The sequence below is a fragment of the Telopea speciosissima genome, chromosome 4, assembly GCF_018873765.1.
Source record: "Telopea speciosissima isolate NSW1024214 ecotype Mountain lineage chromosome 4, Tspe_v1, whole genome shotgun sequence".
NCBI classification, from domain to species: domain Eukaryota; kingdom Viridiplantae; phylum Streptophyta; class Magnoliopsida; order Proteales; family Proteaceae; genus Telopea; species Telopea speciosissima.
The window spans coordinates 2774171-2827544 of record NC_057919.1 but is presented as its reverse complement, the minus strand read 5'-3'; the positions used below and the strand labels follow the sequence as shown (position 1 = coordinate 2827544).

The 53374-nt window shown below is 39.3% G+C and overlaps 3 protein-coding genes across 7 annotated transcripts; all 3 read right to left on the bottom strand.

Annotated features, from left to right (window-relative positions):
- Window positions 1-9459: 9459 nt before the first annotated feature.
- On the bottom strand, window positions 9460-10746 carry LOC122658163 (LRR receptor-like serine/threonine-protein kinase RGI5). The gene has a single exon (XM_043853070.1). The coding sequence runs from the start codon at window positions 10744-10746 to the stop codon at window positions 9460-9462; it is 1287 nt and encodes a 428-aa protein (XP_043709005.1).
- A 5829-nt stretch (window positions 10747-16575) lies between these two features.
- On the bottom strand, window positions 16576-38090 carry LOC122658836. Of its 2 annotated transcripts, none has more exons than XM_043853967.1 (7): window positions 37927-38090; window positions 31682-33961; window positions 31536-31587; window positions 30880-31028; window positions 27229-27315; window positions 21172-21300; window positions 16576-16810 (listed from the first exon to the last, which is right to left on the bottom strand). In XM_043853967.1, exons 1-7 carry the CDS (start codon window positions 37993-37995, stop codon window positions 16757-16759), a joined length of 2820 nt encoding a protein of 939 aa, XP_043709902.1. In that variant the 5' UTR covers window positions 37996-38090; the 3' UTR covers window positions 16576-16756. The 2 variants fall into 2 exon arrangements, with proteins under 2 accessions (XP_043709902.1, XP_043709903.1); XM_043853968.1 differs by lacking the exon at window positions 16576-16810 and adding an exon at window positions 20364-20490 and having other exon boundaries at window positions 21170-21300.
- A 5894-nt stretch (window positions 38091-43984) lies between these two features.
- On the bottom strand, window positions 43985-52006 carry LOC122660489 (agamous-like MADS-box protein TM6). Of its 4 annotated transcripts, none has more exons than XM_043855815.1 (8): window positions 51995-52006; window positions 45242-45452; window positions 45078-45144; window positions 44908-44969; window positions 44698-44797; window positions 44529-44570; window positions 44386-44430; window positions 43988-44284 (listed from the first exon to the last, which is right to left on the bottom strand). In XM_043855815.1, the coding sequence occupies exons 2-8, from the start codon at window positions 45427-45429 to the stop codon at window positions 44111-44113; spliced, it is 678 nt and encodes a 225-aa protein (XP_043711750.1). In that variant the 5' UTR covers window positions 45430-45452; window positions 51995-52006; the 3' UTR covers window positions 43988-44110. The 4 variants fall into 4 exon arrangements, with proteins under 4 accessions (XP_043711752.1, XP_043711750.1, XP_043711751.1 ...); XM_043855816.1 differs by lacking the exon at window positions 51995-52006 and adding an exon at window positions 45845-45863 and having other exon boundaries at window positions 45242-45450; XM_043855814.1 differs by lacking the exon at window positions 51995-52006 and having other exon boundaries at window positions 45242-45500.
- Between the last annotated feature and the right edge of the window lie 1368 nt (window positions 52007-53374).

Genomic DNA, 53374 nt, shown 5'->3' with positions numbered 1-53374 from the left:
CATGGAAATATAGAATATATGTGAGGTTAGCATGGTCGGTAGAATCGTACCGTTTTTTGTTGTATAAATAATGTAGTTATGAAGGATAGTTTAGATTTCAAAACTTTTTATGTTAAAGTGAGTGAGGGAAAAAAAAAAATTCAGTAACAAGGTCTTAGGTATCGATATCAACATCCATATCGATGGATCTAACCGATATTGATACTGATATGGATCGGATTATTTGTCTTTTGAAATACCAATATCTAGGTTTTTTGATCATTTTATTTTTTTCTATTCTGATACCACCGTTGTGGTATCAATATCGTATCTAAAATAGTGTTCGATAACAATAATTTCTTAATAAATAAATAAAAAAGACTGAATTTTTCTCCACCTACGATCCCGTCAACGCAGAATGAAGATGGTGGGATGTGTGTCATTATCACAGGGAAGGGTATTTTCTATGCATGATTGTGAATTGTGAACAAATTTTTTTTTTATTACACCACTTAATACATTCCCATACATACAGATGTTTTGAATATAATTCAATATATTTTGGCAATTTGATAAACACTTAACGTTTTGATTAGTCAAAACCAATTAAAAATTGACAATCGATCAATTATTAGCCGATTTTAATCTCAACTTTGAGGACCAATTTATTTAATCATTCGATGTATGGTATTGGTTAAATCGAATAAAAGATTTTTTTTTTTTTTGGGTATGAAAACGAATTAAAGATTGGAAAAATATTAATTATGAGGGATAGACTAATCTTTCACCAAATGGCCACTGACAGAAACTCTATAATGTAGTGATGCTTCACCAACACTCTTGTACAAGTCTACAGCAATCAAAAGCTTGTAGTTAAAAAAAAATGGTGGGATTCTGTCATACCATCAATCACTCTCTTTAAAACTATAGAAATCCTGGATAATGCGAATTTGTCTCAAAGATGAAACAACTCTAATAGACATTTCCAGTAGTTGTTGTACTCACTTGCTAGACTATGTTAGGACTTAGGACATACTCGGGTTGTGCCCAATTAACAAGGACAATATTATAAACATACTTCTCTAAGTTATGAAAGTTTGGACGGAAATCTAGTAAGAGAGAGAGAGAGAGAGAGAGAATTTAAGACACTCAAAATAATCATATTAAGTGTCTTAGAGGCCATTGGTTAGGGCTGTAAATGGATAGCCAAAAATCCGAACTCGATCAGCATCTGTATTCGTTTTGGGGCATCTGTATTCGATTAGAGATATCCAAAAAAAAATCCGAATATTCTGATGAAAATCTGAATCCAAATACTTAATTATAAAAAATTAAGTAAATAACGATCTTGAGGGTTTTTGAAGATTCAACAGGTTCTAGAATATGAGGAAAAGAAAATCTTGATCTAAAATTATGGATTGAGAATGAATTGTATCCACTATGGGGAGGAAGGTTCGGATTACATAAGGCAAAGGTGTAAACAGATGGTTGAAAATCCGAATTCGATCCGCATTCGAATCCATCCGAATCCGTTTAGAAGTATCCATTTTTTATCATAAAATATCTAAAATTGATTACATCCGATCCGTATCCTAGTCAAATCCGATCCGTTTATAGGCGTACCATTGGTTAATAAATGAAAGATATTTCTTGAAAAAATCTATTTTATAGGACCCAAAAGATATCACTCTAAAATAGCAGACATAGAAAACTAACCATGGATGACATCCAATGTATTCTAGACGTTGATATGCAGCGTAAGATCTTTGATGTCTATTCAATATCTATTTGATGGAATCTGAATCCTCTTATCATGCATCAGATGATGGTTTGACAGGCTAATACGCCCCAAGACCAACGTCCAACCTTCCGATGCATGCTGAATGTATTGGCACGTGGGAGAGGATGTTTTTCACTACTCGTTGTCGGTAAAACCATCGAAAAAATGAAACCTCACGTTTTTTTTTTCCGACTTTGACCGTAGAGAAAACGATAAAGAGAGCGAGTAGGTGAAGAGGGTTGGTTGGTTTGTTTCATTTGCAGATAAGTAATGATGATATTGCCTTATTAGGAGAGCCGTTTTTTGAACTTTGAGCTTTGAAAGATACTGTGGGGCCTCCATATCTCGAATGGATATGGAAGTCGCTGTAGCAAACGCTAGAGGACAAGAAATACCTTTATAGTTGTCAAATTAAAAAAAAAAAGATGGCGTAGCCTTTTATATTTATTTGACTGTCCCAACTCCCAAAAATAAAAAAGCAAATTTCAATAAAACAAAACTGCAGAACACGTTACCACGTGAGGTTGTTTTGTCAAGGCTTTTCCACTTGTAATATAAAAGATTAAAACCCAATTTATTATTATTTTTCCTTTCAAAATCCCTGACTTCCCACCACTGTTGCTTCGATGAATTATTTATCGTTGGAAAGGATCTCCTTTAATATACTTTAGAATGCAATGTCCCATTCATGTAACCCCCACCTTCTCACTCCATAAAAATTTGATATTAATTAGGGATTTTTATTTTTGGGAAAAGGGTTGGGTGTCTATCTCTCTCCCCTCTCCTCTCTATGGAAAAGGACCACCCCGTCCCTCCCATTCCACCCGTCCTATTGGAAAACAATATTACGATTTAGAACTCAAAATTACGATCCAAGTTCAGGATAGATCCGATTCTTCTCCAGTGCATAACGTGCGGTTTGGGAGCTCCGATCCACATGTCAGCACACATCCCGATATATTAACGTCTAGATTAAAGGCCTCCCTAGTTGTACGATGTGAACTGCACACTGTGCTGTGAGGGAGAAAAGTCCAATTCGTCCAGGATTGAAATAAAGAAGGATCAGGTAGGAGTCGATATAAATCAACCCAAATATGACAGTCCTAATTTTTAGAAGGGGATCAATAGACTAGATCAGCTAGAATTAGGATGGGCCAAAACAAAACCAAAGCTTCTCATTTCTTATCTATGATACACCAACACAGGCCTTGAAGGCATCATCTTGTTTCTAAAAAATTAAAGGGAAAAGATTCTCTGAGACAACCACAAAGGGTACACCAGCACCCCCTCCTTTTCACATAAAATGACCTCTCTACCTTTCTATATAGAAGACCATTTAATTGTTTAACTCATGGGTATGCTTCTCTATGTTGCTTGTTCAGAAACCCTTTCTTCAAGAATAAATAAATAAAATCCTAATAAGGCAGTGGTGAACGTATCAAGTGGGGCACTGATCTAAAGTGGATCTGCCAACCCTCTAGTCAACTTGCTAAGTTTTAAAACATCGATTGAGACAGGTGGGAGGGATGGGAGGTTTGGCCGGTTGGTCCACCCTATGCATTTTCTTAACATTAAGTTCGTGAACATCACAAACTCACTAAAACCTTCATGAACACCAATTGCTTTCTGACTTTCAATCTTTCAAAACGAATTCTGATCCAATTCGGATCAAAATCAATCGAAACTGATCCGAATCCTGATTTGGGGATTTTAAAAAACTGAATTAGAGGAGGGAGAATAGGGGCTTTGGGTATCTATTTGGGTGACTTGAGTCATGAGCAAAACTCTTAAAATTGTTTAGTTTTTAAGACATTAATTAATGGATGGAGATTTATGATTTTTTTGACTATTTGTGAGAAACTCTCTCACATACACGGTTTACAAGACCGTGTATGAAACCTTGCCCCATTATATTAATAAGTATTTGGAGTGAGAAATGCTAGACTTCCGGAGGGGGGGGAAGGAAATGGTGGGGACTAAGTAATTGAAACTAACAATAGAGGACAAAAACCACTTTTTCGATGGACTCTCTCTCTACTTAATCAACTAAGAATAATGTACTTTGGGGATTAGAAAAAACCCAAAAAGTACAAATATAGTTGTCAGAATTAAATTTTTTTAAAAAAAGAATTAGATACCCGCTAATATAAAATTAGGGGATAATAAAAGAAGAGATCTTGATTCTTGAGTATTATACTCTCTATTACTACCTCCCATACAACTTATGTGGACTGATTTTGGATTGAAAGAGACTCTTGGGTTGCTCACACTATACACAAACCCTCCACTTATCCCAGATTCAAATTAAACAATTTAATTTTGCAGGCCTTTTCGGCTAAGAACAAGTGTAATATCTGAAAGCAATCAAAGTGAAGGAAACCCGTCTCACTCTCTCTCTCTCTCACACACACACAAATACACATGGGAAGAAGGGTCTAGGCCTCTAGGGTGGGGTGAGACAAGTGGTGAGGGATATAATATTTGTATAGTTAGCAAGCATGGGGAACAAAACCCATTATCCAATGCCACAGAAAAGCTTATCCACCATTAACAATCATAGAGCATTGGATGCCATGAATAAAGAGTCTCTCCCCATTGGATGGAACAAGTGATGGTCTACCGACAACTAGGTTTTAATAAAAAAAATCTGCTCCTTCCTTTACTTTCCAATTCCTAATAAATAACATTTTCTTCTTCTTATGATGGTGAGGCCATTAACGGAGATGAGCACATTCACCTTGTTTATCGAGATTGGATTTTAGTGTTTGCTGCCCCAAGCTATAAAAGTACTATTCACTTTTGGGCAAGAAGAGTTTGCTGCTTGGTCATGCAGCCCTTGCATCAGCATGATCAATGATAATGGGATCAGAAACTTCAAATAAATGAGATTTTTTTATTTTAAAAAGGGTTTCTTGTGTCTAGGAGCAAGAACCATGATCAAGCAATATTCTTTTTCAATCATTTCTTTAGTGGTTGAATTTGACTGTTTTTAGTTCTAAAAGAGGAAAAAAGGAGAGTTGTTAATCTCGATCAATATAGATGTGATAAGGAGTAGGGTCACACTATTGAAACTGAAAACCTAACTACAAAATAAGAAAGAAGAAAACACACAAAGAAAGGAAACCGCAAACAACCACAATATAGAGATATACATGGTTGGGCAAAATATAAACATCCACAATTCGAGCTCTTAGCTTCACACTTCTCTCTCTCTCTTACAAGACATTAATCCTCAACACGTATCAGGCTGATATCGGGTGTAAATTAAACAATGAATCACTTTTAGGCCTAGACATTCGTATTGGTATTATATCAATATCGATACATATCAGCGGAAAGTTAAGATCATGGTTGATGGTTGATTTGTATGGGCAAATTGAACCTTTTCCTTTGGAAAGTGATTTGGATCACCAGCTTAAAATCCTATAAAAGGGAAGGGGAAAGTACTTGAGGGTAATTGCATAAACATATCAATCAGTTGCAACTAAAAAGAATCACCGATGATAATCTATAAACAACAGAGCGTGACTCAATCAATCCCTTCATGCCGCCTCCAGAAGAGAAATCTTTCTTAATCAATATATCTAACACCTTAGGGGGGGGGGGGGGGTCCTCATGCCAACGAATGGGATATGGTGCAAATGATAGTATTCCGTTCTGTCATTTCAAACCCGGGGCCAATTTTGGTGGTTGAAACTTGAAAGAGGGGGGTTAGACTCGCCTCTCTTTTCAAGTTTAAACCATAAAAAAATTGGTCAAAAAAAAACTTCTAACAAACGTAAGTAAGACAAGAGAGCCCTGTTTACCACCACCTATTTGAACTTTTGATGCAAAGAGATGGTGATGATGGACTGATGGTCCTGTACTGTCCTGTCCTGTCGTGACCAAACTGAACTTTTGGGTGTGGGCAAGAGCCATGAAGACTTCTGAAGGTTTAGTATTAATTTCGGCATTTCCGAAGATAGCTGCAGCACAGCTTGTGAGGGCCTTGACTGATTGTAACCAGGTGTTGGGACAAGGAGGGAGGTTGACCTTTAATATGGTTTCTATTTCTGGAGGAATTGTGGTTTTGTCATAGAAAAAGGGGAGCTTCTTCTGTGATCCTTTCCATAATTCCAGGCTTTTTGGGTTGGTGTGAACTCTTTTATGTGTATGATTTAATCAAAGCCGATTATTGAGACTTTTGGATCCCAAAATGAATAAAGAGACCTATTCCAGTCAAGACCCAATGGAGCACTCCTTTATTCCCAATTACTTCATAGATCCCAACCCAAATAGGTTAGGAATCGGCCATATTCAGTTGGACTTAGAACTCAGTTATTAAGACTAAAATACCCCATTGGACTCAGTCAGAACTCAGTTATTATGATTAAAATACCCTACCCCTAATTTCCGTACATCCGATTCGATTTTTAAATCCCTAATTGGGAGTTGTTGATTCTAAGTCAATTGCCCAAAATTTTAGAAAAAGAAAGAAAGAAAAAAAATCCAACATAGATGAGAATGACAATTGCAGGCCCACTTGACCTGAAAAGGGAAGTAAAACCGTCCAGACAAGAGCTCCCAACTTCCGAGAGAACCAATTAGCTTCTATGAGAGGAACACTAATTTCACCAAAAGAAGAGTGGGAATAATCTATGATTGATTACACTCACCAAGGCAGAAACAAATCCTTAGGCTTTTAACTAGAAGCAAACTTATATTTTCAAAAGATTTGGAAGTACATAAGAAAAAAAACTCTAACCATGGTTTTAGTGCACGGTATCGGATCGGGTAGTGGTCACCTCCAAAATCGATACAATATTGACGAGTATTGGTTGTATCAAACAAATTTACCTTTATTTTTCTTTAAAAAACAGGTTTATTGACTATTTTACCCTTTGTACATACCATTTCACCAATACAATATCAGCAAAAAATCAAATGCGATTTTTGGATTCTGTTTAGGGATTTCCGAATCTTGAATTTTGGTTTCTGAAAAATATTTGAATCTGTCCGAAGATAATCGGATTTGGATAGTTCCATTTCGGATCAGATAATATCCGAATAATTTACTATCCCCGATTGTAAAATACAAATAGTTTAATATTTTTATAAAAATAAATGATATATTACTATATTACCCTTATTATAAACACTTTATATGGATATTTGGCTCATCGGAGTCAATAATCGATAATCAGAGTCCGAAATTCGTAATTGATACAGGTCAGATTCGTTTACTAATCGGATAGTTTATTGAATCAGATAATATTCGGATAACCGCTAAACTCCCAAATTCGGAGATGATATTAGTTCTTAAAATTCCATCGGATATTGGATATGTCATTTGGTAAGCAGATTCGGATAGTAGTAAATCCAAACCGAATCCGATCCGTTTACATCCCTAGATGCTGGTAAAGAATGAAAACAGGAGCATCATTTATTTTACTTGAAGGCCTAAAGCTGGCCAGTCCTAGCCTAAATGGGCTTGAGCATGGAACACTTGGGCAACATTTGGGCCTGAGATCTACACCCCGATAATATATGAGCTCAACTTGGGCCTATTTTGGCAAAATTAATTCAAACAGCACTACTACAGAACTACAGAGGGAAGGGACTAGGGAGGGTTAAAAATGGGTTTTTTGAAATCCTCTATCTATTAATGGGTTTTTTTGGCCAAATGTTCTATGTGCCGGGATGTAGGATGCGCCCAGACACATGTGGGTGGGTGAAATGACTGCCTCACCCCCCCTAATGAGCGAAATGACAGCCCCATGTGTCTGATCGCAGCCTACACTCCCAACCAGAGAACTATCGCCCCTTTTTTTAAAACCATTTTCCCCATTTGACACAGAATTGTTAAGTTGGGCTCTTAATTGATCCAAATAGTAGAAGTAGGGGTGTCAAAATTGAACCAGAACCAGATAGATTGACCAAATCCGGATGGTTCAGCCTGGATCTTACCAAATCTTTATTAGGCCAGTTTAATATGGTCCTTAAATGAAATTGGTTGAAATCGAAACAAAAGGAGCGGACTGAAATAGAAATCGATAAAAAATTAAATCAAATTGAACCAAACCAAACCAAAGCCATTAAATACTAAAAGTCTAGCAAATAATATATAGGTATATCTATATCTGCGGTCGCATTGGTATTTACATTAAATTCTAAAGTCTAGCAAATAATATATATCGCCCTACTCAGTTGAACTTTTTAGGATTCAAAGTTGGAAGTTGGAACACCGTTGAGAAATGGGGCTGGACCGCTGGACCAAGGTTATATAAGTGCCAATATCTGTGGCCGTATTGGTATTTATACAGATCGGGCCTGGATCGGCTGTAAATTCAAAAAGATCACTTTCTGGTTGAGACACCTAGGTGTGACAATTCCAGGCCCGGCCCAGCCCGGCCCATTTACTCTACATGTCGGGCTTAAGCTTGACATGTTTAGTAATCGGGCAGTCCCGGTGTTGGATCCTAACTTGTCGGGCCCCCAACCGGACCGACCGATTACAGGCCCGACCTAGCCCGCTCAGTTACTGCCCGACCTAGCCTGACCCTTTAACTTGTAAACTTACCCTCCTTCCCTCTCTCGGTCTCTCATGTGTGGGTGTGTCAATATTTACCTGTGGGATTCGTGTTGCAAATGAAAATTAAGTTCTCAATAAGAGAGAATAATATGATCTTAAATCTAAGCAAACCCACCATGTTAAGAAAATTGATTCATGAAAGACCCATTTAGCTAGATTTTGATTTCAGATCGGGAAGAACAGCGGCCAGAATGACTTGTCTAAAATAACCTTCAAAGAAATACTGGGAAGGCGACCATCCATGTTAACTTTGGTCTTCTATTTTTGAAAGAACAGATTAATAATCTCATCATATATATAATTGATAAGTAGATGATCTGAGAAAATAAACATCAGAATCAGATGTTGGTGGAAAGAAGAGAGAGAACCTAGATTTGGAAAGAAACGAAATCAGATGTCACACTACCCGGAAATGGCTGCACCGTTTAAAGTCCGTTTAGATTTAAACAGGCCCATAACCCAGTTATGCACCATTTAAGGCCTAATTATAGCATGAGCCCAACATAGCCCGTCCAAGCCCAGCACGATTATATAAACAAGTGGTCATGGTGCAGGCTTTAAGCACCATGAGGCCCGATCAAGCCCAACCAGTTGACACCCCTAGATACACCCATACACCGGATCTTTTCATATCAATACCAATAACAATACCGGTACCGGTACCGATACCTTGATTAATAGGCTGGACTCAAGGGTTTCGGGTTTCTCTAGAAAAGTTCTTTGTGTAGATACATGGTCTCCCCTCCCTCTTCACCAAGGATTTAAATCAAGTTATCAGAATCTGCGTCGGTCCCCGATTTCAATACCGATATGTATAGGTTTTTTTTTTTGGTAAACATATGTATAGGTTGGTACAGACTATATCGAACGGTTTGGCTTCACATTTTTTTTCATAAAAAAAAAAAAAAAAGAAGCCACTTTTGAACCACTTTGCCCTTATCACGGCTTCCCATCCTATCTCTCCCGCAAATTGGTTTTCTGTTGTTAATTAAAATAAACATATTTGGATCAACGGTAACTAAGTGAGGAAGAAATGTACCAAAGGAAGAGCAGAAGAGAAACCTCCATCTGCACGATTGTCTGTGCAAGAGATTGGTTCCTTCAACATAAGACAGACAATTTGGCACTTCTAGTATCGAGGGATTACAGGCTCAAAGCTCTTACAATCCATGGACGACTTCTGCACCCCACCTTCACAGAAGAAGAACGTCTCTGGGCACTTGAACAAGCAGTTATCCACCAAGCTCACGTTCGCACTGCCCGGTTTCAACGCCATTAACGGCCCTGGTATTGGCCCAAACAAGTAGTTCCCCCCAAGCAATAACCTCGCAAACGGTGATGTTCCCTCACTTGGCACCGCCGCCTTCAGTGCGTACTGAGACGGTATCATCCCTGTGAACTTGTTCTTCTCCATCGACAGGGCCGACAGCTTCGGCATTATCCCCATGAATGCCGGCAACAATCCTTGAAGCTCGTTGTAGCTCAGATCCAGGGCCACCAGCTCGCTACGGGCTCCCCTGTCTCTGGGAACCTGTATCGATGACAGCCGATTGTGGGTTAGAGTAAGCTGTTGCAGAGACGGGTGCTGGAACACAATCGATGGAACAGCGCCCGACAATCGGTTGTGGCTCAGATCCATCACCTGCAGAAACCCCAAATCCCTGATTTTGATTTTCTCCGAGAGATTCCCTTCCAGACTGTTGTTCCTCATGACAATCTCAACCAGGGAACCGGGCAAACCCACCGGAGCTCCCCCGGAGATCGCATTGTCGCTCGCATCCAAGAAACTGAGGTTCTTGAGGGAACCCAGATCGGGTAACTCGCCGGAGATCCTATTCCCCTGGAGCTCCAGCCTCTTGAGGCTGGCCAGACCCTTGAAGCTCGCGGGGATTGAGCCCTGAAGCTGGTTCCAGTCGAGATAGAGCTCCTCTAGAGCAGAGAGAGAGCCAATCGAAGTGGGTATCTCGCCGGAGAAAGAGTTTCCCGAGAGAGAAAGGCGGCGGAGACGCGTGAGGTTGGAAAGAGAGGTCGGGATGGAACCGGACAAAGAATTGTAGGCCAGGTCGAGGATTTCCAAGTAAGGGAGGTAGTTGCAGGCGGAGGAAGAAAGTGAACCAGTGTAGCCAGCTTGGTCGAGACTGACCCCCGTTACCCGGTTCATGCCGGAAACGACGAGGTCGCATCGGAAGCCACAGGTGAAGCGGTCGCTGAAGACGTAGTCGCAGGGGTCGACGGAGAAGACCCATGAGCTCAGACAAGATCCAGGAGTCACTGACCCATTGTCAAGCCCCTTCTTCAGCTCTTTCAAGCCTTTCACGTCTCCCCAATACGTTTTCGAATCCCCTCTGAACAACAGCTCTGAAGCTGTAAATATCATCAGAAATAAAGTGGATACAGAGATATAGAGACTACCCATATTTTCTCCTTCTCACTATCACTCTTACCCTCGCTCACTCACTCTTCAGTGGTGGCTGGTCCCTTTCTGGGCTCCTCGGATTTCTAGCAATTGGCGAACTCTAGAGATAGGAGTGTCTCAACCTAACAGTTGCAGAGATGGATAGAACAATGTGACATTAGCACCGTCGGGTAAAAGGATACAATGGACCGTCCGGTATTTAACTTATGCCATGTGGCTGGCTGATATGACCAAGTTTGAGGTAGCGGTCAGGCGATCTGTAACGGTATCACTAATCACCGACCCAAATGTTTGGCTGATTCTGTACCGGTGGAATCCTACAGATTGTGGTTAAAGAGAGAATCCAGTGCACGAGACTCCAGTCACTACGAGGTCTGAGAATGGTCATAGTACAGAACAGGGATAAAACTGTCAAAAAATCAAGGGCAAAATTATCCAATCCGGACTGATTAGTATCGGTATCATAATGGTTTTCAGGATAGCCGATACTACCGATACCCGATTCAATCATGTATGCTCCCATTTTCATGCACCTTTCTTTTGAAAATCTGAGTATTGTTATACTTCCTTTGGAGGTTTTGGATTTTTTCAAAATTTTATTATCACTTACCAACTCTATTTGATCTGCAACGTGAGCAGTGGTCTTGATTGAGGGTTTACATTTACAAAATTTTAGACCTGCTATGTGATTCGAATAGGTAGACCATCAATAAACCCCATGGTTTTTAGTATCAGTTTGGCATTGACCATATCAGCCAATCCATATCAATATACTGCCGATACTGCATGATATGGATAAGGGTGAAAATGTAAAAAATAAAGGGAAGATATCATTGTCTGAGAGAACAAATTGTTCGATATGGGTCATGAAATCTGTTACAATACCGATACAACCGATATTGAACAAAACATGATACCTACAACCATGATAAACACTCATGAAGTATGAACAGGTAGGGCTGTAAATGGATAACCGAAAATCTAAATTCGATCCGCATCCGTATCTGTTTAGGGGTATTCATATTCGATTTGAGATATCTGAAAAAAAATCCGAATACTCCGATAAAAATTCGAATCCGAATACTTGATTTTTTAAAATTAAGTAAATAACGACCTTAAGGGTTTTTGAAGATTCAATAGGTTCTAGAATATAAGGAGAAGAGAATCATGATCTAAAACTACGGATTGAGAGTGAATTGTATCCACTAGGGGGAGGAAGGTTCGGGTTACACAAGACAGAGGTATAAACGGATGGTCGAAAATCCGAATTCAATCCGCATCCGAATCCAGCCGAATCCGTTTAGAGGTATCCATATTCGACTAGAAAATATTCGAATTCGATTACATCCGATCCGTATCCTAGCCGAATCTGATCCGTTTACAGGCCTATGAACAGGCTAATCCATAATTATTATTTTTTTTCTTTTTAAATCTCTTGATTTCCACTACAGTAATTTTGGTTCCTGCTGCTGACAACGGAACTCCAAATCTAGGAAGTCATCAATGCATGTTGGAGATCAGGAGATACACTTCAACAGGAGAGAGGCCCAGGTGCCAGGACATGAGCTAACACTATCAAAGGTTCGATGTTGGTGTACGGCGTACCCTCAAATTACCGGATCAGGATTGTCTCTAGGGAGCCCAACGTCCAGGGTGCTATCAGGGGGACATTCAACGATCGAACTATGTTACATTCATCTCGATGCACGCCTAGAAATGTGTTCAGTACAACCCAATGACTGACAGCACCCTAGACATACTGGACTCCATGGAGACGAGCTAAATTACCTCTCCCTATTAAATGAATTAATTGATGATGGAAAGGAGTGGGCTAGACGAGCTGTGTGTGTGTGTGTTTCAACATGTCATGGTCATAAACCCGTCGTAGTTGTTTTTTTCCATTATTTCCAAATCCAGCGGACCTCCCCAAACCCCACCCCGGCCCTTCATCCCCTCACCCTCTGGAACCATCTATCTATCCCCTCCCTGGATCCTTCCTCCTTCCAACCCCCACGGCCCCAAAACCACTACCCAGCCTTATCTCTTCGTTGACCCAACCGCTGTCCCGCTGCTCTATCGCATAGCGGCCCCCCCCCCCTCTCTGTCGAGTCTCCTTACCGCTAGGCTAGCACAGGGTTAACATGTGGCAAAGCCTCAGCAGCCCAACATCACACAGACCTAAATAACAAAATCAATTTCTTCCTCTTCGTCCATCCGAGTTCTGATGTCCTGGGATAATAGAAATAGCCATGTCAATTCCAGAGAATGAGTGAAGTTGTGGTTGTGCCAAACGTTGGACCACATCATAAGATGATGAGGTGAAGGGGTGAAGCCCTTGGTTTTTTCATATCTTGGACATTAGAGAGATGAGGGTTGAGGGGGTAATAAGTAGGAAAGAGTCATTGAATTTGCTAATAAATTTCCCTAAAAAGAATAAAGGATGAGGTACATTAATTTTTCTATAATATTATTCATCCCAAATTTTACAATGAAACAAAAAAACGAGGTAAGTGACAAAACTGGTAGTACTGGTGACTCTGTCACTTGGTCCTACTTGTTTCCTGGACTGGCCTTCGGCATTTGTGCCTTTGTACACCGCTTTACTGCTCACTAAGACCTTTACTAGGACAAGTCGTCTTTCAAGTCTAGGAAACACCGTTATAAGACTTGCATTGGGCAATTCATGGCCACTTGGAATTGGGATGTAAACGGTTAATCAAAATCTGAATCCGCATCCTTATCCATTTAGGGACATCCGTATTCATTTAAAAATATCCAAAAAAAATAATAATAATAAAAATTAAGGTTTTTGTTAAATACCCCTTAAAAATGTCCATTTGTCCAAATGCCCTCTTACAAGTTTTCTAATTGTAAATTTCCCCCTACTTTCAAAACATTGTAGAACTTTGGTCCCAACTGTTAATTTGGGAGGTTAGATGTTAGTTTTAAGTAATCTAATGATCAGAATGCCCTTCTGATAATAACCCATTAAAATTAAAAAATAAAATGACCAAAATGCCCTCATCTTCTCCAAATCAATTAAGGTTGAAACTGAAAATTTTCCCCCCAAATTGGTTAGGGTTTGAACCCATCTGAAAAACAAGAGATCAGAATTAAAAATCAAAATAAAACCACCTGAATTAAAACCCTTAGCCAACAATCAAACAAAAAAACCAAAATAAAACCATCAATCCTTGACAAGGGTTCCGCCACTTCTCTCTGCGCACACTACCTCACCAACATTCCCACAGTATATGTTCAATTACTACAAATTGCATAACAGTTTGAACTTTAAAGCTTACAGCAAATTCAAAGAAGCAAAATTGCACTATGTAATCTACTCTCAAAGATCAGCATAACAGTTCTTCAGGGCTGAAACCACCTAAGCCCTCTCACCACGAATCCTCCTGGCCAATTGAATGTCCTTAGGCATTATTGTAACTTGCTTAGCATGAATGGCACAAAGTTCCCAATGATCACGTTTCTGAACTCCTCGTTGTATGAAATTGACATTCCAAACAAGTAGGTTCCCTAAGTCCATACAAATTACCTAGTTTTACTCCTAACGAAGACAAGAACCCAGACCCTGACACGCAAATCGAACCGGAGAACTCCAAAGGTAAATTAAGAAACAGAAAGGGAAACCTAATTCTTTACAGAATTGGAAACCCTAATCGGGCAGGATCAGGAACAAGAATGGATAAACGAAACGAAACATCTGAGAAAACACCTACACAGATTTCTACCTCGAAGGATCAAAAACCATAAATGATTTAACATTACATGCAAAAAATTCAACATTCAAACAGGGACAAGAATACAGACCATGACACATACATCGAAGCTTAAAAAAAACCAAAATTTTTTCGCTTTCTAAATGGGTTCAAACCCTAATCAATTTGGGGAAATTTTTTTTAGTTTCAACCTTAATTGATTTGGAGAAGATGAGGGCATTTTGGTCATTTTATTCTTTAATTTTAATGGATTATTATCAAAAGGGCATTTTAGTCATTAAATTACTTAAAACTACCATCTAACGTTCTAAATTAACAGCAGGGACCAAAATGCTACACCGTATTGAAAGTAGGGGGGATTTTACAATTAGAAAAGTTGTAAGGAAGCATTTGGACAAATGGGCATTTTTAAAGGGGTATTTGACAAAAATCCTAAAAATTAAATTGTATCCGCTAAAGGGCGGAAGGTCTTGGGTTACATAAGGCAGAGATGTAAACGGATGGTCGAAAATACGTTCAATCCACATCCAAATCCGTTTAGAGGCATCTGTATTCGACCAAGGAATATTCGGATCCGATCACACCCCACTAGTCTTTGAAGATCTGTTAGAGCAGGGAGGTCTAGAGGAGGTTCAGAAGAAGTAGATTAGGGTTGTCTGATTCAAAAAAGTTGTAGAGGAATGAAGATGGAAGAAGGGAGAATCTCTTTACTCACTTCCTTTTATGAAAGGTTAAAAACATATTTTCATATCTACTCTCAATGCCACATCATCACTTAATGTTAGATGACTAACGAGCAATTAGTTTAACATGGTTTTGAAACTACAGGAGGTGTACTCGTTCACTTTTTGAAACCTTGGGTCGATTTGTATTTGACGCATATACTCGTAATTACAATGGGGACGAAAAACCTGACAAAATAGAATTACCACCGAATTTGAGTGGGAAGAATCAATCTACCACAGCCTGTATCTGGAAATGTGTTTCCGTCTTTCACTATTCTTGTTTCCAAAGTGTTGTGTTGATCATAGTTTTAGTGCACAATCAGATATCGACCACCTTCAAAACCAATACTACACCAATTCGAATAAGCATGTATTGACTCATATCAGACAAGTTTACCCCTGATTTTCAAAATAAAAAAATCGGATTTAACTATTTTACCCTCTGGTCCATATTGTGTTTATCAATACAATATCAAGATCGGTGGCCAGTGATACCGCCACAGATCACCCGATACAGACAATCCAATACCGATACCTCACACCATGGTGATATGAAACTGCAACTCCAAGTCATGGATTAAAATGCCACCACCTATACGCTGAATCTCAGGTCCAAAATGCCCTCAACTGTTCCCCAACACCCATCCAAACCATCCAACCTCAATATTGGCTGCCTCCATCAATGCTTCAAGGAACACTTGATCTTTTCTTTCAATGAAACTTGCAGTACAACTTGAGACAAGTCTAAGACTCTAGACAATACCTACGCCTCCACAATCATGGATTTAGTGCACAGCATTATTGTATAGGATTAGATATCGGCCATCACGGAAACCGATATGATATCAATACAGATTGGCACAGATCAGCCTGTATCCAACAATTTTGCCCCTGGTTTCTTAAAAAATCGGGTTTTTTTTTACAGTTTTACCTCTAGTCCATACCATTCCACCAATACAGGATTGACCTGTGCTAGTACCAATACGGATTGCCTGATACAGCTGATTCAATACCAATACCTCAAACCATGTCTACAATGTTACCCTACAGTTAACTTCATCAGGCTTAAACCAAGATTTCACTAGCTTCTTAGGCCCAAAAAACTGTGGTTAAACCATCCCCCCCCCCGCCCCCCTGCCCCACCCCAAAAAAAAAAAAAAAAAAAAAAAACCAATCCAAAACCTACCGAAACTGGCCTCTTTTTCGATTCTAGGTCAGTCCAATACAGCAATCATAGATATAACCCACTAACCTGGAAATACAAGCAAAAGGATTTAAAATATATTTAAAGCATAATGCACAAAAATGAAAACCTCAAAATGAATTTATTATAACTAACCCCTCTATCCAACCATTTTCCCCCGGAAAGATTCATGCAACAGCAATCACAGATATAACCCAACAGCCCAGAAAGATTAATGCACAGCAATCATAGATATAACCCAACAGCTCAAGTGGCAGAGTGGAATACCACAAAATATCCAAAGCTTACTCCCGAACCGAATCGGCCTTGGTATTCATCTTGGCTCACTTGCTGGAAATGTCACCTATTTACCATCTTGAAGAATACTGGAACTTTTCAAACATGAACCTCATGCCTCGTATCTGCAAATTTTGATATTTGCCATCAGTTTAATGTGTTCACAACTTGCAATGTTTCCACAATAATGCTGCAAACCAGGTAAAGTAACAGCAGCAACGAAGCAAAAACACTCCAGATATCTCAAACAGAGGTCTCCGTCGCAAACTCCTCAATCCTCATCCACTTCAGACTATAAATAATGAATTGGCATCCATAAAAAAAAGACAAAGACATACAGGGATACAGTGCACCAGTAAACAAGGTGGTACGCCACTGGCCCTCCTTTCTCTATCTTTTTTACCAATGTTAAAATATAGGGAGAAAGTTCTCTGTCCAAGAGTGTGGCCTATGCCAGCACTCCCATGAGTCTATCTCTCTCCTCCTTATTTGAAAAGACAGCTCTACCCCCTTGTTTTAAGGAGGAGAGAGATAGACACGTGGGAGTGCTGGCGTAGGCCACACTCCCGGACAGAAAACTGCTTCCCTAAAATATAATTTAAAGTCAACACATCCATAGCATGACATTAAGATAAGTCCAACTCCTAGTAGAATATCATGAAGAAAATATATATATCTTCAGTCTTCACTTATATAGTCAGGCTAGAATCTGGTGGTACTATCAAGTAAATGACAATTCCGGGAATAGGAGTCACAAACAAGTAAATTGGAGCAGTCGGGCTTCAAAAATCTATAATCAGAGAACTTCCGAAGGTATTTTCTACCAGATTCTCCCTTTGGATGAGATTATCTTACAATGAAATGAAAAATCTAGATAACAAGCTTGTAATGGGAGAAAAATAATGCCACTGTACCACCATCCAGAAGTCAATACGGGTATGCTCACTTTTTTTTTTTCGACGGGGGGAGGGGGTGTGGAAGAATAGAGAGAACTACTCCAAAACTTAACCCCCAAACCCCTCCCCCTCCCTACAAAAAAAACCTAATCCCAAGCATTGCTAAAAAGTATCCATACTCTGGAAACTTCTGGTAAAGTTTATTGACAGATACCCAAACACACTATGATGATTGCATTCGTTTATGGTGACTAGAATGACCACCTAAATATCTACGCTACAAATATGGATGCAGTTTTGCACATACCATGCAAACGACTTAAATAATACCAATTATTACAGTTGTGAAATTAGTTGCAAAAGTCTTCTTACAGAAGACATACTCAGCCAACATCAGACATTCCAGGGATCCAGGTTAAACTCTTACTGGATTTCTTGTCCTTTTATGTAGCTGATTCTTAATATTTGGATAAGACATTTTGGATCAAATTGAGTAGGGCATATTTACAACTTTCACATGAAACGTCAAACAAACATATCTACCTCACAGAGTAAGGTGAACAACCCACTCTTTAAAAGACATTCAGAGCAACCTAGTGTAAAAATTAGGTTGCAATGCTCCAAAAGCAAAGGTGTGATGCAAGTTGTTCCAATTGGCTTTAAGGGAACCATAGTTGTCAGTTAGGCGGCCCAAGGCGTTGGAGGGGGCCTGGCATCAAGGCGACGCATTGACAACTATAGAAGGAGCATAAGCCTGGAGGTGTGTACTAAGCTTTCTTTTGTGGGTGGCTCCTTGATTTGAGCCACGTGGGGGGATGACTGGAGACCCCCACCATTGGATAGATAGATCCTCCAGATTAGCCTCACACTTCACGTTTCCATGACTCCTATTGAATCGAATGATTCCTATAAAGTACCTTCACATACAAAATCATGTGGTTCCGTAGAATATGTTCCTGATGGTTCAGTATCCAAATAGTTGCTTCCTCATAGGACAGGTCTTCCTTTAACGGCAGCGGTTCATAGCTTAGCATGTGAGAAGGGTCTGCTACATACTTCTTTTGTCAAATTCTCTGGGCATGTGAACTGTGTTCCCCACCATGCATTTAACTTTTCCAGTTGTAAATTTAGCTTTAGGTTAAAAAGAGCCAAAAGAGAGCTTTAATATTGCCACATAGCAAAGTGTTTTCAGACTAAAACTTACTCCGTAAGTAGGAGACCGTAGTAAATATGTGGACCCATCATGAGTACAAGCTGAGCTGCCACCTGGCAGATAAGGCCACTAATAGAACTTGGATGTGTGGCTTATCCAGGGAACAATAAGTGAATATTATCTATAAAAAAGAAAAGAAGTGAATATTTGAGCGTTCATCCAGGCTGTTTTAGATTGTACCTACCTTTTTCCAGCTGGGTTCAAAAGGCTGTTCTTGTTTAGCAATCCTAATTGCCGCACGAATAAATTCCAAATTGGAAAATGCGTATCCCATCACCAATCACTTGGAACCTTTAAAATCTTCTGTAGTTAATTCATCTGCCTGAAGTTTAACAGCATTGGGGAGACAGGGTCACATGGTCCCACTGCATCAACCAAATAAACACATTACGCAGTGGGTCCCTTCTTCAACCTCAATCTTGAGAGGTTCACTGCATTGTGGAGCTCATATTATGTACAAACAAGTGGACCTTATCATCTGCACAAGCCCCAATTATTCCAGATGTGATCTGTACAAACAATTGTTATTTCGCGATGCTGGTTATTGTTGCCGTATGATGACGGATTATCCTTCGGTGTTCTCCCCTGCATTAATTGTCCACGTGTAGTGCAACATGTGAGGGGGAGATTGGTTATTATCATCTGAAGTTTGAATATTATTATTATTATTATCTACTCATGTCATCAGCATAGTGTCATCTGCTCTTGTCATCAGCAACGTATTTCCTTATGAAGATGGTTACTTGAAGTTGTCAGCAACAAGACTTTAATTAGCAGTCCATAGTAACCTATACTGCAATTTTATCAGTGGTCCGCAGTAACCAATATTGCACTTCTATCAGTGTTACGCAGTAATCGATATTGCACTTCTATCAGTGGTACGCAGTAACCTATATTGCACTATTATCAGTGGTCTATAATAACCTATGCTGATGATTGGTGTGCTTGAGTTGGTATTGCTACCAGAATGAAGTGCTCTTTGTGCTCATTGGCGTCTAAAGAGCATCCCAATGCACGAGGCTCTCGCTACTGCAAGGTCTGGAGGGACAAATGTAGGTAGGCAGTCTTACCCACGCTTCGCAGAGAGGCTATTTTCATGTTTCAAACCTGCAACTTAATGGTTGCAATAGTGCAACTAAACCATTGCGCCAAGGCTGAGCTCTCACTGGCATCTACAACTGCTATGTATGTTCAAGACTGGTTTTGCTATTAATATCAATTCTTGGTGTTCCAAGCTGGAGCCTTATATATATATATACTTCAGCTTGAGGGGGAGTGTTGAGTACTGTAGGGTAATGAAATAATATTGAGTTGTAATCTGATTTTAGTTATTTACCTTTATCGTAATTAGACTTGGATTGTAATCGGACTTAGTAGGTTTCCTACTAAAAGTAGTTTACTTAATTAATATAATATAAGAAGAGGGCTAGACCACGATAGACAACTCATTCTGAATCTGTTCTAGCTCACTCTCTCCTACGGTCCTACCTCCATTGTATTGTCCTCTCTTTCTCTCCCTTGGTTTCTATTCTTCTACCTTTCTTCTTCTTCATAGATTCTGGTTTATTTCATTTTGTTACAGTAGTTTCCTAGGCATATGTCAGGTGACCAGTTGTGCACCTATGTACAAGTTTTGGCTATGTGACCACCGAGAAAACAATTGTTTCACTTGGATGTTTCCTAAGTGGTTTCCATGGCGTGGCATATTCTATTGTTTGTACGTGAGAAACTGAATATCATTTCATATAGCATGTATCAAAGAAATAAAACAACATGCTTAATCAATTAAATACTAGGAATTTCATTTCCCTAGTTTGAGGGTTTGGTTTCTCTTTGCCATGAAGGTGAAAGGTCAGATCATCAGACTCCATGCCTTCTACCTTTGAAATTGATGGGATATCAAGCATTTAAGAATCAAGTTTAATCCTTCAACAGAGTTATTTGACTGAAAGAAAGGGATTGCACTTCTTTGCCAAGGATTTTGTGGTCTGATTTTTTTTGACTAGATCATTAGAGATCATGGTATGAAATCCAATTCAAACCAAGCAGTCAAGCTTCAACTGAGACCAGAATAGTACCAGTTCAGGATTAAGTTCAAGCTTATTCTTCTCCTTCCTGATTCTTTCTTTCGTTTTCTGAGGTCATAGGCTATGTTGAAAGCCTGAGGCAATAGATTAAAAGCCATGACTTTGGCCATAGATCCCCCTTTAGTAACACAGAACAGCTATCTATAGTTTTCTCTTATTATTAAGGTGATTTCATGCACTAAAGTTTGAAGTGGAAACATTTAGATGAAGGGCATACGGAAGACGCTACAGAGAAGAGTCAAGGCACTTCAATCATTCATGAGAAAGTATTACTCATGAGAAAGTATTACCTCAATCAAACAACATGAATTAAGACTCAGACGCTGTCCAGTTGCTACCTCCTTGCTATTGACTAAAATTGGATACTTGCCGAGATTCTTCAAATAGAAGGATCCATCTTCATCCATCTTTATCATTGCCTGCACAAATGGAGGGGGATAAATATTGCACGCTTCAGACACAGCCAAAGTACATGAAGTATGTCAAGGAAGCTGATGATAATAATACACCATGAAATTTTTTTCCACAGCAACAGAAGCTCCATGAAGGAACAAAAATGCAAATACTGTTTACATCATAACTGAACGGCTTAAGGTTCCGCACAAGGAAATGTGAAATTAATTTAAAAAAGAAACTAGAAACTTTTGTTTTACAATCTAACCAAATATGGTAATTAAACTTTTTTTTTTTTTAATAAATTCCTTGGCCGTAGAGGCATGAAATAAATAAGTCATACTATGAAATTATGGGAGAGAGGTACTGAAATTCGCCTGAGACAACAAACTATTATTACGGATAACCAATTTGGTTTTATGCTAGGAAAATAAAAAACAATAGCTATTTACTCTTAGGAGACTCATGGAAATATTTAGAGAATGTTAGAAGGATCTCCATATGGTCTTTATTGACCTAGAAAAAGCTTATGACAGAGTCCCTAGAGAGTTAATTTGGCAACTAATAAAGAAAAGTGTTTCAAGTAAATATGTGGACATAGTTAAAGATATGTATAATGGTGTGGTGACTAGTGTAACAGTGAATTCCCAATTACAATTGGGTTACATCAAGGACCAGCTTAATCCCTTATGTGTTTACGCTTATCATAGATGAAGTAACCAGAGACATTCAAGATCAGGTCCCTTGGTGTATGCTTTTTGTTGATGATATTGTTTTGGTGGATGAGACAAAAGCAAGAATAAATGCCAAATTGGAATTATGGAGATCAACTTTGGAATCAAAAGGTTTTAAGATAAGCAGAACAAAAAAGGAGTTATGGTATATAACTTTAGTTACAATAGGATGGATAATGAGGTGGTGAAAATTGATGAGGGAGATTTTGCAAAGTGATTATTTTAAGCATATGGGGTCAATCGTAAATAAATAAGGAGAAATAAAGGATTATGTTACAAGGAGAATTAGATAGGATCGATGAAGTGCGTTCGGAGTGTTGTGTGATCGACGTATTGCTCTAAAACGTAAAGGGAAATTTTACAGGACAGACGCAGTTTATGATGTATGGTGCAGAATGTTGGGCAGTTAAGAAACATCATATAGATAAACTCAGTGTAGCTGATATGAGGATATTGAGATGGATGTGTGGTAAAACCATGGAACTAAATCTCAATTGAAACTGACTGAAATCTACGAGTTGTCTCAGTTTCGAGTTTGGCTGAAAAGAAACCCATGGTCGAAACTAATGCAGATCCAGCTCTGGAGAACCCAAATCAAATCGCTTGCAGACCCACCTAATTAACTAATAGCTCAAACACTAGAAGGGAATGGAAATTTTGTAATAAACCAGAATGTTTAAGGGGCAACTGGGTAGCCAAATAGAGTACTGTAATAAGAGGAATTAGACTTATTGAATGAGGGCAGACTTGGAACTAAAGGAAAAATAGGGACAAAGGAGAATAATGGAAGGAAAGAGGGGCAATACTGGAAACAAGAAGGAAAGGGAATTAAATCACTTACGTTGGAAGGTTGCCTTTAACCTTAAGTCATGAACAAATCCAGCGGGACGAAGAAGAACTCAGATTGAGAGAACTTCCACGACAGGCCTCTATTTGGCCTGAAATTTCAGGCACAGGTGCACAACAAAAAGTTCTATTGAAGGCACTTCAAGTCAGCCCTAACCATCAACCAGGTAAGTAACTAATTCTTTCTGAGACTATTTCTGGTGGTAACTTGAGCCAATTTGAGTTGCAGACTTCGATTCTCACAGCAGGAGGGGAATTTTGCTGGCTGTAAGGGTTTGGTCGCCCAGAGCAGGGTAATCTCTGACCAATTTGAGAGAGAAAGGGAGAGAGGGAATAGAGATCGATAGCCAACAGGGACACTGCTGGTAACGTCAGGGCAGAACAGTAACAGAAGGAAAGAAGAAGAAAGAAAAAGATAGAGGAAGAGGTCACACGACCATTGCTATGTTACCAATCCGGCACCATAAACTCAACTTTTCATTCAAATCTGAAAATAAAACGTGATTACAAGAGTATTTAAAGATAAAATAAAGACTCCTAATTAAACTCTGAAACTGAAATTAACCTTTTAACTCAAGGGACTCATAACTTTAAAAAAAATCCTAGATAGATTTTGCCACTAAATAACCTAATAAAAACCCTATTAAATATCCTACTGAAGATCCAGTTGTACCCGGTTCATCTTCACATGGATACCCAAATGGTTTTAGGTCGGTCCAAGGCAGTGCACCTGAATCAACTCTCCCGGTGTTGAGAAAAACTCAACCACGAGCATGGATTAAAGTATCAGTCCGTATCGTATCGTATTGGCTGATACATATCGGTATCGGTTGGTATCGATACGATACCGATCGATATGTCTCTTTTTTTTTAAAAATGTATTGTATCGAGTGTATCGATATGTATCGACCGATACGCGTCGATACGATATGATACGGTCGACCAATACATATTGATACACATGCCTTTATAACAGACATGAGTTTGATCCACCCCGACATTCTTCATGGCAATAGAGTGACTCACATTCTTCATGGCAATAGAGTGACTCTGCATGTAAGAAATCTCATCTTTTATAACAATTTCAAAGTGCCGCACTTATATGGTTATACATTAATTCATAATTCTTAGTGTATATGCATATGATATATGACATATATTGCTTGTTTATATTGTTTTTTGTGTCCAAAAGTGTATTTCTATGTGTATTTTGATCATTTTCATAAGTTTCTACACCAATCGATACGTATCTCCGATACGATACGTATCTCCGGTACGATACGTCTCTTAAAATCGCCCGACCGATACGATACCCGATACAGATACTTTAAACCTTGACCACGAGTTTTATAAAATGAGAGCATCAGCACCACTCGATCAACATCCACAAACATCAGCTTTGATGGGTTGATGATCCAATGCATCTCACAATCAACCGTCACGATCTTTTGGTAGCCAGTAGTAGACGACATCTCTTCGATGGGAATCTGATCGTGGGATTTCAAAACTAAAATCAAACTGTCAATCAAGTCTTCAACTGCAACTTTGATCGAACCGTGCACTTCCCCTTGATCGCCACTCTCATTGTCCACCTTTTCGATCACCACTAATTCATCCTCTAAGGCTTCCAACACGTTGCATACTTGATCACAGAAGCGTTTGGTATTTTCTATAAGCTCTCGAAAACCCGATTTGATATCGGACAATCCATCCCGATATTCCTTTGCAAATGTTCCAAAAGATTAATAAATTCAACCCTAAATCCAGGGTTGAAGGCCATCGTAAATAGGGAATTTCAGCTCTGATACCAAATAATGCAGATCCGGCTCTGGAGAACCCGAATCGGATTGCTTGTGGGCCCACCTAATTAACTAATAGTTCAAACACTAGAAGGGAATGGCAATTTTGTAATAAACCAGAATGTTAAGAGGCAACTGGGTAGCCAAATAGAGTAATGGACTAAGAGGAATTAGACTTATTGAATGAGGGCAAACTTGGAACTAAAGGAAACATAAGGACAAAGGAGAATAATGGAAGGAAAGAGGGGCAATACTGAAAACAAGAAGGTAAGAGAATTAAATCACTTACGTTGGAAGGTTGTCTTCAACATTAAGTCACGAACAAATCCAGTGGGAGGAAGAAGAACTCAGATTGAGAGAACTTCCATGACAGGCCCCTATTTGGCCTGAAATTTCAGGCACAGGTTCGCAACAAAAAATTCTATTGAAGGCACTTCAAGTCAGGCCTAACAATCAACCAGGTAAGTAACTAATTCTTTCTGAGACTATTTCTGGTGGTAACTTGAGCCAACCTGAGTTACAGACTTCGATTCTCACAGCAGGAGGGGAATTTTGCTCAGAGGCTGTAAGGGTTTGGTCACCCAGAGCAGGGTAATCTCCGACCCAAATTTGAGAGAGAAAGGGAGAGAGGAAATAGAGATCGATAGCCAACAGGGTACACTGCTGGTACCATCAGGCAGATCAGTAACAGAAGGAAAGAAGAAAGAAAGAGATGGAGGAAGAGGTCACAAGACCATTGCTATGTTACCAATCCGGCAATATAAACTCAAAATTTTTCATTCCAATCTGAAAATAAAACGTAATTACAAGAGTATTTAAAGATAAAATAACTACTCCTAATTAAACTCTGAAACTGAAATTAAACTTAACTCTAAGGGACTCAAAACTTTAAAAAAAAAAATCCTAGATAGACTCTACCACTAAATAACCTATTAAAACTAAAACCCTATTAAATAAATAAATTAAATACCCATGTTTCGACCCTGGGTTTCAACCCAGAGAGGCCTAGGGCCAGTGTTGAAACGAGATCCAGCATGTCTCGGTTTCGGGCCTAACCAAAACCAGGTCCAAAACCGAGATCTTGATCCTTGGGTAAAACTAGGAAGGATAAAATAAGGAATGAACAAATTAGAGCTGGTCTCGGAGTAGCTCTGATACATGATAAGCTGCGAGAAATGCTAAGGTTAGTACTAGGTTATTATGTTGTATTGTACTTTTACTTTTTTACCTCCCTTAGCTATCTTATGTTAGCATGGGGGGTAGGTATGTAATTTCTCTTGTGGCTAAGTCAATCAATATAGGGAAGAGAAATCTATTCTCACCCACAACTCATTACCACCAACTTCTTCTCTTCTTCTTCTTCTTCTACCTTCACCACTCATCTTCTCTCTTCTTCTCTTGTTCTCTTACAACCTTTAGATTTCAACTAGAAAGTCATTTGAGGTGGCATGGCGACGTACAACTGAGGCTTTAGATGTTTCAGTATGGAGGAGTAATTTGATTCAGATTTGAAGGAGCTTAAAGAGCCAACGGTAGAGTTAAAATGACTTTGGGAGAAGTGGTGAGACATGCATAGCTTAGATCTTGTAACAAGTATGGCTTTTAATAGAGCTGATTGGAGAGTAAGGACCCATGTAGCCGACCCCATTAGTTGGGATGAGGCTGAGTTGAGTATTCCTTGGCTTTATAATATTTTCCTATTTAAATAAAGGAATTTGATTAAAAAGTAAAGCAATATTTAATTGATAGATTTAGAAAGCCTTTAAATTAATATATTTATTAGAAAATTTTCCATTTTATACCAGAGTACCAGGAGCTAGCCGAACTGAATCTGTGTGTCTTGTTTTCAGAGGATCAGATTTCTAGTGACACATCCACAAATATGAGGTGCCGAATAAATGCAATATTGAAATATAAGCCAACAAAAAAGGGGAAGAGTTGATGAAGAAAACCTTCTTCCCACCCTCCCAAAAAATTTTGCACCATTTCTACCCCAGGGTCCTGAACAGGTGACATGTATGACAAGGGTCTGATTTTTACCATACAAATGATAAATTGAAAAAAAAAATTTACCAGCTACATTAAAAATGACATGAGTATTTTGATGTCTGCCCAAACTATGGAAGAATTTTATTTGAAACTTAATGCGTGCATTTTCTTGTAGGAGTTTATAAAAAAACTCAGTTATGGTGTAAGGCAAGGTTTATAGTATCGGTATTGGGTATCGTATCGGAAAGGTGATTTTAAGAGACGTATCGGAGAGTATTAACCATATCGGGTCATGTATCAACCCTATACAGTTGATACTTTTTAAGTAATGGGGTATGGATCCAGAAGCAAGTAATAGGGATCATTCAGGGTCAATACACTAATCTTGGTCCACCATTCCACAATATCAAGCATATCAAATATTGAATCGATCATGTTTATTTTCTTCCTCATGTAATAGAACATGGAGAGCAATCTTTCTTCTTCAATTTTTTATTTTTTTTTTATTTATTTTTTTTATGGGGGGGGGGGGGGCGAAGAGGTATCCTTAAAATCTGAACATTAAGGCAATCAAAGCAATTTTTACCTGCCGTCGAGATATTTTATTAGCACGCCCTTCTCTTCCTAGGTCAATGTCAACATCCACATCATTTGTTGGTCTCCCAAGTAATACCTACATTGTGAAGAACATTTTAATAAGAACAAGGGAATAGGTAAGCACAAATATTTCAATAAATACTGATTCAATAAACACACATTTCTAGCAATGCCACCAACTAGAATCAAACCCTCACAGTCATCATCATAGAGGTGACAAAGGTCGGGTCATTCAAGGTTTTAAATATGCTACCGTATCCGTCGATACTATAACCGATACGTATCGTATGTTTAAGGTACCAATATGAAACCTAAAAAAATGTAACACCTGTATCCGGTTGGTACATAGTCTATACATATCAATACGCTTGATACATCTCTTATAAACTACACAACATGAGTCCTGATTGCAAAATACTAATCGAGAGCTCCTATAAGGCATCCTAATCTTTTTTTTTTCTTGGCAAAATCAACTTGATTCCTTGCTTCGACTAGCAAAAGCAACTCACTCTAGTAATGTAGATTTCATCATCATTTGGGGACCAAAAAGCCTGGAATCAAGGATCAAAACCAGACTTGCGCAAGAACAGATATCTATCAAAACTTTGAATATTTTGCTCAAATGTGGATTTAGTGCCCTTATTTTTCAATGGACAACCAGATTAGCGAAAAACAACCTAAATGATCGCATCAAGCTATTTTTTTTTTTTGCAATGATGTGTGCATCTAAACCCTAATCTTCCCCAAACTGAAAATGACATTTTTTTTAATATTAGTACATGTAAGATATCTCATCCTTTATACATAATCAATTGAATGCATTTCTCTCATTGTACTTTGTTCTCCTTTTTATATATAATGTATTTTATATATTACTTATTTATAATGTATTATGCTTCACAACTGTATTTTGCATGTATCCTAAGCATTTTCACAAATTTCTTAACCATTTCCATGCGTATCATTGTGTATATTGCGTCTCTCCGATACGATACGATACAATACATCTCTGAAAATCATCCTTCCAATACGATACCCGACACTGATACTTTAAACCTTGGGGTCATTTGACTTTTTGACCTCTTAATCAGACACAAGGTGTTAAAAGGAAAGCTACACTTTTAAGGATAATACATTAGATAATTAGCAATTTTCACTTTTTTTTTCTAGAAACACTTCTGGTTCTGGCTATTTCTCATTAAATATTTTTCTTGATCTTCTGACAATAGGTGGATCCATGCCAAAACTTATCCTTACCAACCTTTTGGCAGCAAGAACTTCTACACTGCTAATTGAGAACATTGAACCACTAACTTACACTAGGGTAGGAAAGAAAATGTGAGAAAGAAATTTAGAGGAAGTAGTTTCCCGTGATCATACAAGAAAGGATAGAGGAATTCTTTAAAATTAAAAGAGAAAAATCTCTTTTTACCACAACCACTTTAATTATGAAGTGAAACTAAGCCAACATGGTTAACCAAGGATTGGTTAGGATAAGGTGTGAGCAACAGAGTAAGCAAGCAAAAGAGGGAAAGTGATCAGGAAGTTGGAGTCGTCTTAGGGCTTTCCATTTTCTTCCCCTCTTATTTTCATTACCTTAAAAGCAGAAAATAGAGAGTACCTGTAGCAGCAGAGAAATCAATAACCAGTCCTTACAAGAAGAAAGAGAGGAGGAAGAAGAAGAAGAGAAAAGAAAGAAGAAACGAGAGAGAACAGAAGAAGAATCCTGGACCACGATATGATAGAGAAAAGAGAGAACAGAAGAAGAATCTTGGACCATGATATGATTCAGAATAGATCTATCGTGATCTAGCCTTACCGTTTATATTATATTTCAGTAATATACTCTTAGTAGGAAAACCTACTAAGAGTCTAAGTCCAATTACACAATTAAAACTAAAGTAACAATTACAGCTAAAGTAAATAACTAAAAGCAACATAAACATAAACTTAACTCTACAACTCAACACACACCATGATAGGGACACTCCTCCTATGATATGGAACTACCAAAAGAAATCCTACGTAATCTACCCAACCTCCTAAAATAAAGAGAATAAAATAAACTAATTATAGCATGCTATGTAGTCTACCAGCCCTTGCCAGACCAGAAAATTGGTTTAGGACTCCAAAGAGGGTCGTTCAGGTCCAGCCAAGCCTAGGCAACTGCATCACCTGGACCACGATATGATTCAGAATAGATCTATCGTGGTCCAGCCTTACCCTTTATATTATATTTCTAGTAATGTACTCTTAGTAGGAAACCTACTAAGAGTCTAAGTCTAATTACACGATTACAATTAAAGTAACAATTATACCTAAAGTACAAGACTAAAAGCAACAAAAACATAAAACTGAACTCTACTACTCAACACACACCACGATAGGAACACTTCCCCTATCATGAGTAACCTTTAACAGTACCAATATTCTTCCAATTTTCTCCTAACTTTCCTTGTCTATTTTGGTTTTCTATAACCAATTGAAACGAGGTTGCCCTAACTTCCTATGCAACCAAACATAGCATTCATGTGAACAAGTGTCTAGCACACTTGGTAGCATGTGGTGTGGGGAAACCCATTGCTATCAGGAGGTCTTGGGTTCAAGCCTCCTGGTTCACACCTCACCTCACCTCCCCTCCCCCAATTTTAAACATAGCATTCATGTTGAGATTGTCAATGACCTTGGGGCTAAGCCAGTTCGTTGTACCACATGCACATTTGGGAATATCTCATCCAGATGAACTCAGACTCTTTTACCACAATATGTTCCCATTACCCATTGTTTTATGATATTAAATTTGCTACTAGTAGCAATGTATTGTAATTCATATAAATTATGATAGGTTATTCTAATTCCTTCATTATGGAGGAAACAAGAAAATGGGAAATGTGGCAGCTTTACCAGTGTTAAAACATTTTCATGAATTCATCTTGCTCAAACTGGTATAACTGGTTTCTCTTGCACGCAAAATACAGCTCTGGTCATCTAAGTACATATTAGATTGGAAAATAAAATTTTCAGCCCATGGTCACCATATGGTTTTGAACCTTACTAGTTAGATCAAAATTATAGCTAAGCTATATTTAAAAATGTTTGGTCAACACAATTCCTCCTTCAGAATTCACAACCTTTTTTACTCCACACTTTTTTTATTCCATGAGTAAGACTTATTGGCAAAAATAATAGTTGTCACGGCGTCTAGGCGATCCAGGGCGTTGGAGAGGGGCCAAACTCAAGGTGACATAAACAAGGCGCCCAAGGCGCCTGGACGCCTTGACAACTATAAAAAATTAGCATAGTTTCCCTAGACCATAATGGATTCTAAAATTGGACCACGAGACCTGCATTACTAAATCATAATGACAAATTCTACTAGCCCAGTCCATATTTATATACACGAAAATGTTCATCCCGGGGCTGACTTATGTAAGACCTCACACTCAACTAGCCAACTAGGAACAGAAAAAGAAAGATGCAAGCAAGTAAAAGTGCTAAACCCAGTTGTAAAATGTATAAATATATAGCATAAAATTGCATAAAAAGTGAAATCAAAGCAAATCAAACAATAAATGATAATTAAAATGTGAAAGCAAATTAAGACAAGGGGGTCCAGCAGGCCAAAAGCTGATATGCGTACCTCTGATTTCTTAATATAATGCTTCAAATGGCGGCCATAGAAAATGGCAAATGCTCCATGAGAAGCCATAGCTCTTTGCATATGAGACTGGACCACCTGTTCCAACCTTATGATTGCCCTCTTAGTATCCACATTTTGATACCTTACCACTGGGCACAGAAAGGATAAACAATTCAAAATCACCCTACTGTGCATTACAACAATCAGCAATAAAAGTAACCTACATTCAATTGCCAAAAAGTGCGTCAATGGCACTATAATAACCTTAAATTATACAAGCCTCGTCCCATAACCACAGAACCTTCAAAATTTTATCAACCAATCCATTTGCAAGAAAATTCTAAGATCAAACAGGGTTGAGGTGGCAGAATTTAATTGGGGGGTATGTTCATGGCTGGGAAGATGTGATTGAAACTTTACCATTTAAGAAAAAAGACACCTTTTCTAACCTTTTCTTCACAAATTATTTTACAAATTCAACAGCTGGTATAACAAGGGAGAAAAGTCCAAAACATCATCCCTCCTATGAACACAAAAAGAATAGGTCATCCCTCAAAGAGACACCCACCCAAACCCTTTACATGCTCTTGCAAGAAGAAATAGACACAAAAGTGGATTATTTATCTACATGTTCAAGCTAAATTTCAGGGAATTACCTTCCTTACTGTAATGTGACTCTTGATCAGGACCCAAGTCCATATCAAGTATCTGCAAATAAACGCCCAGTGAGATGTAGAAATAAGCTGCAAAGAAGTTATGAATGAATCAAAGAATTGAATCAAAATGGAGAGATACTATTTACCATGGCTTCGACATCAGAAAAACAAGGTATATCACTTTCAGAAAGTTGCTCTTCCCGATCTGAAGTTGGAGGGTTTACTCCTGATTCTGGAATAGCCATTTCTCTGGAACCTGATTCTGCATGTGCTTGCAAATTTTTATGAATTGCAACTGACACATCTGCATCTTGTTTACAGCCACCAAGGATGTTTCGTGGACAACATTTTACATGATCAGAACCATGACCTGGCTTATCCAATAAAGAATCAACAGAACAACGAAAATCATGTTGTTTTTCCATTTCAACATTTATAACTGATTCTTTCAGTGACCCATCTGGGACAAAGTTTGGAGTTACAGGCCATGGTCTGCATCGACAAAGCTCCGAAGTACTTATGCGATTGGATACCACATCAGCAGAGTCACTCTCAGGCAACTCAGATTTGAATCCACATCCATCAACAGGAAGGTTTGAACCCTTTTTTGCTAATACTAGTGATCTCATCATCCTGGGAGCCAGAAGCCTCTGTGCAGGGGCTTCTTCTTCTCCCTTCACCAAGTTTGATCCTCGTTCAGTAACCTTTTGAGCATCATGACCATCCATGGGAAATGAGGCTGCTATGTTAGGAGACTCCCCAGAACTTTGTTGCATTATAGGGGATCCAACTGATGCAAGCATTTCAGTGGATGGAAAAATGTCATCATTGTCTGGGATTTTAGGATCCTCTGTGTTGAATGTGCAGCAAATAACCCCATCCTGAAGTTCAGGAGAATGAGGATTCAGTGCTGACGTAGACACCAACTTATTACCCACTGCAACTGCATCGCAAGCCTTATGTCCATCATCCTGTCGAAAGTGTGATTGGTAACTAAGATCATCAAATTCTCCAGTACATGGATCATTGGCTACCATCAAGCATGTATCTTGTGGTTCTGTTGCTTTAGACTTGTTAGGAATACCAGGCATATCATCTTGATGAGATTCACCGGGAGAACTTAACAAAATCGAGTTAAGACCATCAAGACAAGATCTATCCATAATGTCTTTCACATCTACATCCATGAAAAGAAGCTCACCATCATCTGCAAAGTTCAAAAGGGAGCTTGAAAGATCCATGAAATCACCCTCTGGCATAGCAGTGGAATTAGTTATTCCCTCAGTAGATATTCTTTCTTCTAAATTGGGTTCTGAGTGGACAATTTCATAACTGGATGAACCTATTTTCTCAGCGCCACCATCACCCTGGCATGCTAATGCATCTCCTCGAACTTGACCTTTGTCTCCAAGGTTTGCTTCAATTCGCATTACTGATGTAGAAATGCCATCAATTGGTTCCCAGGCAGGCATCCTAGCTAATGGAGATGAATATCCTAACTGGTGAAATGCAGCACTACAATCTGAAACTGCAGAGTTGAAGCATTGACTCACTCCAAATCCAGAGCAAACATTTCCAGGGTTCTTATTGATAGAACCAAATGAAGACAAGGGTTTTGCTTCTAGATCATCTGTCTCAAATAGGTCACTCACTGGCATTTCACGCTGTGGCCCCATTCCCTGAGCACCAGCACATTTCCCAAAGACAGGTACATTCTGTTGAAGAGGAATAACCTTATGTACATTATTATGCTCGAATGAATGTCCAATGCCAGTTTGTGCTGCATCTTTGACTGACACAGGGGAAACATTGTCAGTAAATCCATATAAGCAATTCCTACCAATCATTCCATCTGAAAGACCACCTTCAAATGAGTTCAGGTGTCCAGAATGAAATGCATGGGCAGGACAATCAATGTCACCAGCAGTCACATCATCCCCTACCATTTCTGGAAATGCATGACGCACAATGTCCAAGTCTGACTCCGGCAGTCCAAAATGATTTGAGATAGGCTCTCCAAACATGCAATTTTGACTTGCAGGCTCATTCTGATGTGTTAACTGCTCTTGACATCCGCCTTCATTACTAGTGCAATGAAAACCACCAGGTGCAACAAGAAAACTTATGTCAATAGAGTTAAAAGGTTCACTGCAAATCCTCTTTCGCATGGCATGGTAATGTCTACGAACACTTCCAATATTTTTCTTCCCTGAAGTAAATCCACTACCTTTAGAATTGCCAGATCTGTTGGGTTTTGACGATAGATTGGAAGCAGAATTTTCAATCTCAACCATACGATCAGAGGCTTCTGCTGAAACATATGGATCATAGAGAAGAGAGTGCCACCGATCCTGCAGTTCTTGAATAGTAAATCTACGAGAAAATCTCACTGCACCTTTCGCAAGTGATTCTAAAGAAGCACCAGCCTGTATACAGAAGATAGTGAAATGCATCAATAGAAGCAAGAAATGCAATGACATTCACAAACTACAATAAGCAAAATCATCAAAACCCACTGCACAGAAAGAAATAACTACTGTGAGGGCTTAACTAATAACTATGTGATGTATATCAAGGCATTTGTCATTTCTTAATTACTTTCCAACAGGCAACACTATGTAGAGCACTAGAAGGAAAGAAAAGACATGGTATCATAATCCAAACAATTTAAAGTAAAAATAAATTGAAGGGGGAAAATCCAAGCAGTGGAGGGTAAGGAGGAATCCACATCAGAGAAATGTTGAAATCAATCACCCAACCATTTGCTTATTTGTTAAACCTTCAAAATGTATAGTCTATACATTGAATCAACAAAATAGGTAGCATATCCAGGTCAGAGTTCACACACAAGAATGAGCACAAACTATGAAGTACATAGAAGGCACAAAACTGCAAGGGAAAATATCCTCATGTTGTGTAGCAACTGGATTTGAGGCAGCTAGGCCAGTGGTCAAATAAACCAGATCAAACATCCAGTTCCAAGGTTGATTACTGAGATTTCTTATCCACCCCATGTTTTAATACATTGCAACTGTTTTTTTTTGGGGTGAATGGAAAGATATATTAAAAGGAGAAAAATACAACACACCAGCCAAGGGGAGAACCCCAATCAAAACAAATAAATGAACTATCAAAAGGAACAACACTAACAATATAGGCCAAGAACGATTCTATAGGAAACAAAGGGTAAATTACACGTCACCGCCTGATTTTCAAATGAAACTCAAATCACCCCTGGTTTTTGAAAATACTCAAATCACCCCCTGTATTAGACCCCAATACGACAAATTAGTCCCTACAGTTAGTTTTATGCTGTTAAGTGATGAAGTCAGCCAGTTAAATAAATTTAAATCCCTAAACTACCCTTGACAACCAAACATATATTTTGAAGGACAGTATTGTAAATTTAATTCTAATGTTTTAGTACAAGGGTAAAATAGTCTTTTCACACCAATAACTAACAGCAGACTAACACCGTTACTGTAGAGGGGGACGGATGAGTATTTTCAACCAGGGGGTGACGTGTAATTTACCCAGAAACAAAACATCAAGTTTTCCAGTCTGCTAATCGTAGATAGTACAGGGAGAACCTAATGTGATGACTCTGTCTCTCAGTAAAAACATTATAGCCCTCTGACATCAGCTTCTTCAGGAACAGTTGCATCAACCTTGGTGAGGAAGGCCGCCACTAGGCAATATGGAGGAGGGAAAATTCCTCACCTGGATCCACACTAGCTTCATAAGGCAAAGTTTCCAGGATCTCTTCCGAAGAGGCGACAAAGGACCTGTCAGCCTCAAGGGGCGCATCACATCGAGGCTCCAAAGGGAGGGTTAAAGGCGAAATGATGCCCGCTTTCCCTCCAAACTCCAAGCCCCAAGTCAGAGTAATCCCTGGATGGAGGGGACTTCTTTTTTTTTTTTCTCCCTTAACTTCAATCTCCTTATTTAAAGGAAGATCCTCCACTAAATCTACTGGATATTATTGGTGAAAGGGAATTACCTTCCACATGTTGAAAATCTGAATCCAATTGGACAGTTCCCACTTCCTTAGTGTTCGAACGTGTCCCAAAATCAGCCTCCAAAATTTGATCCGTTTCCAAAATAGTAGGGGGTTTTGATACATCATGATTCAGCTCCTCCAACTCAGCATGCGTTCCTTCAGCAACCTTCTCTTCCACTTGGTTCTTATCTGTAATACGATGTTTTCCTAAAATTCCTCCTTCCTTAACCCATTCCCTCCCTTCCACCTCATCCAATACCAAGAAATCAGCATTTATCTCTTCAGTAATCTCATCCAGAATTGCAAATTGATTCCCCTTCTCAATCAAATTTTCCTTACCATTATTAGTAGAACCACCTTACTTAGAGCTTTATGTTTTTGAATTCGAAGTCAAATTTTGAATTTGAATTTGAATTAGCTCTACCACACCATTACTTCCAGCAGCAACACTGGCCACCCCAAGAGAATGTGCTCCACCTATACCCACCACAGCAGATGGTAAATCTCCTACGATCTCCAGATTTGAATTAGCTCAACCAATAACCTGCCTCTCAAATGTAAGCACAGCAGCATTATTTTGGCGAACAACATTTGAATTTTAATCTTCCCATCCTTGCAAACTTTTTGATCATCTGGAATTTCACACTGATATGAAGAATGGCCAAAAACTCTACACTTTGAACGACGGGGCAGTTTCCAATCATATAACACCTCCTGCTCGAATAACATCCCTTGTTCATCATAAACAGGAATGGAATTCAATAGCTCATTTTCAGCAGAGATTTCAATGCATAACATAGCAACGAGAGCCTCTCCTTGTTCTTCGTTCTCTTGTCAGTAATGATCGGCTTACCAAGTACGCTCCCCATAATACTTAGAGGTTCCCCCAACCAGTAATGAAATGGTAAGTGAGGGAAACTGACTCATACTGGAATGGAACACAAATCAACCTTTTTCAAGCATGCATTCGGGATCCATGGACGTAGAATCAGTTGGCGTCTTTGAACATACCAAGGCCCTCCCTCTACCATTCTCGTTTTATCTTCATCCATATTAAAACGAAAAATGAACAAACCACTATCCAGTAAATTGAAATCAACATGGCTTGTAATCTTCCACTATTTCAGTCATGCTTCTTCGGTGAATTCAAAAGAAGGCCAACGGCCGATAAAGTGACCAATCAACGTGCTCCTCTACTGCTCCATTTCCACTTCCACTACGTGACAAGGGTATCTTGCAATAGCCCTCCCATCTACAACACATGGTTTAACAAATTGAAGACAAACCCTTCCTCCTTCATTGAGATAGTTGAAGAAAACAATGCTGTCCAAGAGACTCCTATCCTTGTCTGTCACCTTCACTACCACCTCCATCACTAGAATTGTTTTTCTCTCCTCCAGCAGCCCTATCACCCGAATCCTCCAAGGAACCATCATCTCCAAAAGAACCACCCCTTCTCTCAACAGAACTACCATCCGAGGTCGCAAAATCTCCATTAGTAACCACCTCCAAGTGGGCACCATCTCCATCACCAGTTCCTCCATCCTTACTCCTATGACGCAAAGAAGAAGAAGGCCCAACAGCCGGAGCTATGGCCATTATTTCTTCCTAAAATTCAAGGAGACCTACATTGCCCAAATTCTTCTAAGTTACATCACGATGCAAGATTTGCTTCATTCTATGGTAGCAATGGCTTAAAATCCATTGTCCATAAGACTTGGGAATCACTAGCCATAAGGATGATGGCAGATGTAATAGGTGTGTATGCCTTACTTTGGCCTCCCATGTTAGCATTCAAGCATACACACACAATGTAGAGTAAGGGGGTACTGCCTGTCCACCTTGGCCCCCTGCTCAATTGCTTTAGATAACCTGGGTTATCCACAACTGCCTTCTAGAAGAATAATTGACATCACCATACATGTCAAGGCTTGCAACTTCCCAGGCACGAAACTGAAATGTCTCTCAATTCAAGGTCCAGTTCTAAAAAAAAGAATCCCGGCAATCCTTATGTACAGTCAGCTTCAATAATTAAAAGATACCTCTTCAGAGAGGTGCCATCTCACAAGTGTTTTGAATTGATTACCGAGACAACAACGAAGACTACACAAGGCAGACAACTTATTAAGACATAGTAATAGGAAAGCAATAAATTGAATAATACAGGATCAACACACACCTCAACATAGCCAATCAGAACACTAACAGCCCTAGATTAAACCAAACATGGGAAAAAAAAGAAGAAGGTTTTCACGGCGCATGTACAGTTCTTGCCACAGTACGGACGAGTGAAGACAGCGACCAAGGTATAACTAATGACGAGGAGCGAAACACCTTCAATTAAAACACCGAGAATTTAGAAAGGCAAAAACAAGATCATTAAAACGATACCTCAACCGCATTCTTCAACTTAATATCATCTTCAGGGATCCAGGGAAAGATGGGAGCAAGTGCTCCCATGTCCAAAACCTAGGAAAATCTGTGTGTGTGTGTGGGAACCAGAAGAAGAAGAGTTCCGAAGTACAGCCGACGCAAAAGCCTAAAACCTAGCGGAGTAGACTTTGCTCAGAGCAGTTCACTTCATAGTAGAGAAATGAGTGTGTAACAAAGAATAGGGGATAACCGGAAATATATTTCCCAGTTGTTCGGTGCTCTCTCGTTTCCCCAACCTCCCAAAGGGCCCAACGCAAAATCTTCGTCGGGGAGTACAGTGATGGTAGTACGGTTGTCGCACCTCTTTAATTTGCCACGTGTTCGTTGTAGACGAAATCAGACCCATCATTATTGAGTGTTGGCAGTTGAGAAAGGTAGGAGATATAAAATGAGCGGCAAATAGAGATGTCATACCGGTTGGACCGATTGAAACCGATAAAAAAAAAAAAGGGGGGTAAATTTAACGAACACCCCTGTAGATTGGCCTAATTACAAAGATACCTCCAAAAATTTTTAATATTTCATAGACCTTAGCATAAGAAATACTTCCACACAAAAACTAATGAGGAATTCTGAAATCTTCAAGATTAGGAATCCATGGATCATCCAAACAGAAATGTGAGAGGGCGAACTACCTTTCAATGGACAAGTTTCTTCAGTAATGGGAGAATCTGACATAATCCATCATTTCATCCCAAAAAAGAAATTTTTTTTTTTATAAAGTAGGAGATTGATCAAATAGACTAGAAGTGCATAGGAAAATACCTAGCCTTAACGCCAACCCATCCATCACATTTTTTTCGTACATGGAATAATGATATTGAAAATTTTCACTGTTATATCTAGGGAATAGTAGGGATAAATCATGTGTCAAATTTCAGCTGTGGGACAATTTCCTTAAGACTTATAGACACCATTTATGGTGGACGTGTTATTGTAAATTAGCCTTCTCGATAAAAGAGTTTTGTATGCCCCTTAAGTAGTAGTTGTATTCGTTTATTGGGTCATGTACTCACGTCGAAACACTTTAGAGTTGTGTTAAATTAGACAAAACAAAAAAAAATGATAAAATAAAAAATGAACTGAAGTGTTATTGCACTCGTTTACTAGGCCACGTTGAAACACTTTAGAGTTACGTTCAATTAGACAAAACAAAACAAAAAAAGATCCAATAATAAACTGAAGTAAAGATTATATCCAAATTGTTAGAGATATGGGCAAAATCCTCTCTCTATATATATATATGGAGAGGAAGAGACAACACAAACGATTTCTCAAAGAAACACGTTTAAAATATTATGTTTTTTTTTTTTCTTTCTCAAAAGACTTTCTTGTTGACTATTCAAACAAATCTTCTAATAGTCACATTTATTAGTCATTTAAGTGTTTATTAGGAAACAACATAATCCTCTCACACACCTTTTATAAAAATAATGGAAGTAATTTTCTGTCCGGGAGTGTCCATGTGTCTATATTTATCCTCCTTAAAACAAAGGGGCATAGGTGTCTTTTCATATGGGGAGGAGAGAGATAGACTCATCGGAGTGCTAGCATAGACCATACTCCCAAATAGAGTTCTTTTTCCTTAAAAATAAATAATATTTTGAAGGGAAAGAGAATGCTACTTGGGTGTGTGGGGTATGTTGTCCCTGCACCCAAATACAGCCATACAGGGGCATGTGAAATGACCACTGCACCCCCAAAAAAATCCAACTTTTCATGGGGGCACTGCGGCCATTTTACACACCATTGTGTTTGGGTCCAGAGCAGGGCACTGCATGCACCCATGCATGTAACGTTCTTTCTCCCTATTTTGAATCTTTAATTTTTAAAACAAATAAAAATTCCAACATACTCTCCCGTGAATATCCATACATCCTACTATAACCTTATATGCAGCCTCTTGATTGGCCCATATATTTTTAATTTAAAGTTTTGCCACTTGGCAAAACTTGCTCTGAAATCCAACATGTGAGGGAGCTGATGCTTACCTGTCTACGTTTTATTTGACCTACCACATGACAGCTCTTGGTGTTTCTTGAAAATATTTTTATTTTAAAGTCCCTAAAATCAGTTCCATTTGAGATTTTGCTAATGAAAATTCTCATGCAAATTATGTGAGAGAGCCTTACAACCTACTATGCTAGCTGGAAATCAATTTGGATCTTCTCCTGCAGAGCTGTCCGATAGGACTCTACTGCCAAGGCACAGTAAGGCGGTAAATGACCGCCTTATCCTCACTTGGGCAAGGTGCTCGGGCAGGGGTAAGGCAGTCATTTCCTGCCTTTCTATGTCTTGGCAGTAGAATCATGCTGGGCAGTTCGGCAGTAGAAGATCTGAATCTAGCTGAAATACAATTATTTTCCTTGCTTCCTAGTTTACAAGTTTCCCGAGCCAAAAGATCCACATGGTGGGTTTGTGTTAGGTCGCCAACCATGTGCCTCATATATTTTGAGGTTAATAAAACCTTTTTAAATCAAATAAACATGGCCACCTAACCGGACTTGGCTCTGGTGTAGCCGTGGTGGGAGCTGCACAAGTGTAGTACGAAAACCACACCAAATACAGGGGGTGGGTGGTCATTTTACATGTGGTGCCCAGGTGGGACCCACTAGTGAAATGACTACCTTACCCCTGATATTGCTGTCATTTAGCGGTGCTGCACCTGTGCAACTCCTACCACGACTACACAGGATCTTTTTCCCCACTTAACCGGTCAAAATCATTTGGTCTCTAAAAAATCAATCCATGTCCAAGTTCCAACCCATCCAAAAAAAAAAGTTTTAAATGTAAATAAAAATTTAAAATAAGTGATTAAAATAAATTCATTTTCAATAATCACTTGTTCTTATAATTAGATTTTTTTTTTTTTTTTGCAAGACCCACTCACGGGCCAAGAGGGCCATTTATTGTTATACCACTTAAAGAGGGTAGGGGCTGGTGGGTAGGACATAGGAGAGTCGAAAACTCAACCTCTCTTTGGACTTATGCTAGACTTTCACTCACTAGTTGCTGCCACTGAGTTAAAAATTCATTCCTTTAGGTTCCTTGATGTATATCCAGACATGGAGGTGTCATTGAGAATAGGATTTCAATAATTTATTGTTGTTTTCCCAGTGTCCTTACTACATTCTCTTCCCCTCCTCCCTCCCTGCTAACACCCAAGGAAACAGCCCCTCCACAAAAAAAGGGAGTAAGACTGTATAAACAACCAAATTACACCCAAAAAAGTAAAGGAATATTTGGAAAATGAATATTTTTGTGGGAGAGCTTGTCTAAGCAAACTTTATTGTTTAGCGCACCAATGAGGTGTGATTAAATGACCAAATTACCACTCTTTTTTACCTGTTAACCAATTGGTAATTTGGCATTATCTCTCTTTTGCTTTCGTTATCTTTTTTTTTTTTACTTCATTTTATTATTTTCTTACAAAATTTTCTCTCCATTATTTATTTTTCTTTATTCAATCCTCCCTTTTTTATTTTTTTATTCAATCTCTTCCTTTTATGAACACGAATAGGCAACCCCGCCCAACCCCCTTTCTTTCCTCTCCAACCCCCTCAACCTTGTCCTCACCCACCCTCACCTTGCCCTATCCCTGCCCAGCCCCACCCCCTTTCCTCGCCAACCCCCTCAACTCTGCACTCACCCACCTCATTCTACCCCTGCCCTGCAACCCCGCTTAGTCCCAAGTGCTTGGAATTGATGAGGGCTCATGATGATGCGATAAATGGGTTAGTTGCACATAAGAGGTTGGTGTATTTTACATTTGCTGATGGGGAGAAAGGGGAGGTGGGGCAGGGTTGCAAGGCAAGGGTAGGGGTAGGGTGAGGATGGGGTTGAGGCCTTGAGGGGGTTGGAGAGGGAGGAAGAGGGGTGGGGGAGGTTCACAAAAGAAGAAATTAAAGGAGGGCGTTGAATAAAAAATGAGAGGACTAAATAAAAAACAATAAATAATGGAGAGAGAAAATTGTGAGAAAAATAATAAAAATAAATAAGGAATAGGGAAAGAGAAATGATGAAAACCAATTAACAATTGAAAAAGAGGGTAGCTTTGTCATTTTGAAAATCATGGGAGAAGGAAGGTAAAAGTTCATTTCTTTTCTTCGAGGAATCAAGAACAAAATTTAAGGTAGCTAGGGAGGATCCGGATCCTCTACTTACAAGCTGCCTCTACTGTCGTGCGTCCCAGACACAGCAAGGTAGTAAAGACCGCCTTACCCCCACTCGGGCAAGGGTAGAGTGGTCTCTTTACCATCTTGCTGTGTCTGAGATACACACGACAGTAGGGGCAGCTCGACAGTAGAGGACCCCGACGCAGCTAGAGAAGTATCAATAAATATAGGCTAAGTGTAAACTAATAAGGGACTGATTAGTTATTATAGCCCTTTAGTTTTAGGACAGTTTGGCTCTTTATAAAAAATAGATGACCTTTTTTTTGGTTTATCAGTCTACTTCAATCTGAGGTCTGGTTCACTTTTGAAAACCATTAGTATTAGCATGATGTGTATGTACTTTTGGGCTATGGCCAAGGCCGTGAACTAGGCTATTTTTGAAAGCCAAGAAAAGACGGGGAAAAGGGTTTTTTGTTTTGTGGGAAGGGGAAGGGGGGGGGGGGGGGAGAAGAGATTTATGCAAGTCTCATGCCCAAGGGTGTCTAATACTTTATAAGTTTGGGCCGGTGAGGTCTCTTTACGCTGCTGGTTTGGATGTTATCTGCTGGGGGTGAAGAAGATAAGTCCAGATGGAAGTATGGAATTAATTAAACATCATGTCCTAAACTTTTCCTTAACGGAAGAAGGTAGGGAGAGAGTTGGGCACGCTGCTGGCTTTCCTAGAGCTAGTGGCTGTGGCACTGTGCCCAATGAAGATGGTGGGATGTGAAGGGTAAGGGGATTATTTCAATAGGGATGGGACAGAGATAAACTCTGGCTGGGACAGCGGCCTGCTCAACCTTTACCCACAAAGGTAACAAGTTTTATGGACCTGCCTAACCTATAGGTGTCCTACCTCTTGTGGCTGAAATGTTAGAAAGAAAAGAGGTAGACCAAAAAGTGGTCTTCTAAATCGAGTTTTAGCTCAAGTTGGCCAAGTAGCTATTAATCAAAGATGGTGGGGTTGCTGCCTGGTCGTGTAACTCTTACGTCAACACATAGGGGATCAACATAGATGAAATTTTTTATTTTAGAGGAGACAGTATGATAATTTTGCATGCTCTTGTATCTGGCTATAGTATAGTGCAACCAGGCAGCATTTTTCTTCCATAATCAAATTAAAGCATGAATTTTGATACTATTCTCTCAATATTCAACGATGAGTGTTGTATTGTTGTCACATCATCAATCCACATGGGACTGCTGAATCACCCATAAATACTATATGGAAGTGACTACTAAAGTTTTATCAAAAAAATAAAGTGACTACTGTAGAACCTTTTACCTTCAAAAATTTTGTTAACCCAACCCATCTAATGCGTGCAAAATCTCTCTACCAAAAAGGGAAAGATGGTAACACCCTTTTCTTTTTCTTTAAATCCAAACCATTGGAGCTCAAAATGATCAAAGTGCGATGCAGCACATGAAACAGTTCAGTCTTTAGAAAAGTAAGCAAAGGTAGGCATTCAAAACCCATATGGGAAATTTAGGAAAAAAAACACCCATAGTATTTTTAATATCGAGCATAAACTAAAAAACAAATCACTTTTTCGTCAATGCAAGGTAGTATCGAATCGTCTCCAATTCCTGTTCGTTCTAATTCCCTCCAATCCCTCACATAGGAGCAAAAATGATCACCTTACCCACTGCCCGAACACACTGCCCAAGGTGGGGTAGGGTGGTCACAGGCAGATTCCAGTAAACTCCCGCCACTGCGCGGTCTAGGAAGGGTTATAATATACGCAGCCTTACCCATGGCTTTCTAAGAGAGGCTATTTCCGGACTCTTAGTCACAATGGAGCAACCTTATCTTGCACCAAGTGCACCTCACAACATGATACTACGCTAGTTAGTAGAAATTATATAATTAGTTGAGTACATGCTCAAACATTTTTTAACCATAATTATACTTAAGTTCGATTCAGTTTTTATCCCAAATACATAGAGATTAAAGTTTGAAAAGTAATGTAACCTCTGAAGACTGCAACTCAAGCAAGGCGTAGATCATGGAATCCATAAATTCCTCCATCCTGAAGATTGGGTTGGATTGGTTGCAAGCGGAAAGCAAATGAATGGGCGCCTCCATTTGCCACTCCAAGCTCAGTTTCATAGTCTCCTTCATGGTCCACTAACCCATAGTCTGGATCTTCATCTCTCTCGTCCTTATCAAAAGAACAAATTCCCCCCTTTTTTTAAGTACCATATGATGCATAGATCAAAAAAGATTTTAAAAATGAAAAAAGTTTCTGTTCTTTTTGCTTACAAATTGGCGCAAAAGATTCCTGTGCGTTTCCTCCGAGTTCCTCAGCTGCAAACCCAGAACATCACTTAGTCCCGAAAATGAAATATCGAGGAAGAAGAGAAGAAAAACAAATCAAAGAGCCAGTGGAGGAGTAACATCAAAACCTTTTTCTTGTAAGTGTCGGTTTGAGTCTGGATCTTGTGATACTGTTAGAAATGATGAATCGAAGATGGATATTGTTAGTTTTCATGACCAACAACTAATTAAGATTGCACTTGTATATACAAAGAAGGATCTGCAAGCGAGATCGTTACAAATAATCCTCAATCATACCTTTTGATCACGAACAACCTTCAAGGATTTGTCCATATTTTGCTCAAGACCACGCAGTTCATCGATGCTCAGATCGTCGAGATCTTCACCCATCCTCTGCCTGTCAAACATGCCGTAATTAACAAGCTTCATGGATACAGAGATTTACGCCCAAATCCAAACTGTCTTTTAAAGGACGGAAAGAAAGGCCGGGGTCCTCGATCTTCTTACCTGATTTCTCTCCGGAGATTATTATTGGTCTCCTTCAGCTTGTTCAAGCTTTCTTGCATTTTCTGAACCCAATCAATCCGCCAACAAATAAACATGTGAACAGAAAAGTAGAATAATTTTTACAGAATTAATTTTGTAGAGAACGAGATCCAAGTGACGATAATCTTAACCTCGTAATGCGGCTGCCAGAGATTGACCCCCGAAGTTTGCTGATACCGATCAAATATCTTCTTCGTTCTGAGAAGAGAGAAGAATAAAATGATAAAGATCAAATACGCAAAGTGAAGGAGGCCGACCGGAGAAGGGGCAGAGAGGTTCGAGTTTATAAGCATACGTTGTGGTGGGAGTGACGTATTCATGGAATTTGCCTGTACTGGAGAACATGACGAGAGAAACTTCGGCATCACAGAGAACACTGAGCTCCCGAGCTTTCTTCATGATACCGCCTCGTCGCTTCGAGTAAGTAACTTGCCTGTTGGTAGTATTCTCTATTCTCTTGATCTCGATCTTTCCTCGACCCATCTCGATCTCCCTGTCTCGATCTTCTGCAACTTTCTTCTTCTTCTTCTTCCTCTTCCTCTTCCTCTTCCTCTTCCACTGATACCTAGATTAAAGGGAGGCTAAAGCAATTGGGGACTTGGGGTTGAGGCCGAGGGGTTATGACAGGAAATAAATGGAGGAAATGAATGAAGATGAGAGAAACAAAAGAGGAGAAAGGATGAAAGAGCAAGGAAAAGTTAAGGAGTTGCAGAAGCAGAAGGCATTCCGTATTTGGAGGTAAGGATCAAAAGCTATAGATTCCATAAATGGAAAGGTTTTCCTAGTTGGTGAAAGAGTTGCAGGCTCTGACAACGTGTGGTGTCTACGCCCGTTTAAGAATCGGTCCACATCAATCACTCTTTCACAGTCTACTCCCACCTTTTTTTTTTTTTTTTTTTCTCTATCTCTCTCTCTCTCTTCTACCCTGCACTCTCTGTTTTTTTGTTTTTCCCTACTTCCTTTTTGATGATGGCTGATCTCCAACCTCTCCATCCTGATTCTTGACGTGACCAAGGGGATATTTAATATTTATTCTCTTCTACTTCTATGTCACGCAAAATATTATTAGCATAGTAGCATCTGGCCCACCGAGTCACCTACTATTTCATTCCAGTCTGATTGTGATCATAGGTGTTCTTGACCATGGTTTTAGTGTACAGTATCGGATCGGGTAGATATGATATCGATACCATTTCAATATAAATTGGGCATATCGGATAAGTTTATCCATAATTTTCCTTAAAATTGATTTTTTTTACTATTTTACCCTTTATCTATACCGTTTTAATGATACGGTATCGACATGGTTTTAATAATCGAGAATCAGATTGTTGAATCAGTCGTGATCGATCATGATTTCTACATATCCGATGCAGTCAATTCACACTCAAAACCCTAAAAACTCCCTTGTTTTTGGATCTGTTGACCGATTCTAGGGTTCTTGAAGGCCGATTCTGACTGATTCGGATTAGATTCGTCACTATCTAATTCTGCATTTTAAAACCTTGGGTATCGGCCAGGTATAGGTTAATCACTTTCAAAATCATGCAGCATTGATCATGTACGGCGATCCAATACCGATACCTCAAACCATGTTCTTGAGATGATGGGTTAGTCATGGATACAGGTATTGAGATGGCCCATACATATCAACGTATCCGATATCGATACCTGACTGATACTTGCACGGTTGATCGTATTGCTTATGATATTAGGCATATTGGTTGGATCAACTGTGATGACCCGATACAAGGTTATAAATTTGCAATTCATGGTCAAGTATCAGTATCTTATTGGGCGTATTGGCTGATATCCTCGATTGTATTCTGTCATTTTTATAAATTTCTGGATTTTTTAAATTTTTGTCTTTATTATTGTTCGAATAATGCAATGCTTGAGCCCAAAAAATGGTTCAGACCGACCATATCAAACTGATACATACCAATAGGGTACCAAGACCGTACCGATGCCATAAACAATGGTTGGGAGTTATATAGTATTACATCGGGTTATTCAAGTCCATGATGCCTTCATATATTTGAGGAGCTCTCTCCATCCAACGCATTAAGGTTTTGGTTTTGACAATCCAATATTGTATCAAATGCTAAGTCCCTTTATTATCCTCAAATTATCTATCAATTTGTTTATCGGAAAAAAAAAAATTGAGTTCTTTGATGCTTCATATACTTGATGATTTTTTTTACTAGTATAAGACATACTTGAAGTTTTGAATTTGAGCCCCAAACTATTCAGTCTTATATAACATATGAGTTGATTTCAAAACCTTAAAGCATTAAATGGAGATTCTTTTCTCAAGTATGAGAAAACATCGAGGATTTGAACAAACAAATGGTCAAATGTGGGACTATAAATCCCAAGTCCCAGCATCTCAACATTCACCAATGGGTTTTTGGTGCTAATGTGAGTATGTTTCATACTTTCACATGCAAACATGGTTCATCTTAGAGAGAGGGGCAAATTGGATATCTGGTGTGGATTTGAGTTTTGAGCCATTGAGGAGGAGATGCAGTTGTTACTATGGAGCGTGTAGTGGGCTGGAGGTCCGTTGATTTTTTAATTTTTTTTTATATATGACCCAATCAAGGCAAAATTTATTATGTCACAAAAAGGTAAATCCAATGCATGAAGCTTATGCCACAATGAGGTCTGGAGAGGGTTATAATGTACGCAGCCTTATCTCTGTTTTGTGGAAAAATTATTTCTCGATTTGACCATGTGACTACTAGATCGCAATAAAACAACCTTAAAGTTGCGACGAGACCCACCCTTTGAAACGGGCAAAAAATGACATACAACACACAAAAGGTCCTCCATGAAAGGAGGACGACTTTCATAGACCCTTGTAAAATTATCTCAAAGCCCATTTCTCAATACTACGGGCATGCAAGTTACTTGATCTATAAACAATTCTATAATAAAAAAGAAAGAACAAGAAATAAAATTGGACCGAATTTTCCTTTAACGAAGGTGGAGGGAAATCCCTTCACCATAGTCATTCAATGGATGGAAGAAATTATTATGGAACAAAAGGAAAGGTATTATCAATCTACTTCGTCCAATAAAAGATGTGTTGTGGGTAAAAATTAGCTAGCCACTAGCTAGATCAAGAAGAAAAAACCGTGGTTCTTATAAGGATTGAAGTCTTCGTTTCCACATGAAACCTTTTAAAACCGTGAGAGTGACATTATCGCAGGTAACCTCTTTGTCGAACCGTTCTCATCCCGAGAGTGAGGAAGCGAAAGACAACCACGATTTTAGTGATGAAGCTGGCCGGATAAAGGTGGTCCAGGGTTACAAAGACAAGGCAATGGCAAAGCATCAATCATTCAACACTTCAGATCGGGTATGGAGAAGACGACTCAAATGAATGCGGCCATTATTCATCATTTATCACATCCCTGGTATGGTTGGTGACTCACTGAAGTGGGGACTGGTGGCATGGTTGGATATGATAGATTAATTGGATGGTTTCTTATATTTTTGTGTTCCTACTTCCTACTACTACTATTACTACTCTGCCACTATATATAGATTCTAGCAGTTCCAAAACTCCAAAGGGAAGGTTGTTTGTTAATTGGCCTCTGGTCGTCTTGACTCTTGAGGGAATGAAAATGACTCTGGTTTCTGAATTGTTGCCATCATCATCATCATCACTTTATCAGCTCCAGAGTCTTCACTTTTCATCGTCTGAGTCAGTTTTTAATAACCCGGAATCAATCCCGAATCCGTAGGAATCGGCTTAGGTATCCGTATCAACACCCGTATCGATATCAATCGATACTGATACGAATTGGTTGTATTTGTATGGGATCGGATTGAACCGTTTTGCCCCTCCTTGTCGTATATCGATATGACTTCATGGTTAGTTTTGTTGCAATATACGTTCTTCAGCTACCTGCACACCACCGATCAGATTGAAAAAATCTACGGCATTTGATCTTTTCTAAAAGGTCCTTTACTTGTTTCCGATCTTGATACATGGATCCAACGGTCAATATCACTTGACATTCCGATCTGCTAGCTGTGTAATGATGAGTACGTAGTAGTGTAGTGGTTCGCAGAAAATCATTTGTGGCGGTAAACGTGGACCTGGCAGGGGTACAGAATATGATTCCACCACCACCAGCAGCAGGAGCAGGACCACCTGATTGGAGAAGACCGAAGAGTAGTAAGGATGCCCTACACTTTACCTGTTCGTAGACTCCAAAACAGTGATTCCCTAAAGAAGAAGGTCCCACTTCTTTTATCTTGGTAAGTGGCAATCGGCGGAGAAGGCCTCACTTTACATTAAGAAGGAACAAAGAGAAGAGGAAAGCCGACGGGAAAAAGCATTTTTCAGGTATCATATACAATTCAACTTTCAACAATTCAGTTTTTTATTGACTAGAATGCCCTTTGATTGGTTGACCCCAACTAAACATTCTTATTTTGGGAATTTTTAAAATTTAAGGCCCGGTCTGTCTAACGGAATAGTTTGCAAGGAGTGAAAAGTCGTGGTAAAATGTTGACATGGCATTGCAACAATCCCGGATCCAGATCCTCTACTGTCGAGCTGCCTGATAGGACCGTGCTACCTAGACACGGTGCTGCGCGTAATGACCGCCTTACCGCCACTAGGGGAAGGCGTTAGGGCAGGGGTAAGACGGACATTACGTGCAACACCATGTCTGAGCAGCACGATCCTGCATGCCGAACAACTCGACAGTAGAAGATCCAAATTAAACAACCCCACCCCAAGCTATTTGTTTACAAGGGGGTGGGAATGTTGAGTCGTTGAGATACTGAAGAGAACATAATCATTACCATTGTTTATTCACATGACATTGCAAATCCCATAATTTTCCCACCCCTTGGCTTTACAAAATCCCACAAAATATGTGAGATTTTACAATTTTCCCATGGAATACTATCGTAATCCATCAACTCTTTATTTTTCTAAACACATGGGACCCATCCATCAGAAATCCCACAACCCTTCAACCCCCGGATTCCCCCCTTAAACCCCTCTAAACAAATGGAGAAGTGGATTTCTATCGTCTCAAATGCACGTCCAGTCCATTTCCAGTGGGATCAGGATTGTCTCCAGGGAGCCCAGAGCCCAGGACACACCTAGAGGCATCCAGCGGGTGAGCTGTGCCGTACACATCTCGGTGCATGCCTAGGGATATGTGTAGCACTGCCCAATGGTTGGCAACACCCTGGGGGTGCTAGGCTCCCTGAAGACGAGCTAAATTCTTTCCAGTGAGCGACACATGGCAAAAGTGAATCGGATGGAGAAGTGACGTTTTCACACTCGGAGACGTTTCCTCCTTTTCCAAGTTTCCCAAAGGTCAGAAACCCATTTCGTCCTCGCTCTTGCTCATGTCGACAAAACCAGCCGAAGCAGCTTACGAACCCCTGAAATATCAGGTAATGGATAATTTTTTCTCTAGATAACCATGCTTTTTCATGTTCACCAATCGCAACATCTTTTCTGTTTCTAAAACATTGCTTGATTTTTTTTATTTTTCTTTTCAGACATAGGTATTGAAAGTATCAATCCACTGTGAAGGCTGCAAGAGAAAGGTCAAGAAGGTGCTTCAGGGTATTGATGGTATGAACGACGAAACCCTTTCTTCAATCTACAGTTTCTTTCGTATAGCAGTCCAATTTCAACTCAAAATTTCACTATTTTACTTCTTCCATCTGGTTTTTCTTTATTCTCTTATAAATCGCGCAATAACTTAGATTTTTTTGCTGTTTCACTGTGGTTATACTAATTTTGGGTTTACACAATGACGATCGATTCCCCACAATAGAAAGTTACAGTGACTGGCCGGAAACGTCGATGCCGAGACCCTAATCAGAAAACTTCTGAAACAGGGAAACACGTGGAGCTCTGACCTACGGAGAAGTGAATTTCACTTTTCAAACATAGCTGTCTGATTCATTTTGCCATGTGTTGTCCACTGGACGTGCACTTGACACGATAAAAATCCATAGGCACTCAAACAATCCACCTACCTTAGCATCTCTTACACGTCAGAGAAGAAGAAAGAGAGCAGATGGGTATCAGTTCGTAAATAGGGGATCTACATCATTATGATGAGGGAGAAACTATGAGGAACATAAATTATGGGGAAAATTATATGATTAGCTATTTTTGGATTTTTATTAACAAAACTGTCTACACTATGTTTGAGTTGACAAAAATAAATAAAAATAAGTTAAGATTTACAAAATTAGATAAAATAGTGTTTCTCTCTTCCACATTTACTTTTTTAGATATTTTTATTTCTGTCATTGTCTTCTCGTCTAGGCATCCTCCATTCCCTGCAACCCAACCCTTGTCCTAACCACAACCATTCTCTACTATCCCAAGTAACAGAGGAAAAAAAAAGAGATTTTTTCAGAGGGGAACTGCCGAGGAAGGAAGGAGAGTCACTGTTTTGCCTAGTTTTGTAAAACTAATCTTGTGTTTGTCTATTTTCGTTAACTCAAACATAGGGTAGACAATTTGTAAATGAGAACCCAAAAATAACTAATCATGTAATTTTTCCTAAATTATATGTGCATATGTCTGCAGCCCACCTTTTTTCCTTTTTAATTTATGGATTAAATTTTCCTTCACCCATTAGACTGTGGGTTGATCATTAACTTTCATTTCTTATTATTCATGGTCTGAAATACCCTTCTACAGTCCAATCATAGAATAAGATGAGATAGACGAAGTGATTCTATCCTCACTATGGGTGGAAAGAAACTGAATCTCCACAAATCATACATCTTGTTATATTTTAAAAAATGCTCGGGCATGAGGGGTTCCTTCATGTTTACATCTTTCCCTTCTAACAAATCCTTATTCTATCAGTGACATGTACGACGGTTTGATCCAATTTTATTCAATGGATTCTGGAGATGTTTTCTTCTCTTTCCATGTGTTTTACATGTTGACTATGAATAAAATGTTTTTCTACCAAAAAAATAATAATAATAAAACCCATGACTGGTGGGTATCGATGAGGTGTTCCAAGACTTCAGTGATGACTCTCTCTCTCTCTTGTTGAAAGCGTACCAAGGCTAGAGAAACTTATAATAGACTTGTTTATGGGCAACAGAGACTTGCATTCTTCCCGCGAGATTTGTGACTTATGCATGTTGGTCGATCTTCCATTTGATCTTCATATTGACTGAAGTCCCACAGATAGTCACATTTAAAAAGTTAAATTAAGATATAAATTATCAAAGGTAAGAGTCTAAGAGGAAAAAGAAAAAGTTGTCAAAGGTAGAGGATGAAACATGGCCCGGATCAACTCAGTTCCAGTAGGCTTCTGGGATGGGTCTAGCTGGCCCAATAGGCCTGGTGTATGAATAGGCTGGGCCAAGCACCGACCCAAATTATTCACATTAGCCCATCCTTATTGGCAGGCCCAGACTTGCAATGTTCTCCTAGTTGGGCCTCCATGTTAGAATCTCAAAGCTAGCCAGTGCCATCTTTTTATTTTCTTTTGGAAAAAATACACATGCACCCCCTTAGTCGTCAGAAAATTCCACCTACACTCCCGGCTCTTTTGACAATTCCACACGCATCCCTTGATAATTCCACGCGCACCCTCTGCTTTTTAAATTAATCCATATTTAAGTTTATGCCGTTAATATTAGGGATCCAGATTCTCTATGACGTGCTACTCGTAGCGGCCTGAGCGGCACAGACTAAGACGTGCGTGCAAAGACCACCTTACCCTTGCCCAAATGCCTTGCCCAAGCAGGCAAGCAGGGGTAAGGCGGTCATGGCGCGCGTGGCCTAGTCTGCGCCGCACAGGCCGCTACAGGCAACTGCACCATAGACGATCTGAATTGTAATATCAGGCGTTAAATGCTAATGGATCTGAAATTGTAGAATGTAATGTACAATTATACCCTCGCTAGGACATAATTACCACAATGCCGTAATGAGTAGATATACCCATCCTCTTCCATTTTTGCGTAAAGGAAGAATAAGGAAGAGGAGTCTCGACGGAGACGATGACTCCAACTCCCATAAACGACCCTGCAACTTGCCGAAGGCGACGCCAATAACCTGCAAGTATGAAGCGGCATAGACCTGCAAAACCACATCAATCACTGAAATCTTGCGTTAGAGTCAGAAACTTGCAACTCCACGTTCTGAGGCTGATCGGCCCAAAAATCTTTTGAGCTTGTTCCTGTAACACTTTGAGCTCAATCTTACACTCGAGGAGCAATTCCAACTTCGAATTGAAGAGGCAGTGCATTCATTTGGGCAATACTGAGCATCTGAGACACTGTAAATATCTCTAACTTCAGCACCCTAAAAGACATACTTCCTGAAGACATTTAAGTGAGTCACCTAAAGATCAAATTATCTTAAAAATCAAATTACATTCATACACTGTGCACTTTAACCTGG

Excerpts from the sequence above, each read along its gene's own strand:
- LOC122658163 (XM_043853070.1), bottom strand. The coding sequence starts at position 10,746 with ATGGGTAGTCTCTATATCTCTGTATCCACTTTATTTCTGATGATATTT.
- LOC122658836 (XM_043853967.1), bottom strand. The coding sequence starts at position 37,995 with ATGGGAGCACTTGCTCCCATCTTTCCCTGGATCCCTGAAGATGATATT. Across the intron at positions 31,029-31,535 it reads GTCACATTACAGTAAGGAAG|TGGTAAGGTATCAAAATGTG; the intron begins GTAATTCCCTGA and ends TTCTGTGCCCAG. Across the intron at positions 16,811-21,171 it reads ATTCATGTTGTTTGATTGAG|ATACGAGGCATGAGGTTCAT; the intron begins GTAATACTTTCT and ends CAAAATTTGCAG.
- LOC122660489 (XM_043855815.1), bottom strand. The coding sequence starts at position 45,429 with ATGGGTCGAGGAAAGATCGAGATCAAGAGAATAGAGAATACTACCAAC. Across the intron at positions 44,798-44,907 it reads AATCTCCGGAGAGAAATCAG|GCAGAGGATGGGTGAAGATC; the intron begins GTAAGAAGATCG and ends CATGTTTGACAG. Across the intron at positions 44,431-44,528 it reads CCGACACTTACAAGAAAAAG|CTGAGGAACTCGGAGGAAAC; the intron begins GTTTTGATGTTA and ends CTGGGTTTGCAG.